The 60,948-nt window shown below is 47.7% G+C and overlaps 6 protein-coding genes and 1 long non-coding RNA gene across 8 annotated transcripts; 4 read left to right on the top strand and 3 right to left on the bottom strand.

Moving 5' to 3' along the window:
- Positions 1-5,542: 5,542 nt before the first annotated feature.
- Positions 5,543-6,719, bottom strand: LOC123135549 (probable NADPH:quinone oxidoreductase 2). 2 transcript variants are annotated; one of them, XM_044554655.1, is made up of 4 exons: positions 6,487-6,719; positions 6,215-6,406; positions 5,864-6,108; positions 5,543-5,763 (listed from the first exon to the last, which is right to left on the bottom strand). In XM_044554655.1, exons 1-4 carry the CDS (start codon positions 6,590-6,592, stop codon positions 5,674-5,676), a joined length of 633 nt encoding a protein of 210 aa, XP_044410590.1. In that variant the 5' UTR covers positions 6,593-6,719; the 3' UTR covers positions 5,543-5,673. The 2 variants fall into 2 exon arrangements, with proteins under 2 accessions (XP_044410590.1, XP_044410591.1); XM_044554656.1 differs by having other exon boundaries at positions 5,605-6,108.
- Positions 6,720-7,902: 1,183 nt separating this feature from the next.
- LOC123133294 (TATA box-binding protein-associated factor RNA polymerase I subunit B) lies at positions 7,903-11,792 on the top strand. The gene is made up of 5 exons (XM_044552804.1): positions 7,903-8,436; positions 8,522-9,123; positions 9,211-9,367; positions 10,638-10,762; positions 10,923-11,792. The coding sequence occupies exons 1-5, from the start codon at positions 8,001-8,003 to the stop codon at positions 11,310-11,312; spliced, it is 1,710 nt and encodes a 569-aa protein (XP_044408739.1). The 5' UTR covers positions 7,903-8,000; the 3' UTR covers positions 11,313-11,792.
- A 1,346-nt stretch (positions 11,793-13,138) lies between these two features.
- LOC123133293 (uncharacterized) lies at positions 13,139-15,567 on the top strand. Its single transcript, XR_006465211.1, has 3 exons — positions 13,139-13,271; positions 13,386-13,492; positions 14,739-15,567. It is a non-coding gene; the product is annotated as an uncharacterized lncRNA (long non-coding RNA).
- Positions 15,568-29,152: 13,585 nt separating this feature from the next.
- Positions 29,153-29,913, top strand: LOC123133292 (putative germin-like protein 2-2). Its single transcript, XM_044552803.1, has 2 exons — positions 29,153-29,279; positions 29,378-29,913. The coding sequence occupies exons 1-2, from the start codon at positions 29,153-29,155 to the stop codon at positions 29,911-29,913; spliced, it is 663 nt and encodes a 220-aa protein (XP_044408738.1).
- A 1,919-nt stretch (positions 29,914-31,832) lies between these two features.
- LOC123133291 (2'-deoxymugineic-acid 2'-dioxygenase-like) lies at positions 31,833-33,152 on the bottom strand. The gene has a single exon (XM_044552802.1). It carries the CDS (start codon positions 33,115-33,117, stop codon positions 32,071-32,073), a length of 1,047 nt encoding a protein of 348 aa, XP_044408737.1. The 5' UTR covers positions 33,118-33,152; the 3' UTR covers positions 31,833-32,070.
- A 14,326-nt stretch (positions 33,153-47,478) lies between these two features.
- On the top strand, positions 47,479-48,239 carry LOC123138385 (putative germin-like protein 2-2). Its single transcript, XM_044558349.1, has 2 exons — positions 47,479-47,605; positions 47,704-48,239. Exons 1-2 carry the CDS (start codon positions 47,479-47,481, stop codon positions 48,237-48,239), a joined length of 663 nt encoding a protein of 220 aa, XP_044414284.1.
- Positions 48,240-50,158: 1,919 nt separating this feature from the next.
- On the bottom strand, positions 50,159-51,478 carry LOC123133290 (2'-deoxymugineic-acid 2'-dioxygenase-like). The gene has a single exon (XM_044552801.1). It carries the CDS (start codon positions 51,441-51,443, stop codon positions 50,397-50,399), a length of 1,047 nt encoding a protein of 348 aa, XP_044408736.1. The 5' UTR covers positions 51,444-51,478; the 3' UTR covers positions 50,159-50,396.
- Positions 51,479-60,948: the final 9,470 nt, after the last annotated feature.

Genomic DNA, 60,948 nt, shown 5'->3' with positions numbered 1-60,948 from the left:
ACTAAAAAACAGCTGCAGAATATAAATAAGTAATTAGACGGGTCCATTGGTACCGGTTGGTGGCAACAACCGGGACCAATGCCCCTCTTTAGTCCCGACACATAATGCTTTAATGTCTTCTGGTTCAGCCCTCGTGATACCATGCCAAGTTTCAACTTTCAAATTTTTCAGAGTTCACTTGAAATGCTTTAATGCAGAAAACAAAAGAAAAAAAATAATGCAGAAAACAAAACAAAAAAAGGGGAAATAAAATAAAATAGCAATAATAAATATTTTGTTGTAAGTAGAAACAAAATAAAATAAATAAAGCAAAAAAAACAAAAAAAGTGTATTCAAATTTGAAAACTAATGGCACTAACAGAAAGTTTATGTTGTTTCTAAAACTAAAAGCAAAAAGAATTAAAAAACAAAAGAAAATAAATAATGCAGAAAACAAAAGAAAAAATCTGGGAAAAAATAAAAATAGCAACGATAAGTATTTTGTTGTAAGTAGAAACAAAATAAAATAAATAAAGCACGAAACAAATAAAAAAAATAAAAAAAGTGTTTTCAAATTTGAGAACTAATGACACTAACAGAAAGTTTATAATTTTTCTAAAACTAAAAGCAAAAAGAATTCAAAAATAAAGCAAAAAAACAAAAGAAAATAAATAATGCAGAAAACAAAACAAAAAATCTGGGAAAAAAATAAAAATAGCAACAATAAGTAAAGAAAAAAAGTGCCTCCTACTGGGCCGCCACGGCCTGAATACGACTAGAAACCCACCATGGGCCAGGATTCAGGCCCGCAGGTGGCCCAGTAGGCCCATCAGACAAAGCAGTAGTAAGTAGACCCGTAAGCCTGCAGTGGAGAGGAGCTCGAGAGGGGTGCGACAGTGTGGCTTATAAACCACTGCGTGCCCCTCTCAGCTAGCGAGGTGGGACTAAACTTTCGTACCGCACCGTGCCAACACACGACCATTGGTCCCGGTTGGCGGCTCCAACCGGGACCAATGCCCACCCTTTAGTCCCGGTTGGTGGCACCAATCGGGACCAAAACCCTCTGCTTCCCGCCCTTTGGGCTGCTGAAAAGAGGTCGTTGGTCCCGGTTGGTGCTACCAACCGGGACTAAAGGGTGCATTAGTCCCGGTTGGAGCCACCAACCGGGACCAAAGCCTTTGCTATATAAGGAAAATTTGAGAACCACATCCCCACTTCGATCTCTCCTCCTCCTCGATCTCTCCCGACGCCGCGCGTCGTCGCCTGCCGCCACCTCGCCGTCGCCGCCCCGCCCCGCCCCGACGCCGTTGCCGCCCCGCCCCGATGTCGCCGCCCCGCCCCGACCTCGCCGCCCCGCCCCGACGCCGTCGCCGCCCCGACCCGCCCTGCCGCACCTAGCCGTCGCCGTCGACCTCGCCGTGAGCAACTTTGTATGATTTTTGTTAGATTTTTTGTAGTTTATAGATTTTTTTGTTAGATTAGATGTGTAGTAATTTAGATATGTAGTTCATAGTATGTTAATTTAGATTGTGTAATTAATTTATTCATATTGTCTTAGATTTTTTTTCTATTAATAGATTTTTTGGTGTAATTAATTTATTCATATTGTGTTAGATTTTTTTCTGTTAATAGATTTTTTTGGTGTAATTAATTTGTTCATATTTAGATTGTGTTAGTAAAAGTACTATAATTGAACTAGCTAGTTAGAAAAACATAATTACTATTTTATTTAGTTTTTTTGGTAATATAATTAGTTAGAAAAATATTACTTAGTTAGGAAAATACTAGTTTATTTTTAATAAGTATTATATAGTAAGTGCTACTTTGTCTGCATCCGGGCTCATCTGCACCCGTGCTTAGAAAAAAATTCAATAAAAATACTAGAAAAATTCAAAAAATTCCAATTTTTTTATGGTGGTAGATAATTTGACGCGTGAGGTGCGCCCCAAAATTCACCTCATTTGGGCATCTGAGCAGCTCTCGGCAAAAAAGACAAAATCAGGGTATGTAAAAATGTTCACTGTTCACACACTGTTTTGACCCGATTTGTCTTTTTTTCCGAGAGCTTCTCAGATGTCCAAATAGGTTGAATTTTGGGGGGCACCTCACACGTCAAATTATCTACCACCACAAAAAAATTTGGAATTTTTTGAATTTTTCTAGTATTTGTTTTGAATTTTTTGCTGAGAGGGAGCAGATGAGCCCGGGCACCGTTTTGAGTTTTCGCTACTTTATTTATTTATAGTAAGTGCTTAGTATAGTTTGTATAGTTGATTTAATTAATAGAACTATTTTATTTAACTATATATAGAAGTAGTTTGTAGTAAGTGCTACTTTATTTAACTATATATAGAAGTAGTTTGTAGTAAGTGCTACTTTATTTATTTATAGTAAGTGCTACTTTATTTATTTATAGTAAGTGCTTAGTAGTTGAACTAGAGAGGTTGATTTAATTAATAAAACTACTTTATTTAACTATATATAGAAGTACGTAGTTCCCGCATTGACGTCGGCGATGCCTATCCCGCATCCTCGTCGTCGTCGACTCGGCGGTGGAGGCCTTCTTGATCAGGGCCATGTTCGGGACTGGGCTCCGCCGGGCTGGTATTGGGAGGTGCTACCTTCTGGGGGACGTAGGTTGGTGAGGAGGCAGCCCGTTGTTGACCCGATCCTTGTTTGGTGGCGGTCGCGTGGGCCAGTGACGGTGCCGAGGCTTCCGGACACCACGGAGGTGGTACGTCACCGTGTCAGCGAGGAGGACGAGCACGTCCGTCGCTACATGGTTCACCGCCCACGACGATACCCGTCGGGCGCTACGGTTCTAGCTGTATTAATTAGCGATGCTATATGTATGATAGTATTCGAGGAGTATTCGACCATGTATGGACACAAGAGATGATGTACTTTTGGTTATAATTGGATGCATGCTAATTTGAATACTACTTTATTTTACGATTTGGTTTTGCTTATTGAATGCTCATATTGGAAAAGTACTCCTACTTTGAATACTAAAATTGAAGAGCACTCTCCATGCAGAAATCTAGGAGCCCCCTCCATCATCCAGGCCGTCGTGGGGGTAACTTCTCCTTTATTCCCTTGTGCTAGACAAGTTGTTGTAATAACGCACTCGGGAATGAAAGGAGGAGCTACATACCATCACCGATAGTCACCCCGTGATTAATAATAATGATCTAATTTAGGTTTTTTAGTACATATATTTAATGTTTGAATTATGAACTTAGGCCGGAAATGTTGTAGTCGGACGATGAAAACCATCCGGGGGAGTGCGACTGGTGCCACGACGACCGAGGTATGTGCGACAGCTTCATTGAGCTGGACGAAGATCGGCGCTTCAGCATTAAGCTCGAGGAGACCTTCGATGTTCATACGGTACGCAACGACGACAATAGTTTTTTTCGTAATTAAGCACGACTTCAACTTTTTTAACGTGTATTTTTCATATTTTCCAATTCGACTAGCTTTTCCCATGCTTTGGAAGACGCTATGTCTTGGAGAGGATGGGTTTTGAAGACCATGAAAGTATGGAAACCAAAAAAAAATTATCCTAAGTACCCATCATGGTGTGGATTTTCAAGTAAAGTTGTACAATGCTCAGAGTGTAACCCATTTTGGTTGCAAAAACTGGGAAGCACTTTGAAAGATGTATGGTTTTGATGAGGGTATGCTTGTCACCATGGATCTTGGTGATCCTACAATCGCGCAAGAGAGGCCTTCAATTTTTGTCCTTGTGGATACACCTCCAATTCTTCCCCCATGTGAGCTTAACATAGTTATTAAGTAATTTATATTGTTTATTTTAAAATATTTGACAACTTATTTCCATTGACAGCTTATTTTCATTCTTCAAAGAATGTGCGGAAGATGGTAGACAGAACCTAGTACACCGAAGGCTCCGAATTAACTTATCAGGAGAAAAATCATCTGGTCGCATTTTGTACTGATCTTGAGAATTACAATATCTACAATCAAACTCCTCAACATTATGGTCAATACGTGCCACTAGTGCATGTGTTGAACTATGGTAACTACCATGGAGATACCCTGGTAAGATTTTTACTATGTAGAATAAAAAGACATCCGTGCATCTTTTTGCACACTTCTAAAACTAGTACATCATTGCTAACTATGAAGTTATTACTATGTTTTTCAACAGATAATACCGAATGATTGTGTGCCTCATCTGATGTATACACACGGTAGCCTTCATGTTTTGAACATACAATCAGATCTTCCTACGAATCTGAACTGTCCATACCGGGTTTCTAAAAGAAGTGGAGACATGACAATCAAAGAATGGAAAAAATGTATGGACAGTCGTAAGGAGCTTCTTGGAAGCAACAATCAGCGGAGGGCAAGAACTGGAGACAGGATGATCGCCATTCTTCATAATGGAGAGTCAGGGTCTATATTGTTTTATGCTATTTTACCTTAAGGGTGTTTAGGTCATGTTCTACCTGATGCTGATGATCATGTGCTAATTAAGAACAATTATGTAGGGTTGGGTTCGATGACTATAAGGATGATGATTGTATGACTTATTATTAATAACGAGTAGAAGTTGTATGATGATGCATGATTAGTAGGACTTGTTATTATATATAATGATGTATGATGCGAGCATGCATGAGTTATTATATCAGCGGGTGAAATGAACATATATAGCAGCAGCGTTTGTAAACCAAGGACGAAGATATAAGAGAGGACACTTCTCTCTATTAGCTAGCTAATAAAAACCTAAAAATAACCCCCAAAACCCCTAAAGCAGCCACTTTTCTAAAAAAGGACCAAAGGCCCCCTGACTGGGCTCGGCGCACAGGGCCACGTGGAGGCACATTGGTCCCGGTTCGTGTTTGAACCGGGACTAATGGGTGAAGGTATTAGTAACCCGGGACTAAAGGCCCTTACGAACTGGGACTATTAGGTGTTTTTCTACTAGTGATTGAAGATGGTATTTCTTTTGAGAGGAGAGTGGACTTGTTTGATGCATGATTGTGGTGTCCTTACACATTTCGACATCAGTATCTGTCGGTATTCGTTGTGTGAGCCCCTTAAAAGCTCATGTTCAATGTTGAAAGGATGAAGTTATTTTTATAATGTGGTCTATGAAGCCCTAGCTTGCTCAAGATTCAAGTCGGCTCCCTCCTTCACTCGCTCGTTTATTTTTTTTCCGCTCGCCTCAGTGCTAGCTCAGAAAAAACGGCTAACGTTTATTATTTGAAAAAGTATGTTAAATTAAAAGATGTTCAAAGTTTTTTAAAAACTATTGTAAATTAATAAAACCATAATTGCTAAAAGAATATTCATGAATTTTAAAAATATTAGCAAATTTGAAAAATATTCACAAATTAGAAAATACTATTCATAAATTTAAAAATTCATGTATTTGAAATATATTTGAGAATATAACAAATGTAAAATGTATTTTAATTAAAAAAATCTTCAAGATATTTCTTAAATATTAATGATTGTGAAAAGATAAAAATTAATAAAAGACAAATAATTGGTAAATTCATCGAGCGAGGAGAGGGCTCCACGGAGCGAGTGAAGGAGGGCGCTCCATTTTGAGCGGGCATAGTTACTTAACAAAATTACCAAGGGGCAAGATAATAAAAATAGATTTGCATTACTGTGCCACCGGAATGTTCAGTCGCAGATGAAGAATTATTCCAGATATCATGGAGCATCAACCAGTATATGGCTTTCGCATTTGGAGTTTGTGACGATCTGCTCAGTCCATCTAACGAGCAGAGCACCACCGTTCGTCTGAAGAAACAAATTCAGGCATCAGTTCCCCTGTTCAGACAGAGTCTGCACCCTGGAGCCTGAGTGCGAAGGCTTGCAGCGAGAGGAGCATCTTCCTGACCTGCTCCTTGGTCTCCGAGTCGATGAGGTTGCCGTCCGCGTCGAACTTTCTCGGGGGCAGGTGTGCCTTGGTGAAGACCTCCGGCCTGTTGATGAAGTGGATGTCAAGAAACACCCCGACCTGCCGGATGTGGTACTGCGACCGGCTGCCGCCGGAGCCGCCCGACGCGCTCAGCATCGCCGCGGCTCGGTCGGCCCAGCAGTTGGGCGGCCGTGATCCCCAGTCCAGCGCGTTCTTCAGAGGCCCTGGTAGGTAGGGAGGAGAGCCGCAGAAAGCATATATGCAGTTAGAGAATGAAGGAAGGATGGAAGGATTCCGGCGGAGTGGCAGTCAGGAGAATTAATCGGGCACCTGAAATGGAGTAGTTGTACTCGGGCGAGGCGAAGAGGAAGCAATCGGCCGCGCGGACCTTGTCGCGGAACGCCTCGACGGCCGGCGGGAACCGGCCGCCGGCCTCGAGGTCGGTGTTGAGCAGCGGCAGCTCCGAGATGTCGACGTGGTCGATGTGCAGGCCCGGGATGGACTCCCCGCAGATCTCCGCGGCTGGCTTCACACCCAGGTCGTGAGCCACACGAACTGACGGACGGTAAACAGGAAGGAGGCCTTGGGTGCAAGGGACTTACCGGCGCGGATGAGGCCGGTGTTGGCCGACGCCCTGCGCAGCGAGCCGGAGATCGCCGCCACCCGCAGGACGGTCTTTGGCGGCGGCTGCGCCGCCGGAGCTGCCATGCGTGATGCAGTCTGGTGCTGCAGAGGGCGGTAGTATGACTGAATGAAGAAAACGTTAATCTGGTGCGTTGGTGCTTTCCCTTCTGTGCCGCCTTATCGACAACACCCGACCGACTCACCAACCATCTTCTGGCACCCAATCCAATCCAATCATGGTTGGTACGCCCCCGTCTCTTTCCACGCATAATAATTCCAAATAACTGGAGTGGAAAATGACCAGCAACTGCATCTCTACTTAATTTGTGATAATATGGCAGCTATTTGATGCCATGTTGGTACTACACTATATGCGCACATTCTTGATTTTATTTATTTATATATGGCAGATTTTTTGCTGCCATGTTTATGCTACACTATATCTGCACTTTCTGATATCCTTTCGCTATATGTAGCCGCCATGCGAAAATGATGGTTTATGTGGCTACCAGGTTGATTTTTTGTTCAACCATGGAAACCACTCTAATTGAACCGGTTTACATACTCTTTTGACAAAAGAACAGTTGCCGAAAAAAAAACTTTAGAGATATCCTTCGGCGACGTGTCCTATCGTATCGCCCTCGAGTAGGAAATCCTCGGCATTGCACTTCCAAGAGGGCAGGCCTGGCGCAGTGGTGAAGTCCTCCCCACTTGTGCCTAAAGGTCCTGAGTTTGAACCAGCCTCATAGCATTGTACTTTGCAGGGGTAAGACTAAATTCCTATAATCCCTCCCCACGCCCCACCTTGTGTGGGAGTTTCTATGCACTGGGTCTCTCTTCTTCATTGCAAGGAAATTCGAAATAATTTGGGGTGCTGAGCATGCAAACCGCCGCTTGGTGGTAACTCCCGGACATGATTGAGATAGGCAAGCGAATGATGCAAGGTCCTCCCTCGCTTCCCATGTTGATGCGGAGCGGCCACCGTCACAATACGAGCGCATCTGCTCAACACTGCACTGCCCTCTTCAGTAGTAGGGCACTGACCTCATATACAACGCCTTGAGCGGCGACGTGCTGGTACAGTGCACAGGGGTGCACCCAATGGGCTGCCTGTTCGCCCGCGTGTGCTTGCTCGTTTTTTCTTCTGTTGTCGGTATGTTATCTCAAGGAAGTAACCGGCTGGCTTTTACTGCTAATTTTTAAAATTTGGCGAAATCAATAAGTGTTCATGAATTTGAGAAGTTTTCCCGTCATGAATTAAAAAAATTGGTCATGAATTAAAAAACATGTTCACAAGTTTGCAAATTTGAAAAAAAAAACACTCCACAACATAAGCCCATGTCAACCCTACTAACCCAACTGCAGCCCATCTAACATTAACAGGCCGAAAAAAATACCCGGCAGTTGTGCAGCTAGGTGAATCCGCTGCGCGGTCGCGAGCGGCCGCTCCCATGGATGACGGCGGCGGCGGCGGCGGAAGCATCCGCCTGCAATGCCGATGCGGCTTCAAGGACGACTACAGCCTCGACGACACCGAGGACGGCCGCTTCTACTGCGGGCGGTGCTACGGCGACCTCGACACCCAGGCGACATGTCCTTTCACCGAGTTTCCCAGCCCACCAAAACCCCGGCGCCCTACCCAATTCCTTACCCCGGGCAACCCCCTGCTGCCCCTCCCTTCGAAGAATCCCACGAGCTGGGGGCTCAGGTCCGGCGGCGCTACGTGGAGGGGCTGCAGGTGATCCTGCAGCGGCAGCTGCAAGTGCTGGTGGAGAGGTACCGGGTGGGCGCGCTCGTCTGCAGCGTGGCCGGAACCGTCTGGCTGCGCTGGGTGGCCGCCTCCAAGGTGTTCGACGGAATGTGGGCGCGGAAGGTGCTCGCCGAGGCCGAGGCCACGCAGAGACTAATTAAGCGCTCTGCCAGCGGAGGTGTCAATTTTAAGCTCCTGTTCAGTTATCACCATTGAAAGACCAGAACAAACTTGATCAACATATGTAGTGTCTTTGTGTCCAGGCCAGCAGGAACCGCAAGAGGTGAAGTGTGAACGCGCGGATGAAGCCTCGCCTCGAAAAGACAGGCGAAGGGTCGAGTTCATCTTTCTGCGCTCGCTGAGGACGATGCTGCCGCTGTACTCGACATTGTCTATCTGTTTCCTGTCCTGCCATATTGCCCGGGAAGCCGTCCTACCGACCGACATTTATAGGTGGGCGATGGAGGGTAAGCTTCCTTACGTGGCAGTTTTTACCGAAGTGGACAAGCTTCTTGGGAGCCCTCTAAAACACTGCCCTCTGAATGCGAGGCAACTGTTCAGGCCAGTCCGAGTGATTGGAGCGTGGCAGCTGGAAGCGGCCGCCGGGTTCATAGCACAAAGAATAGGCTTGCAGCTTCCTTCAGTTAATTTCTATGCTATTGCTCAGCGCTACTTGGATGAGTTGTCTCTGCCGGTAGAAAGAATCCTCCCTCACGCTTGCCGCATCTATGAGTGGGTTATGCCTTCAGAACTGTGGTTGTCTAGTAATCCAGCCAGGGTCCCGCCTACACGGGTCTGTGTAATTGCTATACTAATAGTGGCTCTAAGAGTTCAGTATAACATCAATGGTCAAGGGATATGGGAGGTGAGTATTCCATATCGAGTCACTCGCTTATGTCATGTAAGATCTACCATAAATATGATGGGCTGAACTTCTTTTTTCTCTCCCAAGGAGATTTGCGAGGCAGCAAGAAATGGAGGTGGGTCTGACGGTGATGCAAATTTAGCACCATCTATGAAACCTGATGGTGGTACCAGTGAGGAGTTTGGCACAAAAGAATTGCTTTGGACTCTTGCAGATGCCTATGATAAAATTGACGTTGCACATGGTAATTGTTTGACCATTGCTTTGCATCTAAATCATTTTTTTCCTTGTAATATATTCATGTCAGGTCTCATCCTTATGTTGTCCATTAGCGATTTATATATTTACCTCTTATGTTGCCAATTACATGCTATTCTAGCTTCTAGCACAGTAGCTATGTCATAACAGAGAATAGGACGTAATGGTACTATCTACCATGGTAGGCATGTCGTATTTCGTATGTTACTACTTAATAGGTTATACCCTCCTGTCCTATGTGTAGAGCCACTAGTCTATCTTGCAATGGTAATTTTCAGTTACTAGGTTAGGATATGTATGGAGTATGGACCATTGTTATATGTGTATTTTCAAATTTTAGGACATTTACTTAGTAATAAACTGGCAAGAATTGCTAGAATAAAATTTAAATTGTTGTAATGAATAGAATAATACATCGATGTATGTGTGGAGTTTCTGGCCTTGTTTGCAATAAATAACTGTTCACATTTCCAGGATCTCAATCTTCCCACTTATAAATAGAGAGCTTCATTATGCTTGTTAATGACTAACACAAGAATTGAACATTTATGGGGCATTTGCACCAGGCAGCATTACAGAAATCAACAAATAATGCACCAGTATCTTCCAGTGAAATATACTGTTTTCTGCTAGTACCTTTGGATTATCCAAAAGACATATTCTCATTCTTTCTTACACAAACATAGAGGTCTGACAAAGAGTATTCTAGAACATTTCATTATGTTTCAAGGGATCCCATGTTTCAAAAATCCAACCAAGGCAGAGCTGCACCTGTCTCTTTCTTTTGTACGGATGGCGCTCAGTAATTCCCCTTTAGTGAGAACAGAGCATCACTCTGTTGGCATGGCACATGCGTGCGCGGCCTGCCCGCCTGTGTTCGAGTTTTGGCTCGCTCGCCTTGTGCTCAAGGATGCCCCTTCTATTAAATATAGCCCCCAAAGGCTAGACGTGGTTAGTCTGGTTTTTTATTATCAAGGAAATCTTAGAAGTACAATGATGGCAAAGTATATTGGATAAGAAAAATGTGCATTCCATTTTCATCTATTTAATACGATGTTCATGAAGTGGTCGGACCCTTCCCCGGACCCTGCGCAAGCGGGAGCTACATGCACCGGGCTGCCCTTTTTTTAATACGATGTTCATGGTGATATATTTGCTCAGATTTGTGTCTGAGTGAATGCATTCTAGGGTGTACTTTTTACTAGACCAAATGCTTAATAGTGGTATAAAATTGACGAAGTTTTCTAATTCTGCAGACTATTCGAAGGATCTTCACTCATATCTCAGATATTGCAAAGATGTTGTTTTTCCTGGGATTGCGTGCTCAGTTGAAGAAGAGCACTTAATAGAGATCTTCCAGGATCTGTACAAAGGACGAGAGGTGATGCACCCAACTTAATGTTGTTGTCAACTCTTATTCCTTTTTTATTCGCAGCATATTTGAACTTCAAATTTGTACAAATGTAGCACCTCTAGGATTATCTACATGTCTTTTGGTGGCGATTGTTGTTGATTTGATGTATAAACCTGTTGCACTGTAGAATGAGAATTCAAAAGCGCACACCACAAATGGAGTGAATAAACGAGGTAGGGATGGGACTTCTGTTGGTGCAAGGTGCTTTTCCGCATCATCATCATCAGGGATACAAAGTATCAAGTCAGAAATGGAAGACCACGGATTTTGTTATATGCCACCAAGGAAGTGGCCAAGATCAGATGGTTACCTTCACTATAGAAGGAAGACAATGACTGGTCGTCTTGTTTGTGCTGGACATGCTGATTATTACCTCTTGATACGCTCATTTGCCAAGCTTGCGGAAGTTGATATTAGGGTTATGCATGCTAGTGTGTTAAAACTTGAGAGGAGACTTGGCTGGATAGAAGAAAGAATTGACAGAAGCTTGGATGCCTTGCAGAATCTACCTGGCTAAGCAAATGGTGTGAAAAGACATGTTTCAGGCTGAAGTTTTTTGATGGATTGCCAGCTTGCCAAGTCTGTAATTGGTGATGGGTTATCGTTCTATTATCAAGAAAAGAGATTATGTTTGTAGTTTGGATCTCATGATCCTGGACCATACGATGAGGATCCAAACAACGGACTCTCTTGCAAGATCTTGCTGACAAAATGACCAGGAACAGTAAACCGTATCTCTACTTGTACTAACAATTCCCATGGAGATGTCCGTAGACAGTTGTTAACTTTGGTGGCAAGCTTTGCCAAGAAGTTATAGTCATCTTCTGCGAGATTTATCAGCTCGATTGTAAAAACTGACCAAGGCAACTATGAAGTTTATTTTAGTTGACAAGTTTTCACCCTTTCTTATTTATGGACTATCCACCTCATCGTTTGTATGTAGGAATATATTGTTGTACCAGAGTTTTTCGCCTCATGTCTATGGAGCCTTGGTTGTTTCTTAGGTTATTGATTTGTTTTGTACTGCTCGATTTAGCTAGGAAAAACTATTCTTAGAAAAAATAATGTTAATTTCTACATGAAATAATTCTTCATTGTTGTTATGTATTCATATCTCCAAGCCATGGTTATTTGGTCAAATTCAAAGCAAAATATCGACTTGCAGATTAATTTGGAAAACTTCCCAAGGCCATTCTTTGCTTGATATGGCCATTTTCTTTATCATTGATTGCAATTTTTTGTACGTAGCTTACCAAGCTGGCCATGATATATGCTAAACTGTTTCTTAACGCATGATTATATGCTAAAATATGTTGCCCCATCATTGAATCCACAAGTATAAAGCACACGAAAAGTCGTTTTCCTCGTTCCCACGAGGGGCTCCAGGTGAAGGGCCCCTGCTCTTTTTTAAGTGAATGTATTTGGTGCACCGTATGCCGTATTGCATTGTAAAATGTTTTAAAAAATCTAAAAACAATTTAGCACATTAAGACAACATCAATGTATGTTGTCACAAAATTCCATATCAGAATTCAAAATATTCTATGAGATACAAAAATGAATTTTTGACATCAATGTCATAACGGACCAAATCCAAAGCCCTTATGTTATGTACTATCTAGTGTTGAAATTGTTATTTTTGTAGCTCAAGTAATGTTTTAGTTTTTTAATTTAAAATTTTGCGACAACATACATGAATGTGCTAAATATATTTTTTCAAATTTTTTGAACATTTTAAAACGCTCTACGGGCGCCGGTACCAGATACATTCCCCCCTTTGGTGTGTTTTTTTAGCTTGTTTAGGGTTTGTGTTTTGCTCAAAAGGATGAGGCGGCGGCTACTCCCTGAAAGATGGAATAAGATTCACCCACCCGCAACTAACATCATCAGAGGGCATGGAGGTGTTGCTTTAGCGGGTCTCGCAGGATTCAGTCGGGGTTTCTTTTCGGTGGATCTGTTTGAATCCAGTTCACGTGTCTATAGGTTGGGCCCTTTCAATTAATGCCTTTTTTTCATTGGCAAAGGTTGTTGTTCTGATGCGTTTGTCACTCGAGGCCTTACATGATGACTTCCCAACTATCTATTACAATAAGATTTGCCCCACTCCGACGAGAAAGGGGAGATGGCGGCGGTGTGATTTTGCCTCGCTTCCGTGTTTGTAGTTGTGATTAGGTGGTCTACGGTGACGGATGTAATTTATTTTACTCTTGGTGTCCTTTGTACCGTCATATGAAAAAATCAGAAGACCACCAGGGAAAAAAAGATCCTGTTACGCTGACCCGTGGGCCACAGGACTGTTTTTTTTTACTGTTCTTTCTAATCGCCGTCTCCTCCCGCTCAGCTCAGGCGCCAATCCCCCACCAAAACCTTCCTTCCCCACCGCCGCCGCACGTGCGATCCCTCCCGCCGGCGAGAGCTCCCGCACCGGCGACCCGCTCCGCCAGCCTCTCCTCCCGTCACCGTCGCGCCCCCTGAGGTAAGGCTCGCTCACCCGCGCTCTCCCGCATTCCTCCGCCCCGCACGTGCGCACGCGTGAACCCTCGCCGCCGCGGAACCTAACCCTAGCTCGTCCCTCCTCCTCCTCCGCCAGCTCCAGGTCCACGCGAAGGCGTCCCCGACCTCAAGCCGCAGCGCCGCCACCGCCGGGCGCCCGCCGGCCTCGTCTCGACGTCCCTTCAACCACCGATGCATCAGGAGGTAATACCACCTACATGCCTTCCCCTCCCCTTGAGGCTTAGGATTTTTCGCCTGATCCATTTGGTAGGATTCGCCGATCCGATTCCCCTTACCGGTGCTCTGGATTGATGGCTCGATCCAGTCTAGAATGGTGCGGGTGATCGAATTTTCGAGCTCAATTTGTCACGGCAACCAAAGTGTATCCTGTCTGCGTCTGTGCTTTTGTGCATTTCGCGCTGAGAAATGTCGAGCTGTGCGGGGAAGTGGGGGATTCACAGGTTGCTAGCTGAATTATCGACTTCAGATTGATTGGGGGGCTGCACTGCGAGATGTATGGCAAGCACTTGGGGAGAAAGGCTTTACGCGTTGTATCTCCACATGTTGATTGCATAGGAACTGCGTAAGAGTGTCAAGATGTCTTACAAAAGGAACATTCAGCCCTTATTATTCACTACATGCATGTGCAATGAACTGTACCTTGTGATCAGGATTCAGGCATACTGCTATTTGGCACAGCAGCAGCTTCACTTTCAGTATCGGTAGAATCAGATAGAGATTCCAACTTTCCTACACCGCTGAGAACTTGGTTCTTCTTCAAACTGCATCCGGCTGCAGAGTTAAAAATTAGAGCAATGTTAGTACAGAAATAAGACATCTCTAGAAGTAGACGCCAGGTAGCCAACTTCCTGAAAGTTCATAATATTACATTGTCCCAGACCAAATACTTACAGTCAACTGAAGGAATAATCATGGAAAATAATTTGCCAAAAGTGAGATGGTGTGTGAAAAGGTACTCGTGCATAAAATAAAAATTGTTTGGACTACAAGAAAACTGACAAATGGCAATATACAGGTTGGATGTCTGACAATAAATATAGAGTATTTATCTTTGCCTCTCTATCCAACTTCTCAATTCTCATCAACTACTCCCTCCGTTCCAAATTACTCGTCGTGGTTTTAGTTCAAATTTTAACTAAAACCACGACGAGTAATTTGGAACGGAGGGAGTATGTGATAACTTAATACTACAAGTGAAGTTGCATCATAACACAAAACAGTTGTAGAAGGGGGAGGGAAACTTTACCAGGTTTCTGCTTTTTGGACGAAGAGGTAATTAGATCATTGACTTTCTTTTCAGCAGTTACAGTCTCAGTTGATTTTGTAAGGTTGTCTACTATTTTCCTTGTTAACATGCTCATCTTTTTGTCATCAATTTGTTTGGTTGACCTAGTAGAGGAATCTGATTTCAGTTATTGTGTTTCTCCAGATATGTTTCCAGGACCGCCACCACCTCTTCTTATGGGATATCCCTCTGTGCCGAGCTCGTCACCCTCAGCTGCACCGTCATCATCCATAGGTGCCAGCATCGCCATCATCGCTATCCGCGCCATGTGCCATCTGCGCCCTCTCTACCAGAGGTGGAGCTGGTGATCTTGGGGTTGCTCTCGCAACCCCCCGTGCTGTTGCAGCAGGGGATGTTCTGCTGCGTCTGTGCCCAAGACTTTACGCCTACCGATACGATCCTGGCCCTTCCAGCATGCTTGCATAAATTCCATGAGCTGTGCATTATCCCATGGATTCGTGGACACACACCTTCTGCGATGCTTCCATCACCATTCCCTGCCCTGACCCTGACAAGACCCACAGCTCAGATCGCTATGACGTCGAGGCACAGACAATGGTTGTGCCAGCTCCGCCTGGAGAGGAGGTGGCAGAGGCTGTGGGGGGCTCTCGTGGGTGGCTGCGCTCTTCAGTGGACAGACTCTCAGGCAGCTGGAGGGGATGCTCCAGCAGTCATGCCACTGCAGTTGTACTACCGGTGTCCTCACGGCGTACCACGGGGAGCTGGAGAGTCAACGACTCTGACAAGGATGACACAGAGGCTGTTGGTGGCTCTCGTGGGTGGCTGCACTCTTATCTGGCTACACTCTCGAGCACCTGGAGTGGACGCTCAGAGAGCCATTCCACTAGAATGGTGTCATCGGTGTCCTCAGGGTGCACAACTGGAAGGCTGAGCCTGGTACTGAGTGGCTGCGGCAGTACTGATTTGTGTTCCAGGAGCTGGGATCCTGAGGCAGCCATGCAGAAGACGTAGTTCTTCGAAATCGATCATGTCAGAAGCCAGGCAAGTTTGTTCTGAAAACTCTTTGCTGCAGCACCAAATACTTGTTTTTAAACCTGCTAGGCAATTGCCCCTTGTGCCAATTCAGTTACCTAAGAAGTGTTTCCAGTTTTATGTCTGGTCTCTTCTCATTTCAAGTTCTGATCCAAGTTCTACTTTCGTCTTTGCAGGCTGAAATGCTGTCATACCCCTACCAAGAAGTAGAAAAGATGAAAAAAGATAGAGGAAAGTCTGTGTAGGACACACGAAATATATCACGAAAAGAGCATCATATCTCCCCATCAGAAAATAGAGATATCTGACAAAGGGTTCTGTCAACTGTATGCCGTCCACGAAAAATCAAAGGTATATATAGGTGTTATTGTACCTGTTTTCCTCCACATTAACTTGGACTCGACCGTTGTTTGTACCCATCGGCACCGCACGATGATTTTGTGTCATTGCGATGTTGCTATTAGAACACATTAAAATGTTTTTTTTTGTAAATGCTGCTTCAGTGAGTGTACTGTGCAACCAAGTAGTATGTCTCATCCATCCTGTTGATAGCCATTACTTTCCTGGTTGACGCTATGGCTTCGATATGGTAACTTGCGCTCTTCTGTACATGCTGTCGCTATGGTGTGTTTACTGTAAGATCATGATGGATGATAGTTTGTGGTGTTTACTGAAGGGTGAAGGCTTGGTCAAACTTGCTCTTTGGATCTTGCCTATGTTCCGTCTGGTGAGAATTATTGGCCTGGAGCCCAATCGTGTTGCTGGCTTCTGTTCTCAGTCGAGGAACTGCTCTAGGGTTGGTTGCTTCTTGTACTAAGAACATCACAGCTCACTGATGGACCCCTCTATCTAGTACTCCCTCCGTCCGTAAATACTTGTCCTAGAAATGGCGACAAGTATTTACGGACGGAGGGAGTACTGAGAACTTTACGGAAGGGGAGCCTTGGCGCAGTGGTAAAGCTGCTGCCTTGTGACCATGAGGTCATGGGTTCAAGTCCTGGAAACAGCCTCTTATAGAAATGTAGGGAAAGGCTGCGTACTATAGACCTAAAGTAGTCGGACCCTTCCCTGGACCCTGCGCAAGCGGGAGCTACATGCACCAGGTTGCCCTTTAGGGAGTACTGAGAACTGATAAGTAGAGCTAGTCTGCAATTTATAGTTTACATATCAACCTGCGTCTTCACTTGTACCGTTGTACATAAGGCTGGGTTAATTCTAATCTGGTGTTGTGTGTTCATCTTGATGCTTCTCTGTAACCTGACGGACCATTCCAGACCGAAATGCATGTAGATACTATTACATGTATTGCTCTACAATCACAGTATTGTGGACCGAAAGGCATGCAGATGCTGTTAAATTCGGTTTATAATCTGTCATGAAGATGCGTTCTTCTGCTTTGTATCTATTGGCATCGAATTCGGTTTATAGTACAAGCAGAAGTACATGAACGGACACCAATAGATGCGGGTGTCTCGAAGAAGATAATCATAAATTTTACAATCTGTCATGTAAGATGTGTCCTTCTGCTTCGTGTAAACCGAATCAGCGCCCGACGCAGGGCCATCCTGAGGGGGTCCATGGTCAAGGAGGTTATCGTTCTGTATTAGCCTCCTTGGATTCTTGGTCGTTGTGGATATGCACAAGCGACTTGTTCAAGCATAGATATTAATTTGATCCTGCCGTCCAACATACATACATATATACATATGCGTAGCAGGCTGTCCAGATCTAAGCACACGCTCTGCAGGCTGCCCACATCACAAGACTTGTTCCTACCCAACCCATGTATGCATATACATGGCACTATGTATAACTTGTTTGGCTGTGTTCATCATAGTTATACGGGTGTAATGCTTAAACCTTTTAAGTAATAAAGCGCCCCTTCTCGAAAAAAAATATACCACTAGTAGAAAAAGGGTCAAACGTGAAGCACATTAGTGCCGGTTTGTATTAGAGCCGGCACAAATGTATACATTAGTGCCGGTTCCAACGGCTAGCCGGGCCGCTCTCATTAGTACCGGTTCGTGGCTAACCTTTAGCACCGGTTCGTGCCACGAACCGGTACTAATGAGGGTGGTGGCAGGATGTTGTCAGTCTGGGCCCCCTCCAGCACCTTTAGTACCGGTTCGTGCCACGAACCGGTACTATAGGTCCTCCTGCATATAAACCCTTCGTCCAGCTCGCTCTGTTCTTCCCCCTTTCCCCTCTCCTCTCCTCTCTGTTCTTCCTCTTCTCCCCTCGAGCTCATCACACATTTTGCCCAAAATTTGTCAAGATTTGAAGGCCCCCATCCATTCAAGTGATCACAAAGGTTAGCAACTTTGTCCTTTCATCTCTCATTGCTAGATTAGCTCTTGCAATGCTTTATATAGTTATTAATTTGTGAGTTTAGTAATTTGGGAGGAAATATATATATGTGCTAGTATTTGATTTATATGCAATTTGAGGTCAAAATAACACTTAGTTTGCATATGTAGGTGTGGTTTACTTAGTGCCTTCTAAATCTCTGTCGTAACCACCGTCGATCGCCCGCACCGTCCCGTCGCCGGCACCACCTTGTGGTGAGCCTCTTGTTCATGAAATTTTATATAAAAAATTGATGTTTGTGTGATTTGGATATATAGTTACTCGTATAATAATTATCTTACCCGTACGTTGTTTGTTATACATAGTGCCATGGTTTTGATATCCGTCCCCGTCGGCCCTCGTCCTTGTTATGATTCGGATGTGGTATATTCTCTTTTAAAACTATTTGTTGCATTTCGTGTTTATGACAAATTATGCCCATCAAGTTGACATAGATATTTTTATCTAGGAGGTATGTGAACCGGAAATTCCAACCGACCCTATTGTCGAGAGGTTAAATTTAGTTGAAAGAGAAAACGAGTACTTGAAAGAAAAATTGAAAAGAATTGAGGGGGAGAAGATGGAATTGGAGTTGCATGTTGCCGATGTCGTCGATGATCACAAGATCAAGATGGAGAAAATGCGCTTGAAGATTAGAAAGATTAGAAAATATGCCATCGATAGTGAGGCTTGGTATCATTATGCTGTTGGATCAATTGTTACCTTAGTTGCGATCTTGATCGCATTTGTTGTTGCATTTAAATGCTTTAGCTAGAGAGTTATTTGTTTGTTGCATTTAAGTGTTGTATGAACTTTATGTATGAACTTGTATTAATTTGGTCTATTCGGTGTTGTGTAATGAAGATGAGCCGGCAATGGATGTACGATGACCGATGCTCTCCCCAGTTCGTTGAGGGCGTGCATACTTTTCTGCTTGCGGCTGAGGCAAACAAGCGGGCGGATGGTTTTATGCCTTGTCCATGTGCTGGCTGTAAGAATGGTCGCAATTACTCTACGTCAAGAACCATTCACGTCCACCTGTTTGAGTCCGGTTTCATGCCCCACTATAATGTTTGGACCAAGCACGGAGAAAGAGGGGTTATGATGGAAGACAATGAAGAAGAAGAGGACGACGACAGCTATCCTGGCCATGGGTTCCCTGAATACGATGATACAACAATGGGGGAAGAAGCTGAGCCGGTAATGCGGGAAGAAGCTGGGCCGGCAATGCGGGAAGAAGCTGAAGAAGAGGCATCAGATGAGCCCGTTGATGATCTAGGTCGGGCCATTGCCGATGCAAAGAGAAACTGCGCAAGTGATTTGGAGAAGAAGAAGTTGCAGCGCATGTTAGAGGATCACAAAAAATTGTTGTACCCGAATTGCGTAGGTGACAAGAAAAAGCTGGGCACCACACTGGAATTGCTGCAATGGAAGGCAGAGAATGGTGTATCTGACAAGGGATTTGGAAAGTTGCTGGTAATGATAAAGGATATGCTTCCAAAGGACAACGAATTGCCCGAGAGTACGTACGAAGCAAAGAAGGCTGTCTGCCCTCTAGGGTTAGAGGTGCAGAAGATACATGCATGCCCTAATGATTGCATCCTCTACCGCGGTGAGTACGAGGATTTGAACGCTTGCCCGGTATGTGGTGCATTGCGCTATAAGATCAGCCGCGATGAGCATGGTGATGTCGAGGGCGAGCGCCCCAGGAAGAAGATTCCTGCCAAGGTGATGTGGTATTCTCCTATAATACCACGGTTGAAACGTTTGTTCCAAAACAAAGAGCATGCCAAGGCGATGCGATGGCACAGAGAAGACCGTAAGAAAGACGGAAAGTTGAGAGTACCAGCTGATGGGTCGCAGTGGAGAAAAATCGAAAGAAAGTACGGGAAGGAGTTTGCAGATGACGCAAGGAGCGTATGGTTTGGTCTAAGCGCAGATGGCATTAATCCTTTTGGGGAGCAGAGCAGCAACCATAGCACCTGGCCTGTGACTCTATGTTTGTATAACCTTCCTCCTTGGTTGTGCATGAAGCGGAAGTTCATTATGATGCCAGTGCTCATCCAAGGCCCTAAGCAACCCGGCAACGACATTGATGTGTACCTAAGGCCATTAGTTGAAGAACTCTTACAACTGTGGAATGGAACAGGTGTACGTGCGTGGGATGAGCACATGGGGGAAGAATTTGACCTAAAGGCGTTGCTGTTCGTGACCATCAATGATTGGCCTGCTCTCAGTAACCTTTCAGGACAGACAAACAAGGGATACCGCGGATGCACGCACTGTTTGGATGATACCGACAGTATATATTTGAATAGTTGTATGAAGAATGTGTACCTGGGACATCGTCGATTTCTTCCGAGCAGGCATCCCGTAAGAAAGAAAGGCAAGCATTTCAAAGGTGAGGCGGATCACCGGACGAAGCCTCGCCACCGTACTGGTGCTGATGTACATGATATGGTCAAGGATTTGAAGGTGATATTTGGAAAGGGTCCTGGCGGACAACCTGTTCCAAAGGACGCTGACGGACGCGCACCCATGTGGAAGAAGAAATCTATATTTTGGGACCTGCCATATTGGAAAGACCTAGAGGTCCGCTCCGCAATCGACGTGATGCACGTGACGAAGAATCTTTGCGTGACCCTGCTTGGCTTCTTGGGCGTGTATGGGAAGACAAAAGATACACCTGAGGCACGGGAGGACCAGCAACGTATGCACGGAGAAGACGGCATATATCAGGGTCATGCAAGCTACGCTCTTACCAAAGAAGAGAAGGAAATCTTCTTTGAATGCCTGCTCAGTATTAAGGTACCGTCTGGCTTCTCGTCGAATATAAAGGGAATAATAAACATGGCAGAGAAAAAGTTCCAGAACCTAAAGTCTCATGACTGCCACGTGATTATGACGCAACTGCTTCCGGTTGCATTGAGGGGGCTTCTACCGGAAAACGTTCGATTAGCCATTGTGAAGCTATGTGCATTTCTCAATGCAATCTCTCAGAAGGTAATCGCTCCAGAAATCATACCAAGGTTACAGAATGATTTGGTGCAATGTCTTGTCAGTTTCGAGTTGGTGTTCCCACCATCCTTCTTCAACATCATGACGCACGTCCTAGTTCACCTATGCGAAGAGATTAACGTTTTGGGTCCTGTATTTCTACACAATATGTTCCCCTTTGAGAGGTTCATGGGAGTCTTAAAGAAATATGTTCATAACCGTGCTAGGCCAGAAGGAAGCATCTCCAAGGGCCATCAAAATGAGGAGGTCATTGAGTTTTGTATTGACTTTATTCCTGACCTTAAGCCGATTGGTGTTCCTGAATCGCGGCATAAGGGCAGACTGGATGGAAAAGGCACGCTAGGAGGGGAACAAATAATATGTATGGACGGACATTCTCTCACTGAAGCACACTACACAGTTCTACAGAATTCCGCCTTGGTGGCTCCGTATATGGATGAACACAAGAATTTGCTACGCTCCAAACACCCGGAGCGGTCTGATGACTGGATTACACGTGAACAAACCAGGAGTTTCGCCAGCTGGTTGCAGACACGTACCATGCATGACACCTCTATTGAAGATGACCTGTACTTGCTGTCCCAGTTACCATCTTCGAATATAATGACTTTCAAAGGGTACGAGATAAATGGTAATACATTTTACACGATCGCCCAAGATAAGAAGAGCACCAACCAAAACAGTGGTGTCCGCTTTGATGCAGAAACCAAGACGGGAAAGGAAACATATTATGGTTATATACAGGACATATGGGAACTTGACTATCGACGTGGTTTAAAGGTCCCTTTGTTTCGGTGCAAATGGGTCAATATGACACGAGGCGGGGTAACGGAAGACCCGCAGTACGGAATGACAACAGTGGATCTCAACAATCTTGCGTATGCAGACGAACCATTCGTCCTAGCCAATGATGTGGCACAGGTTTTCTATGTGAAGGACATGTCTACCAAGCCAAGAAAAAGAAAAGATAAGGAAGCGAATGCATCGTACGATGAGCCAAAGCGGCACATAGTTCTTTCTGGGAAGAGAAACATCGTGGGAGTGGATGACAAGACAGACAAGTCAGAAGATTATGAAAAGTTTGATGAAATTTCTCCATTCACAGTGAATATTGACCCGAGCATCCCGTTAAATGATGAAGATTTTCCATGGTTACGGCGCAAAGGGACACACGCGAAGAAAAAGTTTCACACCCAAAGATCTGGGATGTGATCGGCTTCACTATCATCACTTTCTTCTGTGTTTCACACCCAGAGGGGAATCTCTGTAATAGTTAGGGTAGTTATGTGTTTTGGCATTTGAAACGCGAAGAAATTTTATGTGCAAACAAATTCTTTCATGCCTTTACTGATTTTTAAAGTTAAATTATTCACAAACTAGTGATTCACACTAATTTCAAATAATTCAAAATTTAAACTATTCAAATTTGAAAACTACGGGCACTAACAGAAAGTTTGTAATTTTTTGTACCTAAAGCAAAAATATTCACAAAGAAACTCTAAATACACAAAAAAACAACACAAAAATAAATAAAGCAAAAAAAAAGCCCGCCTACTAGGCCAGAGCGGCCTGCATACGACTAGAAACCCAACCTGTTGTTGGGCCAGGATGCAGGCCCGCAAAGGCCAAGTGGGCCCAACAGGGCAGCAAAGAACACGTAGGCCCAGTAGGCCTGCTTTGGAGAGGAGCTCGAGAGAGCGATCGCACGGGGGTTTATAAACCAGTGCGGTCGCCCCTTGGCTAGCGAGGTGGGACTAAACTTGCCGCACAGCACTTGCGCCAGCGCACCCCCTTTAGTACCGGGTGGTGGCACAAACCGGTACTAAAGGGGGGCCTTTAGTACCAGTTTGTGCCACCACCCGGTACTAAAGGGGGTCGCTTCCCGCTGCTTGGGCTGGCCAAAACAGACCTTTAGTATCGGTTGGTGGCTCCAACCGGTACTAAAGGTGCCTTCTATATATACAACACTTCGAAAAATTTCATTCTCCCTCTGTTTCTTTCCTCTGTTTCTCCATTGAACTGCCCGCCCTTGATCGATCGACGCCGTCACCGACCCCGTCGCCGTCGCTGCCCCCGTCCCCGTCGCCGCCCCCGTCGCCGTCGCCGCCCCCGTCCCCGTCGCCGTCGCCGCCCCATCCCCGTCGCCGCCCTCGTCTCCGTCGCCGCCCCGGGCCCGTCGCCGTCGCGCCATCCCTGCGTCGCCAGCCCCCGCGCGTCACGCCCCGGCCCGTCGCTGCCCCCGGCCGTCGCCTCGCCGTCGCCGTCGCCCGCTGTGAGCTCTCCCCCTCTAACCCCTCTCCCTCGCCCCCGGCGGCCACCATGGGCGCCGCCCCTCCCCGAGCCCATACACACACACACAAGCATGATGAACACACACACACATACACGTATATTATATTTAATTAGTTTAGATTTTGTATGTTTAATTAGTTTAGATTTTTTAGATTATTGTTTTTTCACTAGTATATATGTATGAATGCATGTTAGATGGATATAATTAGTGTTTAATTAGTATGGAATTTTTTATATAATGTTGTTTTTCTGTTTTTAATGGATGTATAGAAATTGTTTTTTATGTTTTTAGTGTTAGATGCTTAATTAGTATGAAATAGTATATAGATTTTTGAAATAGTAGAAATGTTATAAATTTTAGTTATCAAAATCCAATCATTAAAAAAATATTATTTTTTGCGGGCATATAGCTAGTATTTGTTATCGACGATGCCCGGCCCGCATCCTCGTCGTCGACCCGTCCGCGACGACGTCCAGCCGGCCCATGTCCGGGACTGGGCTCCGCCGGGCTGGCACTGGGAGGTACTGCCTGGAGGGGCGCGCCGCTTGATGAGGAACCCGGCCCCGGGTCCCGTCGTCGACCCTGATCTCGTTTGGTGGCGTTCGCGTGGGCCAGTTCGGTGCGGAGGGACCCGGCCCCGCCGGAGGAGGTACGTCGCCGTGTCAGGGAGGAGGACGAGCACGTCCATCGCTACATGGTTGCGTTAGAGGGCGGCAGGTTCTCCAATACCTGGCAGTATCTTCAGGGATCTCACATCAGCTATGATCCTGTGAGGGTTCCTTCTCTTTGGGTGTCCACCGCCCGCGACGCAGGAACCACGAGTGTCCTAGATTCTTCTGTAGTATTCGATCTTTAATTAGCTAGCCAGTGATGTACTATTCAATATTATATATTATTCGAGACGATGTATTCGAGATTGTATCTATTATTCTAGACAAAGTATTCGAGATTATATCTATTATTCGAGACGATGTAATTTGAATACTAAATTGTTTTATATTTCTTTTGAATTAGTTAAATAAAAGCTATGGCAGACAATACCGACAGAGAGGGAGAACAGACCATGTTCGATATGATACGCGGGCCAGATGATAATCAGAATGAAGAAGATTATGACGGCTCCGAATTTCTAAACAACACCGGAGAGGGTGATATGATATTCGATCGCGACGACCGAATTGATGAAGTCATGAACTACGATTATGACGATGACGAAGAACATGTTGATCCTGAAACAACAAAGACCGGCGAGGTATATATATTTATATAAGCAGGTTTCTGGTGATCATCACATGTTTTAAATGACTTGAAGATATATTAACGAATCGATCTTTGTTCTTTCAGCCATCCGGGTCGAGCAAATCTTCAGGCAAAAGGACGAAACGAGGCCCGAACAAAAAGTTGAAGGAGGGCGTAAAGTACAATATCGAGGCAGTCAGACCTAATGGCGAACCATTAGCGCCTAAGAAGATTGCGGACAAGTTCATTCGTCAGTGCGGAGTTCTTGTGAAGGACCAACTCCCGATCTCCCTTCAAGAATGGAGAGAGCCAGCAAAAGACAAAGGACAAAAAGGCAAAGAGGACGCTGCTCCACGTCCAGATGTTACTTTTGTCGACAAGAATCAAAAAGATCTGCTTTGGGATACTCTCATGGAACATTTCACCCTACCAGATCATTTCACAGAAGCAGATGTGCAGAAAGTCAAGGACGCTGCTCTTAGGAAGATGGCGGTTGCATTCAAGAACCACAAGAATCGTGAATGGGACAAGTACGTCAAGGGAGGAAGGAAGACTCCAGTATTCGAGGGAACACTAGAGAACCAACGTGCTCATTGGGACGATTTCGTGAAATTCAAGGATTCAGAATTAGCTAAGGAACGGTCGAGAATAAACAAGAAGAATGCCGAAAAAAGGATAAGTTCCATAAGCTGGGGCCAGGTGGCTATGCGGTGGCAATGCCTAAGTGGGATAAGTCTGAGAAAGAGATGGAGGATGCAGGTGTCACTCCGGATTACTAAGAGCTGGCCCCCAGGTGCAGGACTTGGTTCTATGCGCATGGGGGGGAGTTGGACCCGAAGACAGGCAAAGTTTCGACGAAGGCATGTCTGAACGGAGCCGACGATGCGATACTTGTTGCAATAGAAGAGGCACGAACGGGGGTGTTCCAGCCCAACAGAGAGAACGACGAGCTTACGCGTGCCCTGGGAAATCCTGAACACCCGGGAAGAACACGAGGCAAGGGCGCTATTCCGTGGTATGAGGGGTTTTCAGACTGGAACAACGACTATAGAACCCGTGCGAGAAAGAAGATTGCGGAGGAGAAGAAGAGGAAGATGGAGGAGGAGCAGAGGAAGCGGGAATATGAACGCCTTCAATGCCTAGAAGCAAGTCAAGCGGAATTGGCAGTCAAATTCCAGCGGCAGCAGGAGCAGATCGACTCACTTAGCCAGCAAAGGGGGTCTCAGCAGCTGCAGCAGCTAGCGGATGTTCCAGCATTGGATAGCACCGCCCCATCCATGCAGAGAAGCAGCGTGGGTTCCGCCCCGGATGACGCAATGCTGGGTAGATACCCCGTGGATGACATCACGGAGAACACTAGCTGCGAGCTACACGTCAAAATGAAGAACATATCCATGAAGGTGGCGGACGGAGAAGCTTTTCCAGTTACCCCCAAAGCAACCTACCATTGCATCCCGATTCCAGAGGGCTATGCTCGTGTCATGGTTGACGAGGTGGTGCAGCCATATTCGGGGCTAGAGCTTGACATTCCTGGAGGTGAGGACGAGCGCTTTCTCGGAGACGCCAACCATCGTATCATCCTATGGAAAAAGGATTGCATCATCTTTCGAAGGCCACCGACACCGCGTCATCTGACTCCTCGTCGAAGTCCGCCACCGAGTCAGCAGTCTCCCGCTCCTGCAAGTCCACCAAGTCCGGCAAAGTGTCAGGCCACTCCTCCTCCAAGTCCGGCAAAGTGTCAGGCCACTCCTCCTCCTCCAAGTCCGCCACAGCGTCAGACGTCCACTCCTCCTCCAAGTCCGGCACAACCTCAGGCCACTCCTCCTCCAAGTCCGGCACATCTTCAGGCGGCCACTCCTCCTCGTCCAACTCAGCCCGTCAGCCGGCGTCTCCGCCGCCTCAGCAATCGCAGAAGAGACACCCCGCAGCTATGGTGCGTAGCGGTACGAGTCGAGGTAGTACAGGAAGTACAGGCGGAGGCAAGCGATATAAATATGGTCCAAGCCTCACGCCTCTTCCGCAGAGGTCTTATGACAGGTCCGAGGAGGAAATCGCAGCCATATCGAAGTCCGAGGTGGAAGCCCATTTTGCACCGAAACCGCCACCGCCGCCAAGGGAGAAAGTGCCTGAGGAAACGATTGACCACTTCATTCGTATGGCTCAACCACCAGCTCCCAAGCCTGTTGACACAGACTATGAGCGCCACATCAGGAAGTTAAATCGAGCACGTCTACGTAAGGAGGCGAGCTCAGGGATCGAGCAAACAAGAAGCAGCTGTCAAAAATGCGGGAAAACCATTCCCCAGCTGGGAGAACAGGCGGCGCAATCGATCCCCTCGCTTGTTGTGCCAACAACACGTGACAGTACGCGCGCCCAATATTATTGTGGGCAAACAGTTTACGTTCCTGAGGTGGGCAATGTGGTAATAACGGAGGACCATATAATGCAGGCTGAAGTTCTCAAAATCACTGTTGGACAACTCCTCGAGATCGAGCCCATGCCTGTGCTTAGAGAGGATGAAATAAAACGGAAATATGTCCGGGGCCAACCTTTGGTCGAGCCAGACAAGGTCAAGAACCTCCCAACGAGAATGTATGAATTGCATCAATGGTACATGAACATTACCAAGATTTCCGATCGATTGTCCCTCATGGTGAATGTCAAGGAGGAGCATTACTTCCATGAGAAAGCTGTGTCCGTTGAGTATTCTGAACTGTTTCAGTTATACAATCAAGACGCACTCGACAAATCTATCGTCAGTTGCTATTGTCTGTAAGTGATTTCTTTCTGTAATTTAAGTCTCAAGCTAGCTGTACTGATCCTTTTGATCAATCATTACCTGTAATTATCCTCACTATATTCTTTTCTGTGGTATTATATGCAGGATGAAGATGTATGAAATGAGAAAAGGTGGACGCTTTGGCATTGGGTTCATTGACCCAAACACCGTTAATGAATACACATGGAAATAAATCCACGTTATCAAAAGGCCGTAGAGGACAACATGCTAGAGTTCTTGAAGCGCCTCAAATACAATGAAGATATACTACTTCCTTACAACTTCCAGTGAGTCACACTGTCTTGTACTACAAATTCTCTGTTTTTGCCTACTAGCTAGCTACATGTTTTTGCTTTACATATGCCCGCTTAATTAAGACATGCAAACGTGTGTGCATGCAGATTTCACTGGGTCTTGTGTATCATTAAAGTTGACGCCGGAACAGTTGAAATACTGGACTCACTACTCAAAGAAAAAACTGACTATAACATCTTGTTTGGGATAGTCAACAGGTAATTTCAATCATTATTAACTATATATCTCGGCCTATTTAGTTCGTCATTTTTCATGATATGAACTATTTAATAACCCCTTTATTCATTTTCTTTGTCGGCGGGCAGGGCTTGGGCAAGGTTCATCAGCGTCATCGAAGGCGAATGGAAAAAAAAGCTTAAATGGTTTCGACCCAAGGTAAGTAATTAAGTAGTACTAGCTAGCTAGCTAGCTGCCATCTCTTTAATTATCATGCTTGATTAATTATTATCTGATCAAATTCCATTCTCGTAAAGGCCCTGAAGCAGGCGCAGGGGACTGATCTGTGTGCATTCTGCGTTTGCGAGAACATTCGCATGATAGCGTCCGAAAGGAGCAGATCTCAAAGACAGGAATGAGTACGCTTGTCAAAACACTATTCACAATTTTTACACCATTATCGATATCTAGTCACACAACTAATACAAATGCATATTGATCTCCTTTTTAACAGTTCACAGAGGTGCGGTAGAAGCTCCTAGAAACGGAGCGCGTAGAAGCACTTCAAGAGGAAATAACGGGAATTTTGCTCGACCAGGTCATAAATCCGAAGGGAGAATACTATTACCCGCTACCGCCTCCATCGTGCTCCGAAGGCACCAATTAGGCTAATACCACTGGCTCCGAAGGCAACATGCATATGTAGGAGAAATTGTATATAGCTATACATGTGTGTATGTGTGAATTAATTAATATGATAATTTCTAGTAGAACCAATCATGCATATATATATATATATATATATATATATATATATATATATAATCATGCATATATATATATATATATATATATATATATCATCAATGTCTCACAAATTATCATATTAATTAATTCACACATACACACATGTATAGCTATATATATATGTGCATAACGTGTACAATGTGTAGTATCGTAAAATACCAGCAAACGAAAAAGAATTAAATTGATAACACAAATTTAATTGAAAAATAAAAAATAAAACAAAAACCCACAAACATTTAGTACCGGTTGGTGTTACCAACCGGTACTACAGGGCTCCCGGCCCCCGGAACTGGCTCGTGCCACGTGGTTGGCCTTTAGCACCGGTTCGTGTTGAACCGGTACTAAAGGGGGGGGGGCTTTAGTGACCACACTTTAGTGCGGGTTGTGGAACCGGTACTAAAGGGCCTTACGAATCGGTGCTATTGCCCGGTTCTACACTAGTGTACATGGCACTATGTCAGGATCTCCCTATAAATACTAACCTCCATTGTTGTTTAGAGATCACAGTTCAAGCAGCACAGCAACCATTTCCCAAAGCTTGACAGAGGGCACGTTCCTGCCAGTATCAACACTGCTTGGTAAATTGTTTCAGTGAGGTGAAAACAAAGAGACATGGTGGCCATTCGTGTGCTGCTCCTTGCAGGTGCTCTCTTGGCCTTTGCATGCTCACAGCATGGCGTCGCCGCCTCCGACCCCAGCCTTCTCCAGGACTTCTGCGTCGCTGACAAGACGTCTCAAGGTAATGTCAATGCACACTGACTGATGTACTCTCATGGAATTGTAGTTAACCGATCACTCGTCTCTCACATCTTCGATGAATGCATCCAATCACCGCAGTGCGTGTCAATGGGCTGCCTTGCAAAGCTGCGAACGAAGTCGTCGCCGAGGACTTCTTCTTTTCTGGCATCCATCTGTCCGGCAACACGGCGAACAAGCAGGGCTCCGCGGTGACCGCCGTCAACGTCGCGCAGATTGGCGGCCTTAACACCATGGGCATCTCTGTCGTCCGCATTGACTATGCGCCAAACGGCCTCAACCCTCCTCACAGCCACCCGCGCTCCACCGAGATCTTGACCGTGCTAGAGGGTTGTCTCCACGTCGGCTTCGTCACCTCGAACCCTGACAATAGGCACTTCACCAAGGTTCTCGCCAAGGGAGACGTGTTTGTGTTCCCCAAGGGCCTCGTCCATTACCAGTTCAATAATGGGAATACTCATGCGGTGGCCATCGCGGCGCTGAGCAGCCAGAACCCCGGAGTGATCACGGTAGCCAACGTGGTGTTTGGATCGGAGCCTGCCATCTCAGATGATGTTATCACCAAGGCATTCCAGGTGGAGAAGAACACTGTAGATTGGATTCAAGCACAGTTCTAAAAAGTCTTGTGTTGCGGTGTTTGTTTGTTTGTTTGTTTAATTGTTTGTTGAAGTACTATTTTGTCTTTACCTTCATTCGGATTGCATTGCATTTTCTTTATAGTATTTTAAGTTGAGGTTATTTAATCCTCATGTGTATGTCTTTTTACCCATGTATCATTGATGTGTTGTGGTACACACCTCTATTCGTTTATTGCAAAGGTAAATTATTTGTTAAATTTGTCATTATTTTCCTTTGTTTGGTTTGGTACTTCTTATGTAAACTAATATAAGGCCGCTTAGATCACTACTAGTAAATATCTACTGCCGCTGATTCGTGTACTTTACACTGCCCACATGTAGTTGTGGGACCTCACAAATCCAAGTGCACCATGAGGTCAGCCTGGACAAGTTTGGACCGGCCGCCGGCGGTCCGGACCGGACCGGACCGAGCTTGCCTGCGGTCTGTATTTTCAGGACCGGACCGAAGTGATGCCAGCTCGGTCAAGCTTTTCCGGCTCGTTGGGACCGAGCCAACTTGTCCTTCCAGCTTCTGTTTAGTGCCTATTTAGCTGCAGTTCTGGTCTTAGTTACACACAAAGAGCGCCATGTTCACCACGGAGAGCAGCAGCAGGAACACGTAGTAGTAGTCGAGGTGCGAGTCGTTCAGGTTGTCACCGATCCAGCTCTTGCCGGCGCTCGCCCTGGTGGCCCGGTCGACGAACGTCACGAGCAGGCTGTTGAGGAAGTTCCCGACGCCGAGCCCGCTCGTGTAGAAGGTGGTTCACATGCTCTGCATCCCCTCCGGCGACTGCCCGAGCTGCCCGCGAGGCGGCGCAACACGTCGGGGTCGCCGAGCTGCATGAGGCTGCTGGCGATCTCGGCGCAAAAATGGAATCGCGAGTGGATGGTGATCGCCGGAGACACGACCGGAGGGGAGGGAGACAAACACAGAAGTTGTTCCGGCGCTCGAACACCATGGACGGTGAACTGGCATGGTCGAGAACTCGCGAACGGCTTCAGTGCACGCACGGCAGCGACGGCGAGCGGAAAAAACAGGCTATGGGGCACAGGGAGGAGAGGAAGGAAGGTGAGGGGAAGCTCCTGGACATGATGGTTCACTCAGGGGACGCCGGTGGCCACGACGACGAAGCACGGCGGCGGCGGTGAATGCGCTTTCTCGGTCCGCCGAGCGGTCCCGGTCAAAGACCGGACCGGACCGAGTGCTGAGCGGGCCTAATTTCCTGGACCGGACCGGCCAATTTTGCTAGCGGGCTGGGACCGAGCGGTCCGGTCCTTCTCGGGCCACGAGCGGGCCAAAAAGCCCGATCGCTGCGTCCACCCTGACCATGAGGTGGAGCTTCTTGCTAGAGCTAACCTTGCTGTATGCTGTTCATCATCTGTGTTGCTGAAATAGGCAAACGAATGATGCGAGGTGCAGCTGCCGCCTCCTAGGGTGCTGCATGTGACGAGAACCACAACCAATGGGAGGTTTGGGGCAGGGGCACAATGTGCGCCGGAGAGGGGCCGATAGGAGTGGCGGTAGGGGCACTGGAGGGCGGCAGTGCAACCGGAGTTGGGGAAAGTTGTGGCGGAGCAGCAGGATGGAGGACGAGCAAGCAGAACCTCAATTTCGATCTATTTCATCTAGCTGCGGTGTGCACGTTGTTGATATGATTAGCGCATGAACAGAAAGGAAATATGGAGGATGATCTAGGCAGGCGGTTGGCAAATGAATCAATGGTGTCGGAAGAGGCAAAAACGGCGTTGGCGTCGCGAATAGATCGAGGGGTCGTCGCTCCTTCACCACGATTACGAGGCATCGATCGTAGGGTTTTTTTTGGCATGGTTTTTTTTCGCGGGAGATTTGCGAGTTAACGGAGGTTGGAGGATGACGAAAAAAACCGAGGGTGGGAGAATGACAAAAAAACCCAGCGAAATTAAACCGCGGAGACTATTCATCAAGTCGTCCATTAGGAGTAGAGATGCGACGAATTTACAAATACACTTCTTCTATCCCATAATATGGGACGTTTTTTGACACTACACTGTCTTACATTATGGGAAGGAGGGAGCAGTAGTTAATCAAACAAGTAACAGGCTAATAGCACGTTCATATCGATTCAGTCATTCCCAATCACCATCTGTACCCATCTCCTCTCCTCCCCTCGATGGATCTCATAGCTTGTAGCTGCGCATGAAGTCGCGGAACGCGATGCTCCGGTACCTCGCCGGTCTGCCCTCTCCGAGGAGCTCCTTGGCGGGCCTCACCACGCAGTCCATGGTTGGCATGATGAAGGCCGCCACCGACGTCCTCCCCACGGCGACGTTGGCCACGGCCCGGTGCTCCACGCTCCGGAGCAGCCCGTTGGTGGCGATCTCCAGCTGATGGCCGAAGTTGATGACGAGCGCCTCCGGGATGGGCTCGACGTCGATCCACCCGCCGTCGTACGACACCTGGAGGCCGCACACGTACCCGGGCTGGAGCAGCACGGTGATGAGGTTCCTGTCGCAGTGCGGCGGCAGGCCGAGGGTGACGCCCGGGTCCGGGCACGCCGGGTAGTGGTTGGCGTTGAGGATCACCTCGCCGCCGCTCAGGTCGCCCTCGAAGTAGTCCGGCGGGAGCCCGATCCCCTCGCAGAGGAGGCGGAGGAGCTCCATCCCGACGCTGCGCGCGGGGACGATGAAGTCCTCGAGGGCGGGCTGGAGCGCGGCCGGCTTCTCGGGCCAGCCGGGCTTGGTGCTCTCCACGGGGTAGCAGGCGAGGCGGAGGCAGTGGCGCCAGTAGCTCTGGCCGCCGGACACGCACATGGTGCTGGAGAAGAGCCGGTTGGTTCGCTCCGTGTCCTCCGACTCCGAGTACAAGGCCACCTTGTCCGCCAGGGGAAGGCGGAAGAACTCGCCGCACGCCGTCCCCAGCTCACGCATGGTCCGCTCCGGCACCCCGTGGTTGACCACCTGGAAGAAGCCGAACTCCTTGCCGGCGCGGAGCACGGCCCGGCGGACCTCGTCGCGGCCGCCCGAGAGGTCGATGACGGGCAGCGACACGGGCGGCGCCGGCGGTAGGAGGAACCGCCCCGGGACCGTCTCGTGATCGTGAGACGCCACGCCGAGGACAGCAGCTTCTCCATCGCCACAAACCGTCACTAGCTCCGACTCAGCCCAGGTTGAGCAGAGCTGCACCTGCGATTTCCATGGCCATAAATAGATGAGCAGAGCTGCCATAAATAGATGAGCTGCATGCGCCTGGGGCTGGAAGTGGAACTGAAAGCAACGTCGCACTCCACTGAGATCGCTCCTAGCGCGCGCAGGAAACTATTGCATGGGTGAAAAAAGGCGGCAGCTCGCACGTTAAATTTGACGCACAGCGCCCGGCGCGTCTATAAAATTACAGCGCCCTCTGCAGCTCTCTCGTCGCTCCCTTTACCGCATTCTTTCCTCGCCGCCGACACGCCACCACCGCGCTACCATGCCGCCTCGTCGCCGGGGAGCTTCGGGCTACTGCGGCGTTCGTGTGCGTTCGTCCGGCACCTACTCCGCCGAGATTCGGTCGGGCGGCGTGCGCCTCGGTCTTGGAACCTTCGACATCGCCCAGGTTGGCGCCCGCACGTACGACGCTGCGGCGTGGCGCCATCGGCGGTCCCGTTGGGACATGAACTTCACGGACGTGGCGACGCGGGAGCGGGCATAGGAGTTGGCGCCTCCCCCGCGGCTTATCACCGACGAGGATCGTAGCGAGAACCGAAGGTGGGAGCGCCGTCTCAGCCTGGCCGAGATAGACGAGGAAGCCATGGCGCTGTGGCGCCAACGTTTCCCGCAAGACATCATCAACGAGGAACAATTTTTTGCCGAGAGGAGGGCGGAGAGGGAGGAGAGGAGGGAGGAGCGAGCCGCCTATCACGAGGACAAGCGAACGCGGAAAGGCGGTCGCTAAATTCAACATCGCGCTAGGAGATGCGTCGTCCTGGGTCTCCAGCGACAAGCGGTTCGTTGACGCCTACGCTCAGACGTCGGAGGAGGACATCACCGAGGCAGAGTCCGAGTCGGAGAATGACGAGTAGTAGTAGTTTTTCGTTTTATCTATCTATCGTAGGAGAAGACTATGAACTATCTATGCACTATTTTGTATCGTAGAAGCAGGCTATGTGACGAACTATCTCACATTTGTACTATCGGAACCAAATGTGTATCGAATCGTCGTTCACATAGTATGCGCCAAGGGAAAAAAAGATGAAATATAGTGCGCCTTCTGGAGCGGCTCGGGCGTGTTTTATTACGGCGGTCGCTGGAGCCAGCGCACCGCCGCGCGCGAAAGCTGGCTCACCCGGCGATGTATTCTGATTTTTAACGTGCCACGCGTTAGACGGCTGTTGGAGATGCTCTCAGTCAGAAACCCAAGCACCAGCTGTGAATCAGCAAAGAGGTGGGTTGCGGATTCGAGGCCAATTCTGCAGAGGGGGCAGACCGGGTCATGGGGCATTTGAAAGAAGGAGCGGATTCGAGCCCAATTCTGCAGAGGGGGCGGAACGGATGGATGGATGTGTCATGTCGCGTATATCTTGGTGTCGGTGCAACGCCACGCAACGCAACTTGCACACGATTGCTCTGTCTCCTCCGTGTCGGTCGTCCAAGTAAACCATATATACAAAATGCTCACTTCAGGTCCATGACGTTGCTACGAGTAGAATTATTGCTGCAAACAGAGAAATGTACCCCCCGCAAAAAAAGAAAGAGAGAAATGTAGCTACAAAATCGACTCATAAACATCCTCGTAGAAGAGAGAGTCCACAAATTATTTGTACCTGTCTCAAACAATTGTTCCAATTCAAAAAAGTGGGTGAGGCCTTGTGGTGGGTCCTTGTGGCGGCGGATCTTGGGAACCCTCTCCCGGGGATGTTACAGGACGCGCGTGGCGGCTGGAGCTTCCTTTGGCGTCGATGACGCTGGATGCGGGATCGCGGGGCGGCTATTGACGTTGCGTGGGCGACGATAGCTGCTGGCACGACGGTGGGTGCTCCCTGTACTGCTCGGAATCGGGGCGGCTGACCCTCTTCATCGACGGCGGCAGACTCCAGGGTTGTGTGGGTGACTCGGAGTCTGGATCTCGAGGTGGCGACGGCCTTTCTGAGGCTGATGGCGGTATGGGACGTCCCCTTCATCAACAGATCAGATTTGATGCGGCTCGGCAGGTGACACATGCGTCTCTTTCGGAGTTGTCGTGTAGTGCATGTCGCCGACAGGTGAAGGCATCTGTGGATGCGCTACCGGCAGATGCTACGCACGACGTCTTATACGAAGACGTCAAATCATGTCTGCTACCGGCAGGTGATGCACGGTGGCTCTGGCGGAGGTGCCATGTTTAGCCTGTTGTTCTTGGATCGAAGGTTGTGCGACAGTTGCGGGAGGCAGGTGGTATGCGGCGTCTTTGTCTTCCGTTGTCTTCTCCAGAGGTATCCGGCTTTCGAGGAGTCGTTAGACAGATATGGGTAGATGGTACAGACGGCTTCAACGACGAGTTTATGCACTCTGGTGGAAACACATGATCTCTGATCGGGCTATGTTGACGCGCGGCTGCGTCGTGTCTTTGCTAAAGGTGGTGGATTGAAGCTTGGCTTTGGGGATCAGAATCCGGAGGTTAACCTTGTGGTGGACTGTCATCATCGGCGTACGTGCGGCGATTCCTTCTTGAAGGTGTAGCCTGTGAGTTGTGTATTTTTCGTTTCTGATATCTCTTGTAACATAGGGTTAGTGGCTATCTGAGGGAGTTACCGTCGCGAGGTATACGGCCTTAGGGTTTGTTTTTCGCTTTATCTTCTGGTTGAGATCGTTCGGCTGCTGGATTTTGCTTTATTAATAATATATGGCTGCATGCATCGTTCTGATTCTGATGCAGAAGCCCGGGTTATCCTCCTCCAAAAAAACAAAAAAGTGGGTGAGGCATGGTTTCCATTCACACAGAAAAAAATGCACATTTTTACTAGATTCTTTTGATTTTACTGTTCATCGGGGTGCATTTGACTTCAGATTCATGGACTTTCGTACTCTCTTCTACTTCTTTGCTCATTGAGAGTCGTGGTCAGTTTCCTTAACCACCACTTACATGCAAAGACAAATCAACATCTTTCACACTACCCTCCCCTTCATTTCCTATCTTTTCGTCCGCCCTTTATCTAACAAATTGCCATTACTTCAAAAATCTGTGATCTGAACTTACAACTGTTTTTGGGCACCTTTTTAAACTTTAGGAAATCTATGTAATAGTCATCACATATCGCGAGAAAATGATAGTATATTATATGCCTGATATCCAAATGAACTAAATGGATGGAAGAGATGGCGGAGTATTAAGTAAATGAGTACAAAGCTAATAAGTGCAATCATGTGGAAAAAATCATACATGTATTGAACAATGATTATTTTTCAGAAATGATAAAAATCCGAACTTCAGATTTTTGACCATGGCAAATTAAACATTTTGAAGGCACTTTTAGTTGATGTGAGGATGGCAAGTTTAGTTCGCGTGGATGACAATTTCCTGACAAAAAAACTGGCGAGGGATTTCCATGCTTGCCAACTAAACTTACCATGGTCAACAAATATAAATTGCCACAAAAAAAGTTCGATTTCCCGTGGTCAAATCCCAAATGTTCGGGACTTATTGGTGTCCTCATTTTTTGTCGGCCTACCCCTTCGTCTCTCCTCCCAAGCGAGCATGCGACGAGGGTTCCTGCCTCCTGTCGGCGGCCCGCCAATGTTCCTCGTCTCGGGGCCGCATTGGTCCCGACCCTTGGCGCCGACAGGGCTCCGTTTTTAGATGTTTCATTGAGTTTTGTTAGGATTTGTGTTATGTTCGAGGAGGCGAGACGACAACGGCTCCCTGAAGAAGGAATAAGGTACTCCCTGCCTAGAGCCCATCCAGGTGATGTGTTTAGCATAATCGAAGGGCATGTGGAGGTATGTCTTTGGTGGATCTCGCTGGATTTAGTTAGTGGTTGTCTTTGGTGGATCTGATCGGATCCGCCCTTCGTTTTGTCTATGTTTGTGTGTCTTCAGGTTGGATCCTTCCAATCAACGCTTCTCTTCATCAGTGACGGTTGTTGTTCTGATGTGTTAGTCCTATGTGGTGTTAAGTCTTATCACGACAATTTTCTGACTGTCTATTACAACAAGTTTGGCCTGGCTCCAGCGATGTGAGGGCCGATGATGGCAGTGCATCTTCAGCTCACTTCAGTGCTTGTAGTCGTCGTCAGGTGGTCTACGCATCTGGATGTAATATTTATTATTTTCGGTGTTTGTCGTACTGTCATGATTGAAAATGAATAGATTGGAAGTTTTTCCAAAAAGATTCTTTTTTTAAACCCATCACAATTTTCAGACAAGGCAAACACCATCTTCTCTCTCTCTCTCATGACTGGTCAACCACGCTATCTCTCTCTCTCTCTCTCTCTTGGATGATAGCAATCTATGGGAAGTTGATCTTGATAATTTTGTCTCTGAGTTGAAAGTGTTGCAGGTAACTTTGCCAGATGGTTTGATGTCGGAACTTGAGATTCTTGAGTTTGTTATGGCTGTAGGTTGCTATCCAAATGTCTCTGTTTCCTATTGGATCCTCTTAACAATGCCTGTGAGTGTAGCCTCAGCTGAAAGAAATTTCTCTAAACTGCAACTACTGAAAAATTATTTGAGGTCAACTATGTTGCAAGATAGATTGAATGACTTGGCTATGTGCTGCATTGAGAAGGATATCTTGGACAATGTTGATCTTGATATTGCCCTTTTAATGACTTTGCATCAAGGAACGTCTGAAAAAACTTTTTCTGAAGCAGTGAAGTATTATTGTTGTAGATGGAGTCAGTCGAATTTGGTTCTTATTTGAGGTAATCATGTCATGTTAGTTCATTTTTGCTATCTTTTTATTACTTCTTTGGTAATATGGCATTGTCCAACAATTATTATAGTCAAATCTCAAACTAAAGGTGTGTGGTTGAAAGTTTAGTCTTAATATCATTCAAATGAAGTTACACACAAAATATGTTTACATATCACGCACACGCATACATATATGGTCTTAGGACATAGGGGCCCATATCGTCGAGTTCGCCTAGGGCCTCCCGAAACCTAGGGCCGGCCATGTGTCGCGTGCTGCCACCTCACCGCCCCACCATTTGGTCGCCACTTCCGCCGCTCGTTGCGCCAGCCCCCGAACAGCAGCGCATTGCCAGATCTTGCTTTACTGACGACTCGAGGGGACGGATGAAACCCTGGATCCAGCATCAGCCAAAGGAGCTCTCCGCGCCTACATTGCTACTAGCGACTGGAAGAGGTGGGTCTGTAAGGTATAAGCTTGATTGTGATGCCATTTGCGAATCATACCTTGCTTCTTGTTCTGAAATACAAATCATACCTTACTTCCAAGCAGGGAGTGTTTTATCTTTGCACGGTTTTCTAATGTTTTGCTGCAGCAGAAGCAAGAGAGGAAAGGATCCAAAGGCCAAGGTCCCGCACCTACAACTTTCTCTTTTCGTCATGGCAGATTTTGTCTATTTAGTTTGTGCTAAGAAAGACATTAGCTGGCCTTGCTTTATCTTTTCTGTGGGCTTTAATACTTTGTTTGGCACATAACAAAATCTAGGGATGGTCACCCACCTAATTACGGATAGAGTAAGCAGGGTCAGTGAATGCCTTTTCCTTCAGAGACAAAAAGGCTGCTGTGGGTCGTTGTTTAGGGTAGGGGCAGGGCAAGGAACCTGGTTCCTCAACTTCCTTTGACATATAATATGTAGCCCCTGGAGACCAAGTTTTTGATGGATCAAAACATCCAAAGGTCTGCCCGGTCTTCTGTTTCGTAGATGCATAGCCAGCCAATTAGAACTGGAGTCCCTCTGCATATACAGGGAGTAAATCTCGCTCGTGTCTCGTGCGGTTAAGGTTAGTTTCTCTTACATGCTTAAGATCTACATAGACTGCAAATTAGGTGCTCCACCGAACCAAAAAATGATGTTCCCTGTCTTATATTCGAATTTTAAAATGTGTCAGTAGTAGCTTGTGCATGTATAATAATAATAATAACTTTTTTGCGGCGTGCATGTATAATAAATATTGAGAGGGCAATACCTGTATGTTTTTTTCCTTCTGAAATTTCGTATTGGGAAAACTGTATTATCAATGGAGCATTTCTCTGAAGCATTGTAGATAATCTTTTTTAGCTTAGACATCAATTTTTCCTAAAATGTAGGCAAATTTTAACATGCTCCCTCTTACCCCCAGAGGGAGCATGTTAAAACTGCTCTAAAATGTATGTAGTAGGTTATAGTGCTGGAACCATCGCGTGTCTTTTTTTCCTCACTTGTGTTCACTCACTGAATTAGACAGGTGGTTTTCGTAGTTTATTTGGCGCCCAGAGGTTACAACAGTGCATATTATGTCAAATGTATCATTTGGTTGGTCTAGCCTACCACAAGAATATTATATAGAGTGCGCTCATGTCAAAACAGGCTCGCGCCCCTCTTTATATTATATAGGTAAAGCAACAACCAAGGTACAAGGCTGAACAATATATACATGGTACCGAGGAGGCCCTCTTACAAGCAGATCCCGGGATAACCAGACATCATAAACACACACGATTACATTGCCGAGAAAGAAAACAATTAAGCTAAAATACAACACCATGACACACCCTAGGTCACCTAAGCTCCACAAGGAGGGGGAACGACGCTAAGCATCGCCGGTGCAGAGCCTGATAACGGACTAATGTCTTCACCTGGACCTATGCCACCGAGAGGAAAACCACGACGACGTCTTCATGTAATCAGCTCAGACAACGCCATGTCCGCAGCCTAAAGCATAGATTCGATACTTACAGAGCTCTGCCTCGGCTCCACAAGCAGAGCTCTGTAAGACTGTAACCGTAGTCCAACTTAAAGGCCACCACCAACCGACCAGTGCCCCGCCTACACGCCCGTGAGAAGAGACCGCCGGACACCACCGCCATCATCATCCGCTGCCCCCAACCCTCACCTCAGGAACCCGTTGGGCGCCAGATCCACCACCACCATAGCTCACCCCTACATGAACCTCCATCAACCATGCCGCCCAAAGCGCTGCCCACTGCACCTGCATGCGCCTATCAGCACACCCGCGCATTGTTCCGCCAAGGCTCCCAGCGCCTGCCCCACGTCATAGCCCCAGGAGGCAGACCTGCGCCAGCCCCTACACGCAGGGAACGAGGGAGCCCCGCTGGCTCCGGTGGAGCTTTGCCTGGCCGAGTTCTCTGGCGGCGGCGGTATAGGGTTTCCTCCCCGCCAGCGCGGGAGGTCAATGCGGTAGGAAGAGGAGGAGGACACCGTCGTGTTGCTGGACCTTCTGCATCTTATCTCAGAGTGCATCGATATACTATGTACTTATGCAAAGATGCTCAAGTGTGTGAACTACGTAGACAAATTCGTAGAAAAATCAAGGAAGTAGAAAATCATAGATACATGTACATATATTCGACGTTTTACTGTGTTGCGTATCATTGTAAGATTTTCTTTGTCATTGTGTGTACTTTTTCAAGGAGTTTGCGTATCTTTAACTAATTTATTTTTGGTATATATGATGATTGCCATGTGGATTTCAGTGGTCGCTGATGGCTGGAGTGGTGCGCCTGTGGAATGATTGGGAGGTCCAAGTCCTAGTGCTTTTTAGCTTTGTGTTGCAAGTGTTCTTGCTCATGTTTGCTAGAACGCGACGGCGGAACATCTCCATCGTCCCAAGGACCCTGCTCTGGCTAGCATACCTGCTGGCTGACTCCATAGAGATATACATCCTTGGCCACATGTCCTTCTGTAGTAAGTCCCATGAGTACCAACAGCTTGCGGCGTTCTGGACGCCGTTCCTGTTGGTGCATCTCGGTGGCCAGGACACTGTCACTGCCTATGCCATGGAAGACAACCATCTATGGCCACGCCACCTACTCTCTCTGGTTGTGCAGGCCTTTGGAGTAGCTTATGTCTTGTACAAGTATACGGCAGGCAGCTGGACCATGGTCACAGGCGGGGTGTTGATATTTGTCGCTGGTATTCTCAAGTATGGGGAGAGAGTATGGGCGCTTAAGTCAGCTAACCTGGAGAACATCAGTAACCTCCTTGAAAGTAGGAAGTTTAGAGAGGCTCAACAACAAGATCAAATAGCGCCTTACCGCCCGCATGAATTGTGGGACCAGGCAGAGGGGTTGGGTTTTGAAGAGGTTCTACAGGGAGCTCATGACCTGCTCCCCATTTGCATGGGTCAGTTCATGGATTATAAGTTCTGGCCGTCCCCATTCCAGAGTAAAGCCATAAGGGTAGTAGTTGATAAGGGATGTGCGTGTGAGTTGATTGAGATGCAGCTGTCTTTGATGCATGATGTTTTGTACACCAAGGCAACCGTGATCCACACATGGCGGGGATGCTTCATCCGTGTTGTTTCATTGGTTGCCATCATCACCACATTCTTCCTCTTTCGATCCAGCAATGGTACAAATGATTTCGGAAGAGTTGATGTCATCGTCACGTACATCTTACTGGGTGGGGCTTTCCTCCTAGAGACAGCATCAGTGTTGAGGGCGATTGGATCAACATGGATGTGTGCATTGTTGCGTGCTGGAAGATGGGATTGGCTCCATAGCATAATCATATCTGCTCGGCGGCATGTCAAGGCAGCAGAAAGAAGTAGAAGATGGTTAGGTTCCATTGGACAGTACAAGTTAATGCTGCTGGAGGTGGATGGGTCAACCGTTCAAGTTACGATTGGACTCGAGCAGCGTAATTTGTTTGTGTGCGGGGACTTGTGGAAGAAGATGCACCCTTCCTTAACTGTGATTTCAGATGCTACTAAGAAGTTGGTGCTAAAAGAGATTCAAAGAATGGTGGAGGCGTGTGCAGGTAAAGAGGAAATCATGATGAGTTACAGTGGCCAGTGCGCGTTGAATCCATGGCATGGATTCTTTGAGGATCCCACCTTGAACACGGGCATTGATTTTGATAATAAAATCTTTACCTGGCATTTTGCCACGGAAATTTTCATCTATACCTGGCATGCAGGTCCCCTTGTGGAGGCAATCAGGGAGCTGTCTAACTACATGTTATTCCTCCTTGTTGAACGGCCTTACATGCTTCCCAGCCCTGTTCGGCCAGGATTGTATGCCACTGCTGAAGTAGGATATGTGGGATTGGGTAAGCCAGGTGCGAAGAATCTCATTGAACGCATCCAAAGAAAGGAGCTTGGCTCTGGAGCTCCGCCTGCCTTAGCCCATGGAGCAGAGCTTGCCAGAAGGCTGCTAGATATGGAGGAGCGGGGCGTGCCGGAGGTGCTGAAGGTGGTACTTGGGGTGTGGGTGGAGATGTTGTGCTATGCGTCCCACCACTGCAGCAGGGATTCCCACGCCAGGCAGCTCAACAGCGGCGGTGAGTTCATTACCGTCGTGTGGCTTCTATCAACTGCCATGTTCAATCGCATGTACTGTGGCGAACCATGGTTTAAGGAGGACGTGGATAAATACTTCAGTCCACTATTCGAGACTATTCTTCTGTAGTATTCGATCTTTAATTAGCTAGCCAGTGATGTACTATTCAATATTATATATTATTCGAGACGATGTATTCAAGATTGTATCTATTATTCTAGACGAAGTATTCGAGATTATATCTATTATTCGAGACGATGTAATATGAATACTAAATTGTTTTATATTTCTTTTGAATTAGTTAAATAAAAGCTATGGCAGACAATATCGACAGAGAGGGAGAACAGACCATGTTCGATATGATACGCGGGCCAGATGATAATCAGAATGAAGAAGATTATGACGGCTCCGAATTTCTAAACAACACCGGAGAGGGTGATATGATATTCGATCGCGACGACCGAATTAATGAAGTCATGAACTACGATTATGACGATGACGAAGAACATGTTGATCCTGAAACAACAAACACCGGCGAGGTATATATATTTATATAAGCAGGTTTCTGGTGATCATCACATGTTTTAAATAACTTGAAGATATATTAACGAATCGATCTTTGTTCTTTCAGCCATCCGGATCGAGCAAATCTTCAGGCAAAAGGACGAAACGAGGCCCGAACAAAAAGTTGAAGGAGGGCGTAAAGTACAATATCGAGGCAGTCAGACCTAATGGCGAACCATTAGCGCCTAAGAAGATTGCAGACAAGTTCATTCGTCAGTGCGGAGTTCTTGTGAAGGACCAACTCCCGATCTCCCTTCAAGAATGGAGAGAGCCAGCAAAAGAAAAAGGACAAAAAGGCAAAGAGGACGCTGCTCCACGTCCAGATGTTACTTTTGTCGACAAGAATCAAAAAGATCTGCTTTGTGATACTCTCATGGAACATTTCACCCTACCAGATCATTTCACAGAAGCAGATGTGCAGAAAGTCAAGGACGCTGCTCTTAGGAAGATGGCGGTTGCATTCAAGAACCACAAGAATCGTGAATGGGACAAGTACGTCAAGGGAGGAAGGAAGACTCCAGTATTCGAGGGAACACTAGAGAACCAACGTGCTCATTGGGACGATTTCGTGAAATTCAAGGATTCGGAATTAGCTAAGGAACGGTCGAGAATAAATAAGAAGAATGCCGAAAAAAAGGATAAGTTCCATAAGCTGGGGCCAGGTGGCTATGCGGTGGCAATGCCTAAGTGGGATAAGTCTGAGAAAGAGATGGAGAATGGAGGTGTCACTCCGGATACTAAGAGCTGGCCCCCAGGTGCAGGACTTGGTTCTATGCGCATGGGGGGGAGTTGGACCCGAAGACAGGCAAAGTTTCGATGAAGGCATGTCTGAACGGAGCCGACGATGCGATACTTGTTGCAATAGAAGAGGCACGATCGGGGGTGTTCCAGCCCAACAGAGAGAACGACGAGCTTACGCGTGCCCTGGGAAATCCTGAACACCGGGAAGAACATGAGGCAAGGGCGCTATTCCGTGGTATGAGGGGTTTTCAGACTGGAACACCGACTACAGAACCCGTGCGAGAAAGAAGATTGCGGAGGATAAAAAGAGGAAGATGGAGGAGGAGTAGAGGAAGCGGGACTATGAACGCCTTCAAGGCCTAGAAGCAAGTCAAGTGGAATTGGCAGTCAAATTCCAGCGGCAGTAGGAGCAGATCGACTCACTTAGCCAGCAAAGGGGGTCTCAGCAGCTGCAGCAGCTAGCGGATGATCCAGCATTGGATAGCACCGTCCCATCCATGCAGAGAAGCAGCGTGGGTTCCGCCCCGGATGATGCAATGCTGGGTAGATACCCCGTGGATGACATCACGGAGAACACTAGCTGCGAGCTACACGTCAAAATGAAGAACATATCCATGAAGGTGGCGGACAGCGTTGCTTTTCCAGTTACCCCCAAAGCAACCTACCATTGCATCCCGATTCCAGAGGGCTATGCTTGTGTCATGGTTGACGAGGTGGTGCAGCCATATTCGGGGCTAGAGCTTGACATTTCTGGAGGTGAGGACGAGCGCTTTCTCGGAGACGCCAACCATCGTATCATCCTATGGAAAAAGGATTGCATCATCTTTCGAAGGCCACCGACCCCGCGTCATCCGACTCCTCGTCGAAGTCCGCCACCGAGTCAGCAGTCTCCCGCTCCTGCAAGTCCACCAAGTCCGGCAAAGTGTCAGGCCACTCCTCCTCCAAGTCCGGCAAAGTGTCAGGCCACTCCTCCTCCTCCAAGTCCGCCACAGCGTCAGACGTCCACTCCTCCTCCAAGTCCGGCACAACCTCAGGCCACTCCTCCTCCAAGTCCGGCACAGCTTCAGGCGGCCACTCCTCCTCGTCCAACTCAGCCCGTCAGCCGGCGTCTCCGCCGCCTCAGCAATCGCAGAAGAGACACCCCGCAGCTATGGTGCGTAGCGGTACGATTCGAGGTAGTACAGGAAGTACAGGCGGAGGCAAGCGATATAAATATGGTCCAAGCCTCACGCATCTTCCGCAGAGGTCTTATGACAGGTCCGAGGAGGAAATCGCAGCCATATCGAAGTCCGAGGTGGAAGCCCATTTTGCACCGAAACCGCCACCGCCGCCAAGGGAGAAAGTGTCTGAGGAAACGATTGACCACTTCATTTGTATGGCTCAACCACCAGCTCCCAAGCCTGTTGACACAGACTATGAGCGCCACATCAGGAAGTTAAATCGAGCACGTCTACGTAAGGAGGCGAGCTCAGGATCGAGCAAACAAGAAGCAGCTGTCAAAAATGCGGGAAAACCATTCCCCAGCTGGAAGAACAGGTGGCGCAATCGATCCCCTCGCTTGTTGTGCCAACAACACGTGAAAGTACGCGCGCCCAATATTATTGTGGGCAAACAGTTTACGTTCCTGAGGTGGGCAATGTGGTAATAACGGAGGACCATATAATGCAGGCTGAAGTTCTCAAAATCACTGTTGGACAACTCCTCGAGATCGAGCCCATGCCTGTGCTTAGAGAGGATGAAATAAAACAGAAATATGTCCGGGGCCAACCTTTGGTCGAGCCAGACAAGGTCAAGAACCTCCCAACGAGAATGTATGAATTGCATCAATGGTACATGAACATTACCAAGATTTCCGATCGATTGTCCCTCATGGTGAATGTCAAGGAGGAGCATTACTTCCATGAGAAAGCTGTGTCCGTTGAGTATTCTGAACTGTTTCAGTTATACAATCAAGACGCACTCGACAAATCTATCGTCAGTTGCTATTGTCTGTAAGTGATTTCTTTCTGTAATTTAAGTCTCAAGCTAGCTGTACTGATCCTTTTGATCAATCATTACCTGTAATTATCCTTACTATATTCTTTTCTGTGGTATTATATGCAGGATGAAGATATATGAAATGAGAAACGGTGGACGCTTTGGCATTGGGTTCATTGACCCAAACACCGTTAATGAATACACATGGAAACTAAATCCACGTTATCAAAAGGACGTAGAGGACAACATGCTAGAGTTCTTGAAGCGCCTCAAATACAATGAAGATATACTATTTTTTTACAACTTCCAGTGAGTCACACTGTCTTGTACTACAAATTCTATGTTTTTTCCTACTAGCTAGCTAATGTTTTTGCTTTACATATGCCCGCTTAATTAAGACATGCAAACGTGTGTGCATGCAGATTTCACTGGGTCTTGTGTATCATTAAAGTTGACGCCGGAACAGTTGAAATACTGGACTCACTACTCAAAGAAAAAACTGATTATAACATCTTGTTTGGGATAGTCAACATGTAATTTCAATCATTATTAACTATATATCTCGGCCTATTTAGTTCGTCATTTTTCATGATATGAACTATTTAATAACCCCTTTATTCATTTTCTTTGTCGGCGGGCAGGGCTTGGGCAAGGTTCATCAGCGTGATCCCAAGAGAATGGAAACAAAAGCTTAAATGGTTTCGACCCAAGGTAAGTAATTAAGCAGTACTAGCTAGCTAGCTAGCTGCCATCTCTTTAATTATCATGCTTGATTAATTATTATCTGATCAAATTCCATTCTCGTAAAGGCCCTCAAGCAGGCGCAGGGGACTGATCTGTGTGCATTCTGCGTTTGCGAGAACATTCGCATGATGGCGTCCGAAAGGGGCAGATCTCAAAGACAGGAATGAGTACGCTTGTCAAAACACTATTCACAATTTTTACACCATTATCGATATCTAGTCACACAACTAATACAAATGCATATTGATCTCCTTTTTAACAGTTCACAGAGGTGCGGGAGAAGCTCCTAGAAACGGAGCGCGTAGAAGCACTTCAAGAGGAAATAACGGGAATTTTGCTCGACCAGGTCATAAATCCGAAGGGAGAATACTATTACCCGCTACCGCCTCCATCGTGCTCCGAAGGCACCAATTAGGCTAATACCACTGGCTCCGAAGGCAACATGCATATGTAGAAGAAATTGTATATAGCTATACATGTGTGTATGTGTGAATTAATTAATATGATAATTTGTGAGACATTGATGATATATATATATATATATATATATATATATATATATATATATGCATGATTGGTTCTACTAGAAATTATCATATTAATTAATTCACACATACACACATGTATAGCTATATATATATGTGCATAACGTGTACAATGTGTAGTATCGTAAAATACCAGCAAACGAAAAAGAATTAAATTGATAACACAAATTTAATTGAAAAATAAAAAATAAAATAAAAACCCACAAACATTTAGTACCGGTTGGTGTTACCAACCGGTACTAAAGGGCTCCCGGCCCCCGGAACTGCCTCGTGCCACGTGGTTGGCCTTTAGCACCGGTTCGTGTTGAACCGGTACTAAAGGGGGGGGGGGGCTTTAGTGACCACACTTTAGTGCGGGTTGTGGAACCGGTACTAAAGGGCCTTACGAATCGGTGCTATTGCCCGGTTCTACACTAGTGTACATGGCACTATGTCAGGATCTCCCTATAAATACTAACCTCCATTGTTGTTTAGAGATCACAGTTCAAGCAGCACAGCAACCATTTCCCAAAGCTTGACAGAGGGCACGTTCCTGCCAGTATCAACACTGCTTGGTAAATTGTTTCAGTGAGGTGAAAACAAAGAGACATGGTGGCCATTCGTGTGCTGCTCCTTGCAGGTGCTCTCTTGGCCTTTGCATGCTCACAGCATGGCGTCGCCGCCTCCGACCCCAGCCTTCTCCAGGACTTCTGCGTCGCTGACAAGACGTCTCAAGGTAATGTCAATGCACACTGACTGATGTACTCTCATGGAATTGTAGTTAACCGATCACTCGTCTCTCACATCTTCGATGAATGCATCCAATCACCGCAGTGCGTGTCAATGGGCTGCCTTGCAAAGCTGCGAACGAAGTCGTCGCCGAGGACTTCTTCTTTTCTGGCATCCATCTGTCCGGCAACACGGCGAACAAGCAGGGCTCCGCGGTGACCGCCGTCAACGTCGCGCAGATTGGCGGCCTTAACACCATGGGCATCTCTGTCGTCCGCATTGACTATGCGCCAAACGGCCTCAACCCTCCTCACAGCCACCCGCGCTCCACCGAGATCTTGACCGTGCTAGAGGGTTGTCTCCACGTCGGCTTCGTCACCTCGAACCCTGACAATAGGCACTTCACCAAGGTTCTCGCCAAGGGAGACGTGTTTGTGTTCCCCAAGGGCCTCGTCCATTACCAGTTCAATAATGGGAATACTCATGCGGTGGCCATCGCGGCGCTGAGCAGCCAGAACCCCGGAGTGATCACGGTAGCCAACGTGGTGTTTGGATCGGAGCCTGCCATCTCAGATGATGTTATCACCAAGGCATTCCAGGTGGAGAAGAACACTGTAGATTGGATTCAAGCACAGTTCTAAAAAGTCTTGTGTTGCGGTGTTTGTTTGTTTGTTTGTTTAATTGTTTGTTGAAGTACTATTTTGTCTTTACCTTCATTCGGATTGCATTGCATTTTCTTTATAGTATTTTAAGTTGAGGTTATTTAATCCTCATGTGTATGTCTTTTTACCCATGTATCATTGATGTGTTGTGGTACACACCTCTATTCGTTTATTGCAAAGGTAAATTATTTGTTAAATTTGTCATTATTTTCCTTTGTTTGGTTTGGTACTTCTTATGTAAACTAATATAAGGCCGCTTAGATCACTACTAGTAAATATCTACTGCCGCTGATTCGTGTACTTTACACTGCCCACATGTAGTTGTGGGACCTCACAAATCCAAGTGCACCATGAGGTCAGCCTGGACAAGTTTGGACCGGCCGCCGGCGGTCCGGACCGGACCGGACCGAGCTTGCCTGCGGTCTGTATTTTCAGGACCGGACCGAAGTGATGCCAGCTCGGTCAAGCTTTTCCGGCTCGTTGGGACCGAGCCAACTTGTCCTTCCAGCTTCTGTTTAGTGCCTATTTAGCTGCAGTTCTGGTCTTAGTTACACACAAAGAGCGCCATGTTCACCACGGAGAGCAGCAGCAGGAACACGTAGTAGTAGTCGAGGTGCGAGTCGTTCAGGTTGTCACCGATCCAGCTCTTGCCGGCGCTCGCCCTGGTGGCCCGGTCGACGAACGTCACGAGCAGGCTGTTGAGGAAGTTCCCGACGCCGAGCCCGCTCGTGTAGAAGGTGGTTCACATGCTCTGCATCCCCTCCGGCGACTGCCCGAGCTGCCCGCGAGGCGGCGCAACACGTCGGGGTCGCCGAGCTGCATGAGGCTGCTGGCGATCTCGGCGCAAAAATGGAATCGCGAGTGGATGGTGATCGCCGGAGACACGACCGGAGGGGAGGGAGACAAACACAGAAGTTGTTCCGGCGCTCGAACACCATGGACGGTGAACTGGCATGGTCGAGAACTCGCGAACGGCTTCAGTGCACGCACGGCAGCGACGGCGAGCGGAAAAAACAGGCTATGGGGCACAGGGAGGAGAGGAAGGAAGGTGAGGGGAAGCTCCTGGACATGATGGTTCACTCAGGGGACGCCGGTGGCCACGACGACGAAGCACGGCGGCGGCGGTGAATGCGCTTTCTCGGTCCGCCGAGCGGTCCCGGTCAAAGACCGGACCGGACCGAGTGCTGAGCGGGCCTAATTTCCTGGACCGGACCGGCCAATTTTGCTAGCGGGCTGGGACCGAGCGGTCCGGTCCTTCTCGGGCCACGAGCGGGCCAAAAAGCCCGATCGCTGCGTCCACCCTGACCATGAGGTGGAGCTTCTTGCTAGAGCTAACCTTGCTGTATGCTGTTCATCATCTGTGTTGCTGAAATAGGCAAACGAATGATGCGAGGTGCAGCTGCCGCCTCCTAGGGTGCTGCATGTGACGAGAACCACAACCAATGGGAGGTTTGGGGCAGGGGCACAATGTGCGCCGGAGAGGGGCCGATAGGAGTGGCGGTAGGGGCACTGGAGGGCGGCAGTGCAACCGGAGTTGGGGAAAGTTGTGGCGGAGCAGCAGGATGGAGGACGAGCAAGCAGAACCTCAATTTCGATCTATTTCATCTAGCTGCGGTGTGCACGTTGTTGATATGATTAGCGCATGAACAGAAAGGAAATATGGAGGATGATCTAGGCAGGCGGTTGGCAAATGAATCAATGGTGTCGGAAGAGGCAAAAACGGCGTTGGCGTCGCGAATAGATCGAGGGGTCGTCGCTCCTTCACCACGATTACGAGGCATCGATCGTAGGGTTTTTTTTGGCATGGTTTTTTTTCGCGGGAGATTTGCGAGTTAACGGAGGTTGGAGGATGACGAAAAAAACCGAGGGTGGGAGAATGACAAAAAAACCCAGCGAAATTAAACCGCGGAGACTATTCATCAAGTCGTCCATTAGGAGTAGAGATGCGACGAATTTACAAATACACTTCTTCTATCCCATAATATGGGACGTTTTTTGACACTACACTGTCTTACATTATGGGAAGGAGGGAGCAGTAGTTAATCAAACAAGTAACAGGCTAATAGCACGTTCATATCGATTCAGTCATTCCCAATCACCATCTGTACCCATCTCCTCTCCTCCCCTCGATGGATCTCATAGCTTGTAGCTGCGCATGAAGTCGCGGAACGCGATGCTCCGGTACCTCGCCGGTCTGCCCTCTCCGAGGAGCTCCTTGGCGGGCCTCACCACGCAGTCCATGGTTGGCATGATGAAGGCCGCCACCGACGTCCTCCCCACGGCGACGTTGGCCACGGCCCGGTGCTCCACGCTCCGGAGCAGCCCGTTGGTGGCGATCTCCAGCTGATGGCCGAAGTTGATGACGAGCGCCTCCGGGATGGGCTCGACGTCGATCCACCCGCCGTCGTACGACACCTGGAGGCCGCACACGTACCCGGGCTGGAGCAGCACGGTGATGAGGTTCCTGTCGCAGTGCGGCGGCAGGCCGAGGGTGACGCCCGGGTCCGGGCACGCCGGGTAGTGGTTGGCGTTGAGGATCACCTCGCCGCCGCTCAGGTCGCCCTCGAAGTAGTCCGGCGGGAGCCCGATCCCCTCGCAGAGGAGGCGGAGGAGCTCCATCCCGACGCTGCGCGCGGGGACGATGAAGTCCTCGAGGGCGGGCTGGAGCGCGGCCGGCTTCTCGGGCCAGCCGGGCTTGGTGCTCTCCACGGGGTAGCAGGCGAGGCGGAGGCAGTGGCGCCAGTAGCTCTGGCCGCCGGACACGCACATGGTGCTGGAGAAGAGCCGGTTGGTTCGCTCCGTGTCCTCCGACTCCGAGTACAAGGCCACCTTGTCCGCCAGGGGAAGGCGGAAGAACTCGCCGCACGCCGTCCCCAGCTCACGCATGGTCCGCTCCGGCACCCCGTGGTTGACCACCTGGAAGAAGCCGAACTCCTTGCCGGCGCGGAGCACGGCCCGGCGGACCTCGTCGCGGCCGCCCGAGAGGTCGATGACGGGCAGCGACACGGGCGGCGCCGGCGGTAGGAGGAACCGCCCCGGGACCGTCTCGTGATCGTGAGACGCCACGCCGAGGACAGCAGCTTCTCCATCGCCACAAACCGTCACTAGCTCCGACTCAGCCCAGGTTGAGCAGAGCTGCACCTGCGATTTCCATGGCCATAAATAGATGAGCAGAGCTGCCATAAATAGATGAGCTGCATGCGCCTGGGGCTGGAAGTGGAACTGAAAGCAACGTCGCACTCCACTGAGATCGCTCCTAGCGCGCGCAGGAAACTATTGCATGGGTGAAAAAAGGCGGCAGCTCGCACGTTAAATTTGACGCACAGCGCCCGGCGCGTCTATAAAATTACAGCGCCCTCTGCAGCTCTCTCGTCGCTCCCTTTACCGCATTCTTTCCTCGCCGCCGACACGCCACCACCGCGCTACCATGCCGCCTCGTCGCCGGGGAGCTTCGGGCTACTGCGGCGTTCGTGTGCGTTCGTCCGGCACCTACTCCGCCGAGATTCGGTCGGGCGGCGTGCGCCTCGGTCTTGGAACCTTCGACATCGCCCAGGTTGGCGCCCGCACGTACGACGCTGCGGCGTGGCGCCATCGGCGGTCCCGTTGGGACATGAACTTCACGGACGTGGCGACGCGGGAGCGGGCATAGGAGTTGGCGCCTCCCCCGCGGCTTATCACCGACGAGGATCGTAGCGAGAACCGAAGGTGGGAGCGCCGTCTCAGCCTGGCCGAGATAGACGAGGAAGCCATGGCGCTGTGGCGCCAACGTTTCCCGCAAGACATCATCAACGAGGAACAATTTTTTGCCGAGAGGAGGGCGGAGAGGGAGGAGAGGAGGGAGGAGCGAGCCGCCTATCACGAGGACAAGCGAACGCGGAAAGGCGGTCGCTAAATTCAACATCGCGCTAGGAGATGCGTCGTCCTGGGTCTCCAGCGACAAGCGGTTCGTTGACGCCTACGCTCAGACGTCGGAGGAGGACATCACCGAGGCAGAGTCCGAGTCGGAGAATGACGAGTAGTAGTAGTTTTTCGTTTTATCTATCTATCGTAGGAGAAGACTATGAACTATCTATGCACTATTTTGTATCGTAGAAGCAGGCTATGTGACGAACTATCTCACATTTGTACTATCGGAACCAAATGTGTATCGAATCGTCGTTCACATAGTATGCGCCAAGGGAAAAAAAGATGAAATATAGTGCGCCTTCTGGAGCGGCTCGGGCGTGTTTTATTACGGCGGTCGCTGGAGCCAGCGCACCGCCGCGCGCGAAAGCTGGCTCACCCGGCGATGTATTCTGATTTTTAACGTGCCACGCGTTAGACGGCTGTTGGAGATGCTCTCAGTCAGAAACCCAAGCACCAGCTGTGAATCAGCAAAGAGGTGGGTTGCGGATTCGAGGCCAATTCTGCAGAGGGGGCAGACCGGGTCATGGGGCATTTGAAAGAAGGAGCGGATTCGAGCCCAATTCTGCAGAGGGGGCGGAACGGATGGATGGATGTGTCATGTCGCGTATATCTTGGTGTCGGTGCAACGCCACGCAACGCAACTTGCACACGATTGCTCTGTCTCCTCCGTGTCGGTCGTCCAAGTAAACCATATATACAAAATGCTCACTTCAGGTCCATGACGTTGCTACGAGTAGAATTATTGCTGCAAACAGAGAAATGTACCCCCCGCAAAAAAAGAAAGAGAGAAATGTAGCTACAAAATCGACTCATAAACATCCTCGTAGAAGAGAGAGTCCACAAATTATTTGTACCTGTCTCAAACAATTGTTCCAATTCAAAAAAGTGGGTGAGGCCTTGTGGTGGGTCCTTGTGGCGGCGGATCTTGGGAACCCTCTCCCGGGGATGTTACAGGACGCGCGTGGCGGCTGGAGCTTCCTTTGGCGTCGATGACGCTGGATGCGGGATCGCGGGGCGGCTATTGACGTTGCGTGGGCGACGATAGCTGCTGGCACGACGGTGGGTGCTCCCTGTACTGCTCGGAATCGGGGCGGCTGACCCTCTTCATCGACGGCGGCAGACTCCAGGGTTGTGTGGGTGACTCGGAGTCTGGATCTCGAGGTGGCGACGGCCTTTCTGAGGCTGATGGCGGTATGGGACGTCCCCTTCATCAACAGATCAGATTTGATGCGGCTCGGCAGGTGACACATGCGTCTCTTTCGGAGTTGTCGTGTAGTGCATGTCGCCGACAGGTGAAGGCATCTGTGGATGCGCTACCGGCAGATGCTACGCACGACGTCTTATACGAAGACGTCAAATCATGTCTGCTACCGGCAGGTGATGCACGGTGGCTCTGGCGGAGGTGCCATGTTTAGCCTGTTGTTCTTGGATCGAAGGTTGTGCGACAGTTGCGGGAGGCAGGTGGTATGCGGCGTCTTTGTCTTCCGTTGTCTTCTCCAGAGGTATCCGGCTTTCGAGGAGTCGTTAGACAGATATGGGTAGATGGTACAGACGGCTTCAACGACGAGTTTATGCACTCTGGTGGAAACACATGATCTCTGATCGGGCTATGTTGACGCGCGGCTGCGTCGTGTCTTTGCTAAAGGTGGTGGATTGAAGCTTGGCTTTGGGGATCAGAATCCGGAGGTTAACCTTGTGGTGGACTGTCATCATCGGCGTACGTGCGGCGATTCCTTCTTGAAGGTGTAGCCTGTGAGTTGTGTATTTTTCGTTTCTGATATCTCTTGTAACATAGGGTTAGTGGCTATCTGAGGGAGTTACCGTCGCGAGGTATACGGCCTTAGGGTTTGTTTTTCGCTTTATCTTCTGGTTGAGATCGTTCGGCTGCTGGATTTTGCTTTATTAATAATATATGGCTGCATGCATCGTTCTGATTCTGATGCAGAAGCCCGGGTTATCCTCCTCCAAAAAAACAAAAAAGTGGGTGAGGCATGGTTTCCATTCACACAGAAAAAAATGCACATTTTTACTAGATTCTTTTGATTTTACTGTTCATCGGGGTGCATTTGACTTCAGATTCATGGACTTTCGTACTCTCTTCTACTTCTTTGCTCATTGAGAGTCGTGGTCAGTTTCCTTAACCACCACTTACATGCAAAGACAAATCAACATCTTTCACACTACCCTCCCCTTCATTTCCTATCTTTTCGTCCGCCCTTTATCTAACAAATTGCCATTACTTCAAAAATCTGTGATCTGAACTTACAACTGTTTTTGGGCACCTTTTTAAACTTTAGGAAATCTATGTAATAGTCATCACATATCGCGAGAAAATGATAGTATATTATATGCCTGATATCCAAATGAACTAAATGGATGGAAGAGATGGCGGAGTATTAAGTAAATGAGTACAAAGCTAATAAGTGCAATCATGTGGAAAAAATCATACATGTATTGAACAATGATTATTTTTCAGAAATGATAAAAATCCGAACTTCAGATTTTTGACCATGGCAAATTAAACATTTTGAAGGCACTTTTAGTTGATGTGAGGATGGCAAGTTTAGTTCGCGTGGATGACAATTTCCTGACAAAAAAACTGGCGAGGGATTTCCATGCTTGCCAACTAAACTTACCATGGTCAACAAATATAAATTGCCACAAAAAAAGTTCGATTTCCCGTGGTCAAATCCCAAATGTTCGGGACTTATTGGTGTCCTCATTTTTTGTCGGCCTACCCCTTCGTCTCTCCTCCCAAGCGAGCATGCGACGAGGGTTCCTGCCTCCTGTCGGCGGCCCGCCAATGTTCCTCGTCTCGGGGCCGCATTGGTCCCGACCCTTGGCGCCGACAGGGCTCCGTTTTTAGATGTTTCATTGAGTTTTGTTAGGATTTGTGTTATGTTCGAGGAGGCGAGACGACAACGGCTCCCTGAAGAAGGAATAAGGTACTCCCTGCCTAGAGCCCATCCAGGTGATGTGTTTAGCATAATCGAAGGGCATGTGGAGGTATGTCTTTGGTGGATCTCGCTGGATTTAGTTAGTGGTTGTCTTTGGTGGATCTGATCGGATCCGCCCTTCGTTTTGTCTATGTTTGTGTGTCTTCAGGTTGGATCCTTCCAATCAACGCTTCTCTTCATCAGTGACGGTTGTTGTTCTGATGTGTTAGTCCTATGTGGTGTTAAGTCTTATCACGACAATTTTCTGACTGTCTATTACAACAAGTTTGGCCTGGCTCCAGCGATGTGAGGGCCGATGATGGCAGTGCATCTTCAGCTCACTTCAGTGCTTGTAGTCGTCGTCAGGTGGTCTACGCATCTGGATGTAATATTTATTATTTTCGGTGTTTGTCGTACTGTCATGATTGAAAATGAATAGATTGGAAGTTTTTCCAAAAAGATTCTTTTTTTAAACCCATCACAATTTTCAGACAAGGCAAACACCATCTTCTCTCTCTCTCTCATGACTGGTCAACCACGCTATCTCTCTCTCTCTCTCTCTCTTGGATGATAGCAATCTATGGGAAGTTGATCTTGATAATTTTGTCTCTGAGTTGAAAGTGTTGCAGGTAACTTTGCCAGATGGTTTGATGTCGGAACTTGAGATTCTTGAGTTTGTTATGGCTGTAGGTTGCTATCCAAATGTCTCTGTTTCCTATTGGATCCTCTTAACAATGCCTGTGAGTGTAGCCTCAGCTGAAAGAAATTTCTCTAAACTGCAACTACTGAAAAATTATTTGAGGTCAACTATGTTGCAAGATAGATTGAATGACTTGGCTATGTGCTGCATTGAGAAGGATATCTTGGACAATGTTGATCTTGATATTGCCCTTTTAATGACTTTGCATCAAGGAACGTCTGAAAAAACTTTTTCTGAAGCAGTGAAGTATTATTGTTGTAGATGGAGTCAGTCGAATTTGGTTCTTATTTGAGGTAATCATGTCATGTTAGTTCATTTTTGCTATCTTTTTATTACTTCTTTGGTAATATGGCATTGTCCAACAATTATTATAGTCAAATCTCAAACTAAAGGTGTGTGGTTGAAAGTTTAGTCTTAATATCATTCAAATGAAGTTACACACAAAATATGTTTACATATCACGCACACGCATACATATATGGTCTTAGGACATAGGGGCCCATATCGTCGAGTTCGCCTAGGGCCTCCCGAACCTAGGGCCGGCCATGTGTCGCGTGCTGCCACCTCACCGCCCCACCATTTGGTCGCCACTTCCGCCGCTCGTTGCGCCAGCCCCCGAACAGCAGCGCATTGCCAGATCTTGCTTTACTGACGACTCGAGGGGACGGATGAAACCCTGGATCCAGCATCAGCCAAAGGAGCTCTCCGCGCCTACATTGCTACTAGCGACTGGAAGAGGTGGGTCTGTAAGGTATAAGCTTGATTGTGATGCCATTTGCGAATCATACCTTGCTTCTTGTTCTGAAATACAAATCATACCTTACTTCCAAGCAGGGAGTGTTTTATCTTTGCACGGTTTTCTAATGTTTTGCTGCAGCAGAAGCAAGAGAGGAAAGGATCCAAAGGCCAAGGTCCCGCACCTACAACTTTCTCTTTTCGTCATGGCAGATTTTGTCTATTTAGTTTGTGCTAAGAAAGACATTAGCTGGCCTTGCTTTATCTTTTCTGTGGGCTTTAATACTTTGTTTGGCACATAACAAAATCTAGGGATGGTCACCCACCTAATTACGGATAGAGTAAGCAGGGTCAGTGAATGCCTTTTCCTTCAGAGACAAAAAGGCTGCTGTGGGTCGTTGTTTAGGGTAGGGGCAGGGCAAGGAACCTGGTTCCTCAACTTCCTTTGACATATAATATGTAGCCCCTGGAGACCAAGTTTTTGATGGATCAAAACATCCAAAGGTCTGCCCGGTCTTCTGTTTCGTAGATGCATAGCCAGCCAATTAGAACTGGAGTCCCTCTGCATATACAGGGAGTAAATCTCGCTCGTGTCTCGTGCGGTTAAGGTTAGTTTCTCTTACATGCTTAAGATCTACATAGACTGCAAATTAGGTGCTCCACCGAACCAAAAAATGATGTTCCCTGTCTTATATTCGAATTTTAAAATGTGTCAGTAGTAGCTTGTGCATGTATAATAATAATAATAACTTTTTTGCGGCGTGCATGTATAATAAATATTGAGAGGGCAATACCTGTATGTTTTTTTCCTTCTGAAATTTCGTATTGGGAAAACTGTATTATCAATGGAGCATTTCTCTGAAGCATTGTAGATAATCTTTTTTAGCTTAGACATCAATTTTTCCTAAAATGTAGGCAAATTTTAACATGCTCCCTCTTACCCCCAGAGGGAGCATGTTAAAACTGCTCTAAAATGTATGTAGTAGGTTATAGTGCTGGAACCATCGCGTGTCTTTTTTTCCTCACTTGTGTTCACTCACTGAATTAGACAGGTGGTTTTCGTAGTTTATTTGGCGCCCAGAGGTTACAACAGTGCATATTATGTCAAATGTATCATTTGGTTGGTCTAGCCTACCACAAGAATATTATATAGAGTGCGCTCATGTCAAAACAGGCTCGCGCCCCTCTTTATATTATATAGGTAAAGCAACAACCAAGGTACAAGGCTGAACAATATATACATGGTACCGAGGAGGCCCTCTTACAAGCAGATCCCGGGATAACCAGACATCATAAACACACACGATTACATTGCCGAGAAAGAAAACAATTAAGCTAAAATACAACACCATGACACACCCTAGGTCACCTAAGCTCCACAAGGAGGGGGAACGACGCTAAGCATCGCCGGTGCAGAGCCTGATAACGGACTAATGTCTTCACCTGGACCTATGCCACCGAGAGGAAAACCACGACGACGTCTTCATGTAATCAGCTCAGACAACGCCATGTCCGCAGCCTAAAGCATAGATTCGATACTTACAGAGCTCTGCCTCGGCTCCACAAGCAGAGCTCTGTAAGACTGTAACCGTAGTCCAACTTAAAGGCCACCACCAACCGACCAGTGCCCCGCCTACACGCCCGTGAGAAGAGACCGCCGGACACCACCGCCATCATCATCCGCTGCCCCCAACCCTCACCTCAGGAACCCGTTGGGCGCCAGATCCACCACCACCATAGCTCACCCCTACATGAACCTCCATCAACCATGCCGCCCAAAGCGCTGCCCACTGCACCTGCATGCGCCTATCAGCACACCCGCGCATTGTTCCGCCAAGGCTCCCAGCGCCTGCCCCACGTCATAGCCCCAGGAGGCAGACCTGCGCCAGCCCCTACACGCAGGGAACGAGGGAGCCCCGCTGGCTCCGGTGGAGCTTTGCCTGGCCGAGTTCTCTGGCGGCGGCGGTATAGGGTTTCCTCCCCGCCAGCGCGGGAGGTCAATGCGGTAGGAAGAGGAGGAGGACACCGTCGTGTTGCTGGACCTTCTGCATCTTATCTCAGAGTGCATCGATATACTATGTACTTATGCAAAGATGCTCAAGTGTGTGAACTACGTAGACAAATTCGTAGAAAAATCAAGGAAGTAGAAAATCATAGATACATGTACATATATTCGACGTTTTACTGTGTTGCGTATCATTGTAAGATTTTCTTTGTCATTGTGTGTACTTTTTCAAGGAGTTTGCGTATCTTTAACTAATTTATTTTTGGTATATATGATGATTGCCATGTGGATTTCAGTGGTCGCTGATGGCTGGAGTGGTGCGCCTGTGGAATGATTGGGAGGTCCAAGTCCTAGTGCTTTTTAGCTTTGTGTTGCAAGTGTTCTTGCTCATGTTTGCTAGAACGCGACGGCGGAACATCTCCATCGTCCCAAGGACCCTGCTCTGGCTAGCATACCTGCTGGCTGACTCCATAGAGATATACATCCTTGGCCACATGTCCTTCTGTAGTAAGTCCCATGAGTACCAACAGCTTGCGGCGTTCTGGACGCCGTTCCTGTTGGTGCATCTCGGTGGCCAGGACACTGTCACTGCCTATGCCATGGAAGACAACCATCTATGGCCACGCCACCTACTCTCTCTGGTTGTGCAGGCCTTTGGAGTAGCTTATGTCTTGTACAAGTATACGGCAGGCAGCTGGACCATGGTCACAGGCGGGGTGTTGATATTTGTCGCTGGTATTCTCAAGTATGGGGAGAGAGTATGGGCGCTTAAGTCAGCTAACCTGGAGAACATCAGTAACCTCCTTGAAAGTAGGAAGTTTAGAGAGGCTCAACAACAAGATCAAATAGCGCCTTACCGCCCGCATGAATTGTGGGACCAGGCAGAGGGGTTGGGTTTTGAAGAGGTTCTACAGGGAGCTCATGACCTGCTCCCCATTTGCATGGGTCAGTTCATGGATTATAAGTTCTGGCCGTCCCCATTCCAGAGTAAAGCCATAAGGGTAGTAGTTGATAAGGGATGTGCGTGTGAGTTGATTGAGATGCAGCTGTCTTTGATGCATGATGTTTTGTACACCAAGGCAACCGTGATCCACACATGGCGGGGATGCTTCATCCGTGTTGTTTCATTGGTTGCCATCATCACCACATTCTTCCTCTTTCGATCCAGCAATGGTACAAATGATTTCGGAAGAGTTGATGTCATCGTCACGTACATCTTACTGGGTGGGGCTTTCCTCCTAGAGACAGCATCAGTGTTGAGGGCGATTGGATCAACATGGATGTGTGCATTGTTGCGTGCTGGAAGATGGGATTGGCTCCATAGCATAATCATATCTGCTCGGCGGCATGTCAAGGCAGCAGAAAGAAGTAGAAGATGGTTAGGTTCCATTGGACAGTACAAGTTAATGCTGCTGGAGGTGGATGGGTCAACCGTTCAAGTTACGATTGGACTCGAGCAGCGTAATTTGTTTGTGTGCGGGGACTTGTGGAAGAAGATGCACCCTTCCTTAACTGTGATTTCAGATGCTACTAAGAAGTTGGTGCTAAAAGAGATTCAAAGAATGGTGGAGGCGTGTGCAGGTAAAGAGGAAATCATGATGAGTTACAGTGGCCAGTGCGCGTTGAATCCATGGCATGGATTCTTTGAGGATCCCACCTTGAACACGGGCATTGATTTTGATAATAAAATCTTTACCTGGCATTTTGCCACGGAAATTTTCATCTATACCTGGCATGCAGGTCCCCTTGTGGAGGCAATCAGGGAGCTGTCTAACTACATGTTATTCCTCCTTGTTGAACGGCCTTACATGCTTCCCAGCCCTGTTCGGCCAGGATTGTATGCCACTGCTGAAGTAGGATATGTGGGATTGGGTAAGCCAGGTGCGAAGAATCTCATTGAACGCATCCAAAGAAAGGAGCTTGGCTCTGGAGCTCCGCCTGCCTTAGCCCATGGAGCAGAGCTTGCCAGAAGGCTGCTAGATATGGAGGAGCGGGGCGTGCCGGAGGTGCTGAAGGTGGTACTTGGGGTGTGGGTGGAGATGTTGTGCTATGCGTCCCACCACTGCAGCAGGGATTCCCACGCCAGGCAGCTCAACAGCGGCGGTGAGTTCATTACCGTCGTGTGGCTTCTATCAACTGCCATGTTCAATCGCATGTACTGTGGCGAACCATGGTTTAAGGAGGACGTGGATAAATACTTCAGTCCACTATTCGAGACTATTCTTCTGTAGTATTCGATCTTTAATTAGCTAGCCAGTGATGTACTATTCAATATTATATATTATTCGAGACGATGTATTCAAGATTGTATCTATTATTCTAGACGAAGTATTCGAGATTATATCTATTATTCGAGACGATGTAATATGAATACTAAATTGTTTTATATTTCTTTTGAATTAGTTA

This window comes from Triticum aestivum, chromosome 6B (genome assembly GCF_018294505.1).
Source record: "Triticum aestivum cultivar Chinese Spring chromosome 6B, IWGSC CS RefSeq v2.1, whole genome shotgun sequence".
Lineage (NCBI taxonomy): Eukaryota > Viridiplantae > Streptophyta > Magnoliopsida > Poales > Poaceae > Triticum > Triticum aestivum.
Note: the sequence above shows the minus strand (reverse complement) of the source record. Positions and strands in the feature narration are given on the sequence as shown.

What these genes read in the sequence shown, in the direction of transcription:
- LOC123135549 (XM_044554655.1), bottom strand. Translation starts at nt 6,592, where the DNA reads ATGGCAGCTCCGGCGGCGCAGCCGCCGCCAAAGACCGTCCTGCGGGTG. An exon ending in CACCGGCCTCATCCGCGCCG is followed by an intron (nt 6,407 to 6,486) that starts GTAAGTCCCTTG and finishes GTGTGAAGCCAG; the next exon opens with CCGCGGAGATCTGCGGGGAG. An exon ending in ACTCGGAGACCAAGGAGCAG is followed by an intron (nt 5,764 to 5,863) that starts GTCAGGAAGATG and finishes TTGTTTCTTCAG; the next exon opens with ACGAACGGTGGTGCTCTGCT.
- LOC123133294 (XM_044552804.1), top strand. Translation starts at nt 8,001, where the DNA reads ATGCCGATGCGGCTTCAAGGACGACTACAGCCTCGACGACACCGAGGA. An exon ending in TAAGCGCTCTGCCAGCGGAG is followed by an intron (nt 8,437 to 8,521) that starts GTGTCAATTTTA and finishes CTTTGTGTCCAG; the next exon opens with GCCAGCAGGAACCGCAAGAG. An exon ending in ATGGTCAAGGGATATGGGAG is followed by an intron (nt 9,124 to 9,210) that starts GTGAGTATTCCA and finishes TTCTCTCCCAAG; the next exon opens with GAGATTTGCGAGGCAGCAAG.
- LOC123133292 (XM_044552803.1), top strand. Translation starts at nt 29,153, where the DNA reads ATGGTGGCCATTCGTGTGCTGCTCCTTGCAGGTGCTCTCTTGGCCTTT. An exon ending in CGCTGACAAGACGTCTCAAG is followed by an intron (nt 29,280 to 29,377) that starts GTAATGTCAATG and finishes CAATCACCGCAG; the next exon opens with TGCGTGTCAATGGGCTGCCT.
- LOC123133291 (XM_044552802.1), bottom strand. Translation starts at nt 33,117, where the DNA reads ATGGCAGCTCTGCTCATCTATTTATGGCCATGGAAATCGCAGGTGCAG.
- LOC123138385 (XM_044558349.1), top strand. Translation starts at nt 47,479, where the DNA reads ATGGTGGCCATTCGTGTGCTGCTCCTTGCAGGTGCTCTCTTGGCCTTT. An exon ending in CGCTGACAAGACGTCTCAAG is followed by an intron (nt 47,606 to 47,703) that starts GTAATGTCAATG and finishes CAATCACCGCAG; the next exon opens with TGCGTGTCAATGGGCTGCCT.
- LOC123133290 (XM_044552801.1), bottom strand. Translation starts at nt 51,443, where the DNA reads ATGGCAGCTCTGCTCATCTATTTATGGCCATGGAAATCGCAGGTGCAG.